Here is a 72,089-nt window from a genome sequence, read left to right as displayed (position 1 = left end):
TGGCATAAATCTCCTTGTCCATGGTTTTCTGTTCTTTCCAGATTCTGTAAGCATAATGCAAGGGAACCAATTGTAGCATTGGGATCTGAAGGCCATAGACCATTAAGTGAGAAGTGACCATACATTCCATGACCATGTCCATGTGTTATCATACCTGTTAATGATACTTGCAATTCAAATATGCATTCGCATAATCTTTTGAGTTCACACGCAACCTAGGTATTGCTGTCTTTTTTTGATCCATTTTATCATGTATAATGCATAAATACTTATCCTTTTGCAACTGGGAGAACTTATGCCAGGTGTAGTACACACTCCTACAACTTTGTTGTTGTAACATGTGAATTCAACGTTCATCCTTCAAATGTGCAATCATATCGTCATCCTTTGTTGACTCTAGTTGAGACTTTATCCGACTACACACAACACATTTGGAGAACTCACTTGTTTTTGACAATGTCACATTAGCAAACACTGTATTCCAAATCCTATTGAATGTCGTGCTAGACATTGGCTTGAGACTCATACTGTCAAGTGTTTTATTGGCATCATGTAAAATGTCTACTTGCTTGTACGTGTTTGGTATTGCAAGCAAAGTTTCCCTAGTACCATCTTCCATGGTTCTACTCTTATGTGGCATTCTCGCCGAGTTTTCATCAACAAAAGAGCGCATCAATGCCCTTCCCATTTCTGTATGGTCTCTTCCTTTTCTCATGACACCATCATTACCATGCATTGAGCGTCTAATCCCATTCTCAAAATGTTCACGGTAACAATAAAATGAAGTTTTTGGAATGCCATGAATTTCGTACCAAGCTCTACTGCAAACCTCACTGCCATTAAAAGAAAACACATAGTATGTCTTTGTAGTTGTTTTGTTCTCACGCCATGCAGTCAACATTGTATCATACACATAGTTTGTTCTATTTTGCAAACTCTATCCCCAAAATTCATTGCGCATAGCCATGACCTTATCTCGATTAGCATATTGACAACACCTTTTGGAACAACAATCTATTGTTGAAACAAGCTGGACAGATGCTAGAGATGCTTGATTGGATCTCTTAGAAGCTTTCACTGACATTGTTGGCTTCCTATTTACAAAGCAATATTTCCGCTTTTTTGAAATAGGCTCTACCAAATAAGCTGATTCAATGCATATGTCTTGTAATGCATGCATAGCATGTAGATCCTCATAGCATAACAATTATTTTCCATCCATAGTTGTCACTCTCTTGATAGGACAAAAAACTAGATTAATGCTGCATACACTAGCTTCTGCAGAAATAGTAGCCTCATCTGCATAGGATGTTTCGATACCAATACCAATGTTATCTTCACCTAGCTCACCAAAGTTTACAGAGTCAAATGGACACACATACATGACAACCCCTTCGGCTACTACATGTGTTTTGCTTTCATCCCAAAGTTGAAACCTCTTATCCTTCCAAACCTCTCTGTAGCTCATTCCATTACATTATGCATCCAATGCTCCTTTTGCTTTGTCAGCCTCATGCATAGAAGCCCCTTTGTACTGCATCTCATTTATATGCTGCAACAACCCACTACTCCATTTCACAATACTATGAAAAGCATCTCCCACTGTCAATGCATCCATTGTTGGAAAAGGGATGAGTGCTTTCTTTTCAAAATACAAATCAACTGACACCGATACATTTCCTTCCCCAATAAGCATTCCAGAACAATATGCACTTGGATTTATTTCAAATACAGTCCCAATGGCAACCTTTTGGGTTGCTACAAACATGCACACTCTATCACCATGATTGAAATTAGCCATACCTGCAAGAAGATTGCAAGAATAATTGTTAAACAAACCGCTTTTAGAGTATATTGATTTACGTAGAATAAAGCATAACAAGTATGTATGTGGGTGTTTCATGAGAAGCACCCTGTGGCCTGAAGGTCATAGGGTTCCCTCTATGCTACTAAGAATCTCTTTGTGCTCTATGCTCTATCGTCTATGCTCTGTGATCTATATTGACTTCCTATGGCCCCTAGACCACAAGGCACCCTCATTGTTTCCAAAAAACCCTCATTGTTTTGCTATGGCCCCAGGGCCATAGCTCTCTATGCCGGTATAAAGCATATTTGCTCTATATTAGCTCCCTAAGGCCTGAAGACCATAGGGTATTCCTCAAGATCACCTCACGGAGTTTCATGTCAAGTATATATACATCCTATGGCCTTAGGGCCATAGGGAGTTTCATGTCAAGTATATATACATCCTATGGCACCCCATGACCCTAGGGCCATAAGATCTCCAAATGAAACATACAACAATGTATGGCCCTTGAGCTTATACATTGCAACCCCATGACCCTAGGGCCATAGGATCGGCATATGAAACATACGACAATGTATGGCCCTTGAGCTTATACATTGCAACCCCATGAACCTAGGGCTATAGGATTTCCAAATGGAACATAGGGCAACGTATGGCCCTTGAGCTTATACATTGACACCCTATAGCCCTAGGGCCACAAGAATTAAAAACATACAAAAAGACAACCTATGGCCCTAAGCCCAAGGGTGTAAGCATTGACACCCTATGGCTCTAGGGCCACAAGACTTCAAAACATACAAAAAGACAACCTATGGCCCTAAGCCCAAGGATGTGAGCATTGACACCCTATGGCCCTAGGGCCTCAAGACTTCAAAACATACAAAAAGACAACCTATGGCCAGGATGTCAAAGGTGGCCAAGATATCAATGCAGCCCCATGTCCCTAGGGCCATAGGATCTCTATATGGAACATGTGGCACCCTATGGCCCTTGAGCTTATACATTGCCACCCCATGAACCTAGGGCCATAGGATTTCCAAATGGAACATAGGCAATGTATGGCCCTTGAGCTTATACATTGCCACCCTATGGCCTTAGGGCCACAAGATCTCACAACATACAATAAGAGAACCTAAGGACCCTAAGCTCAAGGGTGTGGGTTCAAGGGTGGCCAAGATATCAATGTAGCCCCATGGCTCTAGGGCCATAGGATCTCTATATGGGACATGTGGCACCCCATGACCCTAGGGCCATAGGATCTCCAAATGGAACATAGGCAATGTATGGCCCTTGAGCTTATACATTGCCACCCTATGGCCCTAGGGCCACAAGATCTCACAACATACAATAAGAGAACCTAAGGCCCCTAAGCTCAAGGGTGTGGGTTTATGGGTGGCCAAGATATCAATGCAGCCCCATGGCCCTAGGGCCATAGGATCTCTATATGGGACATGTGGCACCCCATGACCCTAGGGACATAGGATTTCCAAATGGAACATAAGCAATGTATGGCCCTTGAGCTTATACATTGCCACCCCATTACCCTAGGGCCATAGGATTTCCGAATGGAACATAGGCAATGTATGTCCATTGAGCTTATACATTGCCACCCCATGGCCCTAGGGCAGTAGAATCTCCATATGGGACATGTGGCACCCTATGGCCCTTGAGATTACATATTGCCACCCCATGACCCTAGGGCCATAGGATCTCCAACTACAAAGTAGGGCAGCGTATGGCTCTTGAGCTTATACATTGTCGTGGACCTAAGGCCATAGGATCTCCAACTGGAACATAGGGCTATGTATTGGAGCTTATCTATTGTCGCTCCTAAACCCTAGGTCCATAGGATTTCCAAATGGAATATAGGGCAACTTATGGCTCTTGAGCTTATACATTGCCACCCTATGGCCCTAGGTCCACAAGCTTTCACATTGCCACCATAGGGCCACAAGGATCTCACAAGATAGAAGAAGAAAACCCTAGGACATAGGATTTTCAAATGGAACTGAGTGCACGCTTTGATCCTTGACCTCCAACATTGCCGTCCTATGGTGTGAGCCCAGGGGTGGCTGAGGTGTCTTCATAACAATTTCGACCATTCAAGGGATATTCGCAAGTGGCATAAATTAAAAAAATAATTAAAAAGTAATTAAAAAATAAATAAATAATTAATTTTTTTTAACGCTACGACAAACTTTGTCATAATGTATTTTCAAATACACTTATTGATATCGGACAAAAAAATAGCGCACAATTTTCGGGATAAATTTTTTTTAATTTAGCTATTTTTAGTGTATTTTTTACTATGCAGATTTTGATTTTGAAGTCAAATTTTGCTTCATGGGTGTCATTCCACTCGTACTACAAAGATATGGACATTGACAAAGCCTTGCACCAACTTTTTTTTTCCATAATTTTTTTATTTTTATTTTTTTAAAGCTCTTTCAATTTCGGAGCCGACGAGCTATGTCTCATTTTCGCACAAAGCTTAGAAACTCTAGTAATCTCGACTGCAAACTCGTGAGAACAACCCCTACATTCAAAATTCAAATTTTGAATTTCTAACCTAACCTAACTAACCTTATCTCTCTCTTTCTCTCTCTACCACAATTTTTTTCGCGCTATCGCTTTCTTTCTCTCTCTCGTTTCTTGCTCGAAAACTGCACAGAGCTTGTCTTTCTCTGTCTCTCTCTCCCTACGCATACAGTTCTATGCCATCGTTGCGACACGCACACAGATCTACGCGAAGCCATCGCCACAACCTTCAACAGAAGGACTGCTGTCGCGACCTCCCAAACACAGATCTGTTACCATCATCGTCGCGGCCTCAACACACCTAAGTTACTGCTTGCTACTGCTGCAGCCGGTTTTCATCAAACACGGATTTACTCAGAGGTAACCTGTAGAAACCCTAATCTTTTTTCTTAACTCGGTTTTAACTGTTCTTAATCTAATTACGTTTTAGCTAAGTTGTGAATCACCTCTCTCTAGAACAATAAACAAAAATCATTAATTACATCTCTAAAACTGTAAAATTATAGACTATAGAACTATAAAACAGAAAAATCTCTAATTAGAGATCTAAAACTGTAATACAGAATACTCTAATTAGAGACCTAAAAATATAAAACAGAAGACACTAATTAGGGACCTAAATTTGTAAAACCAAAAACTCTTATTAGGAACCTAAATCTGTAAAACAGAAAACTCCTCATAAGTGACCTAATGCTGTAAAATTGTAAAACTCTAACTGCAAACATCTCTAATTACAACAAAAAATTATAAACCTGCAAATGCAAAAGACAACAACTACAGAAAATGCTAAAACTATGGATACCTATAATTGGGTTGTGGGGAGTTGGGCACACGTTGTAAGAGGATGAGTAGAGCACGCTGTTGTATGAGGATGGATTAGGGTTCAGTTGCAGGAGGATGGGAAAAAAAAAAGAGGCAAGAAGGTGGGAAAGAAAGTGTACACTATATGTGCTTGTAAGATATGGTGTAATATAGTTTCTTTAAATTCATTTGTAGTCACTAAAATAAAACTAGACATTGAATCTTTAGAAGGGCAGACAGGGTGTGGCTACATAGGGTTTCACCTTATACTAAAGAGTAACATATGGCCCTAAGGCACCCTATGACCATAAGGCCATAGGGTGGTCTCACATCGTACTATAGGGTGACCAATGTCCCATCTGGCCATTCTGTGCCAATGTACAATCTCAAGGGTCATAGGGTTCCCTATGTTCCTATTGAAGATCCTATGGCCATAGGGCCATAGGATCTCCAAAACATATATATGGCACTATGGCCATAGGATCACATGGTGCTCTATGTACGATCTAGAGACCTTGTGGCCCAAGGGCCTTAGAGTGGCAATGTACAATCTCAAGGGCCATAGGGTTCCCTATGTTCCTTTTGGAGATAGGGTGGCACTAGGGCCATAGAATCTCCAAAAGCAACATAAAGAACCTAGGGCCATAGGATCAAAGGGTGACCTATTGGAGACCTTTTGGCCCAAGGGCCATAGTGTGGGAATGTACAATCTCAAGGTCCATAGGGTTCCCTATGTTCCTTTTGGAGATCCTATGGTCCTCGAGCCATAGGATCTCCAAAATGAACATATGGCCCTACGGACATAGGATCACAGGGTTCCTTATGTTCCTTTTGGAGATCCTATGGTCCTCGGGCCATAGGATTTCCAAAAGGAACATAGGGCCCTACGGACATAGGATCACAGGGTGCCCTATGTCCCATCAAGATACAGTGTGGCCCAAGGGCCATAGGATGGCAATGTACAATCTCAAGGGCCATATGGTTCCCTCTATGTTACTTCTGAAGATCCTATGGCCCTAGCGCCATAAAATCTCCAAAAGGAACATAAGGAACCTATGGCCATAGGATCAAAAGGTGCCCTATGTTCCATCTTGAGACCTTGTGGCCCAAGGGCCATAGGGTGTATTTGTACAATCTCAAGGGCCATAGGGTTCCATATGTTTTTTTGGAGATCCTATGGCCTTATATCCATAGGATCACAGGGTGCCCTACGTCCCATCTAGAGGCCTTGTGGTCCAAGGGCCATAGGGTGGCAACCTACAATCTGAAGGGCCATAGGATTCCCTATGTTCCCTAGGGTCACAAGGTGCCCTACGTTCCATCTGAAGACCCTATGGCCCAAGTGCCATAGGGTGGGAGATCTTATGGCCCTAGAGCCCTAGGTGCATGGGGCTGCCATGGTGCCCGTTAATATGCACCATGGTGTACCCTATGTATGTAGGCCACCCTCGGGCCCTTGGATGCCCTCTTTCCCATCTAAAGACCTTGTGGTCCAAGGGCCATAGGGTGACAATCGACAATCTCAAGGGCCATAGGATTCCCTATGTTCCCTAGGGTCACAAGGTGCCCTACTTTCCGTCTGAAACAATGAGGGCACCTTGTGGCCTTCGGGCCATAGGATCTCTATGTAGAGCATAGAGCAAAGAGCATAGAGAGCTTCTTACTACCATAGAGGGAACCCTATGGCCTTCAGGCCACAAGGTGTCAATATAGAGATAACAGAGGTTCTTACTAGCATAGAGGGGACCCTATGGCCTTCAGCCCACAAGGTCTTCTCAATATAGAGAAAATAGTGTTTTTTACTGGCATAGAGAGCACCCTATGGACCTGGGTCCATAGGTTGCCAAAAAACTATCGTGAATGGTTTCTTTAAAACATACAGGGCACCTTGTGTCCTTAGGGTCATAAGATGTATAGAGCATAGAGAGGTTCTTACTAGAATACAGGGGACTCTATGGCCTCAAGGCCACAAGCTCCCAATATGGAGCATAGATCGGTTCTTACTAGCATAGAGAGACCAAATAGTTCTTGGGGCCATAGGATGTCAATTTAGAGCATAGAGCATAGAGAGCTTCTTACTACCATAGAGGGAACCCTATGGCCTTCAGGCCATAGGGTGTCAATATAGAGATAATAGAGATTCTTACTAGCATAGAGGGGACCCTATGGCCTTCAGCCCACAAGGTCTCCTCAATATAGAGAACATAGTGTTTTTTACTGGCATAGAGAGCACCATATGGACCTAGGTCCATAGGTTGCCAAAAAACTGTCATGAATGGTTTCTTTAAGATGTGTAGAGCATAGAGAGGTTCTTACAAGAATATAGGGGACTCTATGGCTTGAAGGCCACAGGCTCCCAATATGGAGTATAGATCGGTTCTTACTAGCATAGAGAGACCAAATAGTGCTTTATACATGGGGCCTTAAGGTGTCAAAACAATGAGGGTTCTTTCAAAACAACGAGGGAACCTTGTGGCCTTGGGGCCATAGGATGTCAATTTAGAGCATAGAGCATAGAGCATAGAGAGCTTCTTACTACCATAGAGGGAACCCTATGGCCTTCAAGCCACAGGGTCTCAATATAGAAAAAATAGAGGTTCTAGCATAGAGGGGACCCTATGGCCTTCAGCCCACAAGGTCTCATCAATATAGAGCAATAGTGTTTTTTACTGGCATATAGAGCACCCTATGGCCCTGGGTCCATAGGTTGCCAAAAAAACCCTCATGAAGGGTCTCTTTAAAACATACAAGGCACCTTGTGCCCTTAGGGTCATAAGATGTGTAGAGCATAGAGAGGTTCTTACTAGCATACATAGAACCCTATGGCCTGAACGCCATAGGGTCCCAATATAAAGCATAGATCGGTTCTTGCTAGCATAGAGAGACCAAATAGTGCTTTATACTTGGGAGCATAATGTGCCAAAACAATGAGGGTTTTTATAAAACTATGAGGGCACCTTGTGGACTTGGGGCCATAGGATGTCAATATAGAGCATAGAGCATAGAGCATAGAGAGCTTCTTACTATCATAGAGGGAACCCTATGGACTTCAGGCCATAGGGTGTCAACATAGAGAAAACAGAGGTTCTTACTAGCATAGAGGGGACCCTATGGCCTTCAGCCCACAAGGTCTCCTCAATGGCATAGAGAGAATCCTATGGCCCTGGGCCCATGGGTTGCCAAAAAACCCTCATGAATGGTTTCTTCAAAACATATAGGATGTGTATAACATAGAGAGTTACTTACTAACATAGGGGGGACCCTATGGCCTTCAGGCCATAGGGTGCCAATACAGAGCATAGATTGGTTCTTACTAACATAGAGAGACAAAATAGTGCTTTATACATGGGGCCATAGGATGTCAATATAGAGCATAGAGCATAGAGCATAGAGAGCTTCTTACTAGCATACAAGGAACCCTATGGACTTCAAGCCACAGGGTGTCAACGTAGAGAAAGCAGAGGTTCTCACTAGCATAGAGGGGAACCTATGGCCTTCAGCCCACAAAGTCTCCAGGATATAGATCAAATAGTGTTTTTACTAGCATAGAGAGAACCCTATGGCCCTGGGTCCATAGGTTGCCAAAAAACCATCATGAAGGGTTTCTTCAAAACATAGAGGGCACCTTGTGCCCTTGGGGTCATAGTATGTTTAGAGCATAGAGAGGTTCTTACTAACATATAGGGGACCCTATGGCCTAAATATAGAGAATATAGAGAATAGATCGGTTCTTACTAGCACAGAGCGGACCCTATGGTCTTCAGGCCAAAGGGTGCCAATATAGAACAAAGATTAGTTCTTACTAGCATAGAGAGACCAAATAGTGCTTTATACCTGGGGCCATAGGGTACCAAAACAATGAGGGTTGTTCAATGGCATAGAGAGCACCCTATGGCCCTAGGTCCATAGGTTGCCAAAAAACCCTCCTGAAGGGCTTCTTCAAAACATAGAGGGCAACTTGTGGCCATGGGGTCATCGGATGTGTAGAGCATAGAGAGGTTCTTACTAGCATACATGGGACCCTATGGCCTTCAGGCCATAGGGTGCCAATATAGAGCATAGATCGGTTCTTACTAGCAAAGATCGGACCCTATGGCCTTCAGGCCAAAGGGTGCCAATATAGAGCATGGAGAGGGTCTTACTAGAATATAGGGGACCATATGGCTTTCAAGTCACATGGTGCCGATATAGAGCAAATAGTGTTTTTACTAGCATAAAGAACATCCTGATCTAGGGGGATTGGTTGTCAAAAATCCATTATAGAAGGGTTCCTATGGCCTTCAGCCCACAAGGTCTTCTCAATATAGAGCGAAAAGTATTTTTCATTGGCATACAGAGCACCCTTGGAGTCCTTGAGGCCAACCCTATGTCCTTCAGGCCTTAGGGAGCTAATATAGAGCATGGTGCTTCATATCGGCATAGAGAGCTATGGCCCTAGGGCCATAGCAAAACAATGACTTGTTTTTGGAAACGATGAGGGCACCTTGTGGTCTTGGGGCCATAGGAAGTCAATATAGATCATAGAGCATAGACAATAGAGCATAGAGCACAAAGAGATTCTTAGTAGCATAAAGGGAACCCTATGACCTTCAGGCCACAGGGTGCCATTATAGAGTAAACAGAGGTTCTTACTAGCATAGAGCGGACCCTATGGACTTCATCCCACAAGGTCTCCTCAATATAGAGCAAATAGTGGTTTTTACTTGCATGGAGAGCACCATATGGCCCTAGGGTCATAGGTTACCAGAAAACCCTCATGAAGTGTTTCTTTAAAACAGTGTGGCCACCTTGTGGCCTTGGGGCCATAGGATGCCAATGTAGAGCATAGAGAGGTTCTTACTAGCATGTAGGGGACCCTATGGCCTTCAGGCCACAGATTGCCATATGGTGTTGGTGTAGAGGCTCTAAAGGGGTATTTAGGCCATTCAAGGGATACTTCTTTGAGGGTCCTCTAATGTCATAAGGGAACATGTGATCACACTACCATAGAGTGGCCTAGGTACACTTGTAGAACCATTTTGTTGCACCCTTTGGACCTAGGACCACATGGTTTAACATAGAGGTGACTCTATGGCCCTAGGTCCATATGGATGTAATTATATCCATCTTGTCTAAATATATGTCATTCTTTTTACAGAAAATGTCTCAGAAGAGAAATTCAAAGTCAGTTGATGCAACAGGCTCAACACCAAGTTCTTGGTATCTAGATTTTCACTTACCAAATGGTGGAAGTGTGAGAAAGTCCACTTGTTCTTTCAAGATAAAGAGCAATTTTCCTTCAAGGACTGTGGTATTGTCAAGGAGATAAAGAAAGATTGTTCAGATCTTGAAATGTCTCCATGCCTTGGAGTAAAACTACTCAATGGTGACTCCTATTTGTTGGAGCCTGTGGCCTTTGCTCAAAAATTGGTGAAGGTTGATTATGAAGGAGTGACAATGACAAAAGTAGGGTGGGTGGAGCTTCAAGACGACACTCCAAGTGAGAAATTTATAGACTTATATATTGAGGGCTTTAAGAAAGTCAATCAATATTTAGGTAAATTGAGCAGCACAAAGAAGAATAAGAAGCAAAAGAATGAAGACACAGGTACATCAAATCAATCTAAGACGCTCAAGGAGAGTCAGACTCCCTCACTTGGAGAAAATAGTGGAAATGTGGCCGAAGAAAAATCTTTCAGTTATACCCTTACAGACTCAAGAAGCAGGAGATTCTAGTGGACTTGCAACCCTAACAGTTGGAACCCCCTCAGTGGCAATGGTTGTGGAATCAGTATCCTTAGCTGTGTTGGACTCTATTATACAGCCCAAAGAAAAAGATCTTGATAAAGAAGTTGCCAAAACTTCTAAGAGTGGGCTAGATGGATACGTCGGAATTGACCACTATTTTAAATTTGGTGTACAATTTACGCAATTGATCCCAGTTGATTGATGCAACCTTGCACCAGAAGGCTATAGATGTAGACCATTGTCAGATGTATATGTGAAATATCTCTTGAAGCAATTTGCAGGGCACTCTAGGCTAGTATCCAGTGCAGCAGACAAGTTATCAACATACCACTAATGGATTCTAGCTGGTGAGCATTCCATCATAGCGGCTAGAGATTTTTTGCGTAACAACAGCACTAAGTATGCTTTGAGAAAAGAGTTCTAGAAGTTTAGAACTGCAAGGATAGTGGTAGACGCTTTGAAAGAGGTTGCTGTTCGAATTTCTAGAATGGAGAACATGGAGAGAATAACAGCAATGAAACACCAGCCTTATGTGGAGGTCTTGAAGCATGGCCGTAGTCAATGGCTTGCATATTCTAAACCAACAAAACCCAAGGTAGGTGTTCCTGTCGGTCATCCAAGTCGAGCAGGTTGGGATGTAAGTTCCACTTCCCTATGCTTGTTTGTTACAAATATGTCTTAAAATAAAGTTAATTTTCTTTTCTTTGTTTTGAAGGACTTTGTAAATGTGGCAAACATCGTGTTCAACCATAAATCATTTGCCAACAAAGAAGCACACATGGTCATGTACGATGATGAAATCTATGATCAGTGGATACACATCTTGGAGAAGCATCAGACATCAAGTTCTCGTGGGTGACAACCAAGCATAACAACCTTTAGATGCTTAGCTAGTTTAGAAGATAATGATGTCAAGCTACTACAACAAGAGCTGGCAGATGAGAAGATTTGCTTAGTGAAGAAACCACGTCAACAAGCGGGCATGCATATGCTCGACCTCACTGCACGTGCAACGGTCTTAAAGAAGACCACGGTTTTTGAGCCTCAAATGTTGATGGCATTTAAAGAGATAGATCCATCAGCAATAGCATTTACTTCATGGGATAAATGTAAGTCTCATTATAACATTACAGATGAGATTTACAAATGTCTCTTCATGAGTTGTACGCAATGGCTAAATCTCCTACTAAAAAAAGGAAAGGAGAAAGAGCCAATTCCTGAGATCACTAGGGGATATGTGCAGTGGATCATTGCACAAAAGAATGGCACTTCTAGTTTTCAATTCATTTTACCATGGACAATCAAGTGTGTTGGAAAGAATTTGGAAGGCATTGAGTTTCTCTGCAGTGAGAATAACTCTAAAATTCGTGTTGGTGTTTGCATCATAGACACAACACACAAAATTCTTACATCTAGTGGTTGGAGTGCTGCCCAATTTGGTAAAGTAATTGATGGAGTATGTGGGGTAGCACATCAACCATCAGAGTTTTTAATTGTCGGCTTAGTCAAGTATCAGCATGCTGCTTCCCTAGAGAAGGCTTTTCTGAAAAAGCTAAATGGTATGAAATGCATGTTCTACCTTTGAGCTCCTTAATGGGATCAGAGACCATCCAAACATGTGCTCTTTGCGAAGTAGTTTTTGGGGTTTGGGCATTTTTCAGTCAAGGAGAGCAGTACACCAACTACTCTAGTGTGAAAGAGTCATTGTTGGAGCCAATGCATACTCTCTGCATCAATGACGACGAGTATGATGTTGTGACCATAGCCAAATCCTTTTTTGTACGTCGTCCAATCAAATGCATCTGTCTCAAAGAAGATGATCAAGTGATAGACATCTTATCATTAGGCTATGGGACTAAAGAGGCACTACAACAACAGAGAAAGGTGATATCAGTTGCATGTAGTAGTGATCAAATGACGCAATTGGAATCTCTTTGCCATTCCATAGTGGAAGAAGACCTTGATCTTAGAAGGTGGGCAGGTGTGGATAACACAGAGAAAGTCAATGCCAAGGATTCAAAGGAAGAAGAAATTGAAGAACCATTGGATGCAAGTGCTGAGGCCATTCTAGAAAGTCTACAGGAAACAGGTTAAGCTAGCCACCCATGATATTACATTACTGATATTTAGATTATTATTGTTGTCATTTTATTTTATTTGTCCCATCTCAAATCTGCCCATGATGTTAAAAACATTGATGTTTGGCTCGTTATTGTTCTCAATTTATTTTCTTTGAAAAAATGTGAACTTGTGAGTTTGAGTTTTTTCACAATAAATGAATTAGACTTAAGTGTATGATATTATATGGACATGTTTTGGTAAATAGAATTCTACATTTATATATGGTCATAAGATATATATTATGTAATACTTTAAAGTTAATTGATCATATGAGGTTTGGGAAGAATACACTATGACTTGAGGATCATAGAGTTCTTTGTAGACTTGAGGATCATAGAGTTCTTTGTAGAAATGACACCCTATGGCCCTAGGGCCATAGAATCCCCCAAAAGAAAATGGGATACCCAACAACCTTACAGATGTAGGGTGATTACACCGAGTCTCTAAAAGGGCACATAAGCATCTGGGTTACTCTATAGCCTTAGGCCCATAGGGTGTCAACATAGTATCCCCCAAAAGAATTTGGCTACCCTACAATCTTACGGATATAGGGTGATTACATAGAGTCTTTAAAAGGGCACATAAGCATTTGGGCTAGTCTACAGCCTTAAGGCCATAGGGTGTCAACACAGCTATCCTACAATCTTATGTATATAGAGAGATTACATAAAGTCTCTAAACGGGCACATGAGTATTTGGGCTATTCTAGAAGGAAACATAAGTTATCCAAGAGAATTTGGGATACCCTAAGGCCTTAGGGCCATAGGGTGGTGACATAGAATCTCCACAGGGGCACTTAAATCACCCCATGGATGCAAATCACCTAGCTCTTATGGACACATCTTATAAAACATCACATGACACCCTATGGCCTTTAGACCATAGGTTGGTTATTCTAGGTCACCTAAAGACTCTTTAAGTGTTTCAAGAACATTTTTCGTTGGCCTTATATCTTGTGTCCATATACATTAGGGACATATATTTCTTATCTTGTGATTAAGGTTTAATATTCTATTGAGAATGAAATAAGCTAGAAAAAACTAAAAAGTATTTAGTCCTCAAAATTCCAAAATGAGAGTTTGAACAATTGATTTATGATCATTTTTTGTTGGGTGTAAGTTCTTCTATTGTGAATTGATGGTGTAAGCGTTTGAAATAATTATCTTTGCATTGCAACTAACTAGATTAAACATATATTCAACATTTGTTGTAAATGCCAATTATTTGCTTAGATAGTAAACATCGACTATAAATGGTTATTGAAACATTTTTCTTTTGGATTATGTGAAGATCTAGTTCTTTGATTGTAACAAGATTTTATTCAAAGATATAAAGTGCGAGTATTTTGTTCCAAACTATGATTTTGTTTCTCTTCTAGATGATGCAGAGAATTGGGATTTATATCTTGAATTTTCTTCAATAGAGAGAAGCTAGGACTAGTAGAATTTTTTAGCTTGTCATGTAGCAATCGGAACATTGTATCAAGGTTTATTGCACACAATTGATTGTATAATGTATAACCATTGTTTAAGTTTGTAAATTGGAAGTAAAAGGCAATGCAAGTTCCAAAACATGTGCAATGCCATAAGGAGAATCCAGCACAAATACTTTTGCCCCTCAGGAATGTAGCAATCATAACATTGTATCAAGGTTTATTGCAAATAAATGATTGTATAATGTATAACCATTGTTTACGTTTGTAAATTGGAAGTAGAAGGCAATGCAAGTTCCAAAACATGTGCAATGTCATAAGGAGAATCCAGCACAAATACTTTTGCCCCTCAGGATTTGTAAATCAAAGTGCATGGTGAGCTGGACCTTCCATCCACCAACAGATCAATGCATTTGTGAATTAAAGTACTTGAAATTTTGATTTGAATGTTTGAATGTTATGATAATATTTGAAGGCAAAGACCCCTTCAACTGTGTGGTAAAGCAACAAATGTATGATGTATGATAATGATTCAATTTTGTATATCGTGTTGCATATTTATCGCATTTTTTAGCTTACACATTTTGCTAGCATAGAGGACACCCTATGGCCCTAGGACCATAGGATGCCATCATATCCCATGTACAATTTCTCTTTTACCATAGAGGACATCTTGTGGATCTAGGGTCATAAGACGCCAACATAGTGCATAAATGGCTTCTTATAAGTATACACGTAAACACAGTGCATAGAGGGAATTTTACTAGCATAAAGACCGCCCTATGGCCTTGGGACCTAGGGTGCCAACATAGAGCATAGAGGGATTTTTATAGCACCTTGTTGCCCTTGGGACGCCATAGTGCCATAAAGTGGTTTTTGTATATACAGTAGAGAATTCTCACACACATGATACCTTGGTCACTATCTAGCCCTTGGACCATATGATAGTAGCATAGAGGACACCCTATAGCCCTAGGGTTTCCTTCTATCCCTAGGGCCATACACTGCCAACATATAGTATACATGGTTTCTTCATAGAGAAAACCTTTTAGTCCTACACTATAGAGTGGAAACCTAGACCATATAATGTATCCTACTAGCATAGAAGGCACCCTATGACCTTGAGGCCAAAGAGTACCAATTTAGGGCATAAAGGGTCTCTTCCTAAGTTGAAGGGCACCTTGTGGCCCTAGGGAGCACCCTATGGCCCCAGGGCCATAGGGTGTCAACATAGTCAAATGGGGTGTAAACTTAGAGCATAGAGGGTTTCTTACTATCATGGAGGACACCCTGTGTCCTTGGTGCCATAGGGTGCAAACATATAGCATGGAGGGTTTCTTGCTAGCATAGAGAGAACCCTATGGCCTTGGGGCCATATGATTCCAACAAAGAGCATAAACGGTTTTTTGATAGCATAGAGGATAGCTTATTTCCCTGGGGCCATATGATACAAAAATAAAAGAGTCTTAAGAAGGGCACCTAGGCCACTAAATCACCATGGGGCCATAAGGTGGTCTTTGTGGGGAATGCTCCTAAAGGGTTCCTTGGCTATCCTATGACCTTTGGCTACCAACATAGAGTTTAGATGGTTTCTTACTAACATAGAGCTCACCTTGTGGCCTACGATCTTTAGATGCTAATATAGAGTTTCAATGGTTTCATACTAGGCGTAAGGGGCACCCTATGGCCTTGGGGCCATAGAGTGTCAATGTAGAGCACAGAGGTTTCCTTTCTAGCATAGAGGGCACCATGTGGCCTAGGAGCCATTTGATGCACCCTATGGCCCGAGGGCTATAGGTTGCCAATGTAGACCGTAGAGGTTTTCTTTCTAGCATAGAGGGAACCTTGTGGCCTAGGGGCTATTTGGTGCTCCCCTAGAGCATACAAGGTTTCTTAGTAGCATTATAAAGGGTACCTTGTGGCCCTCAAGTCTCCATAGGGTGCCAACATAGAGCGTAGAGTGTTGTTCTTACTAGCATTGAAACCCTATGGCCTTGGGGCCATAGGGTTTCAATATTGACCATAGAGGATTTCTTACTAGCATAGAGGCTACCTTGTGGCCCTAGGTCCATAGGGTGCAAACATAGATAATAGAGGATTTCTTACTATCATAGAGGGTACCTTGTGGCCCTAGGTCCATAGGGTGCAAACATAGAGTAGAGGATTTGTTACTACACATAGGGCACCCGATGGACCAAATGCCATACAGTGATAACATGTAGCATAAAGGGTTTCTTACTAGCATAAAAGGCAGACCTTGTGGCCCTTGGGTCATAGGGTGCCAACATAAAGCATATATGGTTTCTTACTAGTGCTCATAGAGGGCATCTTATGGCCCTATGACAACCCATGGCCTTAGGGCCATAGGGTGACACATAAATAATGTACCATATGGATTTGAAGCCATATATCTATTTATATGTTGAGACCTCCCAACAATCCTAACCCTATGGCCTTGAGGCCATAAACAGACATATTTTGGATTATCTTAAAGTCATAGAGATATCTACAAAGAGAACCGTATGGCCTGAAGGCCATAAGAAACTTAGTCAAGGAAATCATCCAATGCAAGAAGATCATGGCAATAGAAAATGAGACTTCTGCTCTAGAGCTTAAAGGCATAAATGTTTCTCCAAGTATACTTCTAGGCGCCACCATCATGGACAAAGAACTAATGTAGCTAGATAAAGATTAGGAATCTCTAGACAATAAGGAGCATAAAAATAAATTCATTCTAGATGTGTTGTCAGTTAGTAAATTTGCTATTTGCGATTAGTTTTTTCTAAGAGTGTGACAAAAAAGAGTTATCAAAATGTAGATACTTTGGAATAAATGAATAATTACAAAAAATGATAATCTTCCGAGTAGTTAGTTTTTGTGGGGTGTGTCCAGCTTCTAACACTCCCCCCCTCCTTGCTCATGTCGTCCCCCCGACATGGCCGCTCATCTGCTTCTTCATCGTATGGTTTCGCGCATCTTGATCAATGATTCGTATCTTGCATGTAGATTCATCATTGTTGGGCTGAAAATATCACTGTTATTGTGAAGAAGCCGATGTAGAAATCTTCTTCAAAGGCCTGGAGGTGATAGGATGGTAGAAACATTATCCTTTGATACAACGCATGTATCACCTCCTTGGAAGGCTGACCAGACAGATCATAGGCATATCTGTAAGTATCTTGGAAGAAGAAGATATTGTCTGTCACCTGGCCTAGCTTGAATGTCTCAAATACTGCTAAAAGCGTTTTGCAGATTTTCTTCATCATGATGCACATAAGGTCAGGTGAGCCACTGAACAATTTGATGGCGCCCGTTAGGGTTTTCACCATGTATTGGATACTTATTCTCTCACCTGCCTTCAAGCCCGGCAGCTTAGGATAATTCAGCCAAGTGGGTTGGCTCCTTTGTAATATCTCCTGGGCCTTCCACGTCCTGATCCTTGGTAGAGGACAAAAGCTGAGGTTGTCTCTGATGTTTTTTGGTGCCTCTACCAAATGGATTAGGTATTGTGGGTACTTCGTCAGCCAAGCCTTCCTCCATTTTGGTTGAGAGTCAACTATTAGCCTGGCCCCTTCTGGTTGGGAGATATCTACGTTGTAGAGTGGCACGGTTGACTCTTTTCTAATCCTCTTATTTATGGTGGCTCCTTCATATTTCAGCAAAGGATATGGGAGAGAGGGTTGAACCCATTCGCGCCTGAGGTTGCTAGCGTCGATCTTCTGGATAGTCATAGATTTGAGAACTCTCTGCTCCCATTCCAAGGCTTCCTTAGTCGTCTCTCTGATCTCCACCTCTATTGCTTTAGGCAGCTTTTCCTCCTCTTCCTGTGTTAGATCTTGTGGCTCTTGAGAGGATCCTTCTAGGATTTCCTCTTGCATAGGTGTGTCCACCGGATCTGCCACATTTTCTAAATCTATGCCTTCATTGGCCGCTAGCCCTGTGCCCTCTTGCTCTCCGGCTTGCTGTTCTCTCAGCTCCTTAATCTACTTTAGGAGTTTTTGTTTTTCTGTTTCAGCTTCTTCGCCCATATTCACGAGGAGGTCGTTCAATTCGGCGTTTATCTTCTCCGCCTCCTCGAGCTTTCTTTTGATACTTTCTAATTCTTCTTGCAGGGCTTTTTGGTCTTCTTCCATTCGTGTTTGCATAACAATTGACACTTCTGCCATCATCAATCGTTGATTTTTCTCTAGAGTCAGCTCCTTCAAAAGTTCTTGCATCTGCTCTTCATAAAGTTGGCTTTCCGTAGTGATGTGAGTCGAGCTAGTAGCTCTGACTCTGGCAGGAGATGCCCGCAGCCTCTGGATAGTTTGATCTTTCACTTTGAGCTGGTCCTTGAGCTCAAGGACTTCATCGTGACTGACTTCTTGATCTATCTCCGCCTTTTCTTTGGCGTTTCGCATGGCGTCAACTTCTTTAAATTCCTCAGCCAGCTATAGGGTCAGGTTATCCCTTTCCCTCTCGGCATCTATCAATGATTTGCTGAGTTGCTTACATTCCTCTTCAACTCCTTGCATTCTTTGTGCTGCTGCCTGATTTTCTTTCTCCATTTCCTGGCATCTTTGCAATGCCCTTGATAGGCTGGCCTGTGACTTTGTCCTTGCAAAGAGTCTACTTCCAGCTTTATCTTCACTTCAATGGCCTTGAGAGATGCCATCTCACTTTCTGAGGCCATGGACTGCGCTCTTAACCCCGTTAACTTTGTCATCACCACATCCCAATCATTGGATGGCGGGTGTAGGTCCACTGTATCTGTGGCCATCTCTTTTAGTTCTACTAACCTGATGCTTTGAATTTGTTCCTTAGGCCCTGTGCTTGCCAAGTCAAATGCAACTGTGGCAGCCTCTTTTTTTGTGTATCCTGCTGCTAGCAGGTCCAAAAATGTGTTATATGAATCATTTGGCTCTTGTTGCCCACTTCGAGGCTTAGCCTCTTCCTTTGGTTCTGGCTCCTGGCTCTGCTCTTGCTTGGCCTCTTCTTGTTCTTCTGGTTTGTCTTCCTCCTCTTTATCTTCTTGTGGAGGGCTGCTAGGAGGTGGACAGGGCGGTGGTGAGGGCTGTGGGCTGGCCGGTAGAGATGTAGGCTTTTTCTTTAAATCTTGGTCTGCCTTAGTCTTTATTTCTCTCTCTTGGCTCTCTTGCTCGTCTAGCAGTTTTTGTCATACCTGCTCCACTTCTTCTTCTGTAAAAGGTACATGCGGGATATTTTCTGATGCGGCATCAAGAATCTCAAAATTTTTAATGTAATCTTCGAATCTATCCCTTTGCACCCTTCGGGATGATCGCGACATTGCTTCTAGAGATGGATTCTAGAGTTCACTCAAATCGCCTTTAAGGTCTCTTTCTGCTCTGAAGCTCTCCATCAGCCGCTCTAGTCTTGCCGCTTTTTGTGACTTTGTCTCTTTTGCCGACACTTGGGCAAATTCTTTCTTTCCCTTCTTTTGCTCAGGCTGCTCTTCTTGAACAGGCTCTAGCCGTCTTTTCAATCTTGTGGCAACCCTTGGTGTTGTTTGTGGCTCGTCTTCTTTGTCTTCTTTGAGCCTCAGCCAATCGTTCTGTGACGGGGGGTCAGGCCATCTTCCTTTTGCATGCAATGCCCCATAAATCACCTTAGTGATTAGTTCTCCTGGCACAATATATTTTGACTTCTTGTTACCCATCTTCACTAGGTTGTCATGTATATATGCTGCATAATTGATTATCTTTGGAGTGCTCTTCATCATCGCCCAAGTGAATGTCGTGGCAATTGCACCTGGCGGAATTTTGTACTTTTGTGGCCTCTTCGTACACATATGGAAGTATTGGTTGTATAATTGACTCATGATTCCCACTCTTGGGTTGGCAATATCTTCAAAAGTGTAGTTACACCTTGACCTCATCCCTTGTTTTAGCTGCACTATATCCCTTGTTGGAGAGGTCTAGTGCATCTGCTACAACTTGCTCGGTGATGACTATTTCTGTTTCTGGCCTGCCTTGCAGATCTGTTACTCTGGCCACTCCATCTTCTTTGATGGTCGTCACAAACTCCCAGACTCTCTTTATGTCAACCCTTGCCGGCACTGCTTCAAAATAGTTGTGGAGATCAATCTTCTCCAAGTACCCGGCCATCTTGCTTCCTACGAACTCATTGAGTTCCCGCGGTAGCATTGGTAGCTTGATCACATTCCCTTCAGTGTCTTTGAACACTCCTTGGTAGATCTTTAGGTCGTTCGAGTCTAGCAGATCTTCTTGGATCCATATGCTGGTGGGCTTTAGTGTTCCTTCTGGTATGACGAAGGGCTCCACTTCTTCTAGGTAATCCTTAATGGTCATTCTTCTCTTCTTTGCCAGTGACTTCGCGGCTGCCATAGATCCTGTTGCACTCAGTAGTCCGAAGTTAGCGTTTTTTCCATATTAGCTGAGAAACAGAGTTTTAACTATCCAAATGACTTGAAAATTGAAAATAAAGCTTAAAAAGAACTTGTGAAACTGTGCATGTGCTCATAGTGCAATTCTGGCCAAAATTTTCCGTTTAGACATCCTACGCGTAGGATGTCTTTCTCATCAGAATTGGGTGATACTTGACATGCTGGTAGTCCTTGGCCTATGGAACATGGCTATGTGCTTGGATATGGATTTTGGCAACAAAAAGTGGATTTTTTGGGCTGATTCAGGCTTTAGGTCACAAATTGGGTAGAAAGTCCATAACAGGTAGCAAGTGATGTCCAAATGGGTTGAAAATTGGTATATGGGCTCATTGCACCATGGCATTGGCTCCCATGATGTCACTCTTTGCACAGAAGGTCCAAATTATGTTGGAGACATCCTACGCGTAGGATGTCTATTTCATCAAAATGGCATGAGATTTGTTCTGTGGGTAGTCCTTGGCCTATGGAACATGGCTATGCTCTTGGATTTGGATTTGGACAAGGATTGATGCTTGTAAGATCCTGTGCAGTGTTTTTGGGCTCAAAATGTGTATCTTGAAGGTGTTGGGGGTCAAAATTGATTAGAATGGCTTCAAAATTGATATATGAGCTCTTGATGATGAGGTGATTGGATCTGGAATGGACAAACATCCTCTGTAGGCCAAAAATTTCAAATAGACATCCTACGCGTAGGATGTCTACTTCATCAATTTTTGCTTCTGACCACACAGATTGGTTGGTGATGTGCTTGTGAATGTGTTGTGCAAGTTTCATGTGATTTGGACAAGATTTGGTAGGTCTATGGCCCATTATTGCCTCTATGCCCTAACTTTGCGTTTTTCATGCGTATGAGGTCAATTTTGGTCCAAATGTGATGAAACTTGGTGGCTAGCATCTAAAGGTCATTCAAAAAATGTGTGTCATGAAAAATGTTGGGATCTATGCCCAGAAAGGCCCTTGATACATCCTACGCGTAGGATGTCTCCTGATGATTTTTTTATGGAATGTGCCACTAGTGCCTGCCCTTGGCTCCCTTGAGTCCCTTTTAAGCCTAATTTCAACAAAAAAGTCAAATGGATAGAAAGTAACTCCTTGTGTGGACTTCAGAGCCTCCGAGCCGTTTTCTAACTTTTGGAGTGCTTTTTGGCGGATAAAATTTCTTGATGTTGGTCTCCACAGCTTCCCAATCCCTTGGGGATCCTTGCCGTATGGTTTTTGTCGACTTTGGCTTCATCGGAGCTTCATTTGGCAATTTGTCGCTCTTGAAGTAACCGTGGTTGCGTTTTACATGTCTTCAATGATTTGTGGTGGTCTACCACCATAGGACTTGGTTGTTGATGGTCTAGGAAAGCCACTCGTGAAGTTTGGTGGCAAACGGGCATGCGGTTTGGCTGCGAGAGCTATTTGACGCTTTGTGTGTCGGATGCCGTTTCTGAATTTTAGTGCCGCTTCGGGTCACTTTTTGGTCATGTGGGTCACATAGACTTGTCGAGCATGTCGAGATGCTCCTACCCATGAATTTTGGTAGCATTTGGGCGCCTTTTCGCCAATTTTCCATTTGGTGGCCTCTTGCGGGATTCTAGGAATTAGGGTTTTTCCCGATGGTTTTCTACTACTTTTGGATATCCAAGACTGGTCTCCTATGCTAGGATAAGCTACCGATGAAGTCTCGTTGCTTTTGGGTTAGCCATTAGGTCGCCACCTCTACTTGTAGGTCTCTACCGCCCGCTTTGTGTGTGAACCCTACGCTAGTTTTCGCGACAAAACGACAAACATGCGCGAGAAGCTCAAGGTGGTGAGCCTACCTCTCATGTCTGAAGCCCATCGGATAGTCATGCGCGTCGTAGAAGCTGCTGGAAGGTCCGTTCGCTCTAGGTGGCAGAAGCTCTCTCCAAAAGGTCAATAGTGAAAATGAGTTAAAAATGAGGTGAAAATTTCTTATAATGGAGGTCCCCAAACCACTTTTCATGAAATTTGACATGTGCTCCCATCTTCTTGCGAGATGCGGTTTAGGCTCAAAAATTTCTTGATTTGGACTCCATTTGCTCTGTTTACCAGAAATTTGGCATTTCGGTCAAAACCTGGCCAAAACACGCTTTCCGCTCCAGTCTCATAATTGCACCCCCACTGTACCATAGGTTGTCCTATAGTCACTGATCATCCCCATATTTTTTGTTTTTCATTACGACCGTTTTTCACCTGCTTTTTGTATTTTTGAAGTTTTTCTACCGAAAACTAGCAAAATTAAAAGGAAAATAGCAAATCAAACCCAAAAAATCCCCAAAAATCCTAATAAATCACAAACATCACCGTAAAACATAATATACACTCACATGCAATTTTTATGGTCGAATTTCTCCGTTTTACCAATATTTTGCTCGAAAAATGGCTATTTCTACTTATATACACACACCTAGGGGCTTGATTTGGCGTTTGGCCCCATATACCTATAGATACATGCTGTATAAAGGCATATATACTTGGGTTAGTCCAGAAAATTTCACAATCAAACAACAAACCTTAAAATAGTCAAAAATCATGCCCTTTTTTGCTCTTTCTGCTTGGTTCTGCATTTGAGAATGCCTCCCCCCCTCCTAGCCGGAGTCCTCCCGGACGACAAGGTATCGCCTCGGATTATGTGTCGTGCATAGATTGAAAAATTTGTGCTAACGCTTGGCCGATTAATGTGGCCCTAATTTATGCATACTCGGTCAATGCATGGAAAATTTAATGATGTGCAAGAGAAGGGAATAAGCCATATGCTTATTGGCATTCGCCGTCGAGGTTTCCTGTTTTCTTTGCAAGTAACAGATGTAACTCTACTGCTCTCTGTTATATTGTCTTTTTTGCAAAAGGCAATCACTTTGCTGCTACTATTGATATAACCGTAGTTGTCTCTATGGAGAGGATTGGCTTGGCCGAAATGGCCGTGGACCGTATGTCTTTTGCTGTCCATTGGTGGCTTGTTTTTGTCAGTTTTTGTAGGTGTTTTGCTACTTCCTTGGTTGCCACTGTTTTGTTGCGGATCGGCATCCACTTAAGTCGGTTGTCCTTTTTCCACTATGGTCAACGTCATCCTCTACCACAGAATTTGTGTGGGTAAATATATTGATGTACTTGTATCCAGCCCAATGTTGTCAACGAGTGTGATGTACTACTTTCCAGCACTTGAGGAGTAGGATGAAGTTGACCTGCGAATTTGAGCTGTTGGTATAATCCGTAAGAGATCAAATTTTCTTGAGCTCCAGAATCCGGCAATGCCATCGATTCAACTTGATTGCTACCCAATTTGACTGCAATTATTGGCTCCACTGTGTCTTCATCCAACTTCGTTAGTCGAATGGCATTTATTTGCAATGGTGCTCCACTTTGTTTTTGTTGTCGCAAAAGTCTTCTTTTTGCAATGCGTTCTTGTGCTTTTGCTTGAGCTTCCTCTCGTACTCTCTGTTTTTCCTTCATTCGTTGATTTCCTTGATGGATTTGTTGGAGCATCTCCTGTGTAAGTGGTAGATGATATTTCTTCAGACATCCACTAATCCAGTTCGGCATTTCTTCACTTGCTAATGTAGCAAGCTTGACAGCTCCGCTTTGTGATCAATCACTAATCACAAAGGGTCCCATCCCTCGCTTTTTAAGTTTCTTGGCATGTTGCTTCAAAGTATAAACAAGTACATAATCACCTATTTTGAACTCTTTAGTGCGCACATGCTTGTCAAAAAACTCTTTTTGTCTTCTCTTTTTAGAATAGATTGAAGCTACAGCTCTCAAGCGGAGTTCATCTAACTTTTCAAGATCATCTATTCTTGAAGAGAGCTCATGCCCTCTCCATTCTAAGCGTTTCGCTACTCGTAGAGTTGGAGTTAAAAACTCTATGGGTAGTATAGCCTTTAGGCCAAACACCATGTTGTACGGTGTTGTTCCTATCGATGTTTTGTAAACTACCCTGTATGCCCATTGTGTTGAGTGTCGCTGCTGATCCCAATTTGTTCTTGACTCTGACACTATTTTAGTGAGGACCGTGCATAGTGTTTTATTTGTGGCCTCGGCTTGTCCATTTTCCTGTGGATGGTATGGAGCAGATTTCCTATGTATGACCATGAATTCCTCTAGCAGATATTCAATGACTTCATTAAGAAAATGTGTCCCACGATCAGTGACAATTTCTATTGGTAAACCGTATCGTACAAAAACATTCTCATACAAAAATTGTGCAGTAGTTCGTGCATCTGCTTTTTGCGTTGCCTTGGCTTCGACCCATTTTGTGAGATAGTCCGTAGCCACAATGATATATTGGGTATGGGTGCGATATGCAGGGGATGAGATAGGTCCCACAAAATCAATGCCCCATTTTGCAAATGCTCTTGCTCCCATCATTGGCCGTAGTGGCATCTCATCTCTCTTTATCGGCACTTTGCTGCGCTGACATGCGTCACAATGCTTTACAAACTCTTCAGCATCCATGTGTAATGTAGGCCACCATATACCTACGGTTAAGACAATTTTTTCCGTCTTATCGCCCGAAAGATGGCCTCCACTTATTCCGCTATGTGCATGTTCTAGAATCAGCAGGTATTCGCTTTCACTTGCATAGATTCTAAGTTGATTGTCCTTTCCTCGCTTATAGAGTTGGTTCCCAATTAACTGAAAGTCACGGGCTTCCAGCTCTATAGCTTTTTTTCGTGCTCTTGTTATGTTCTCAGGAAACGTCCTGGTGGTTAAGAAATCAATGATATATTGACTCCATGTAGGTGCAATGTTTACCTGAAACAATGTCGTGTGATCCACTGGTCATTTGGCACTACATATAATACAATTGGTAACATAAGAATGTGTGTCCGCATACATAGTTGGCCAATAAACCCCTAACTGTTTCAGTCTCTGGTGTGTTTTTCACTGTTGAACAATGAAACGCACAATCCTGGATATGTGCTTCTTCAAGGTAGCACTCGAATTCTTCCGGATTTATACATAATCGTAGGATTTGGTCCGATCGTAGATGATACAGCCATCCTTCTATCAACTCGAAGTTTTTTGTTTGTCGAATTGTTTGTTGTTTGGATCTGTACTCCGTATTATCAAACCTACTTCCAAAGGAAAGAATGCTAACAATTTCCTGTGACTATTTGGGTATCATTTCAACATTGAAAAGATAAGCATCTGGTATGTCATCATCTACTCCTTCAGGAGCTTCCCCGTTGTGTATCCTTGAAAGATTATCCGCTCGTAGATGGTTTTTACCCTTTTTGACCACCACTGTGAAATCAAATTCTAGCAATATAATAAACGAGCGTACAATTCTCCCTGTATTGCATGGTTTATTTACCAGATAAAAAAGAGCTTGATGATCTGTAAAGAACACAAATTTGTTTGCGAGCAAATAATTCCGGAATTTCTTTACAGCATAAATCATTCCTAACCCTTCTCGTTCGGTCGTTGTGTAGTTCTTTTACGCACTGTTTAACTGTCAACTTGCATAACACACTGGAAAATCCATTGTTGTGTCTCCAGGTTGAGCCAGAATACTCCCGATTGCATATGCAGAATCATCAATGTGAACATGGAATATCTTTTCCCAATCCGGTGCTTTAAGTACGGTTGCTGATATAAGGTTTTCCTTCAGCTTTTGGAATGAATTTTCACACTCCTCGGTCCAATCGAAGTTGACTAGCAAACAATACAGAGGTTGTGCAATGACTGCATACATGTATATGAATCTTCGATAATATCCGCAGTGTCCCATGAAGGATTGCACTTGTTTCGCATTAGTGGGCCTGGGTAGGTCTACTATGACTTTGACTTTGTCTAGGTCAGTGGTTATGTCATTTATTGAGACAATGTGTCCTAAGATGCGGCCTTGATTAACCATAAAGATACACTTTTCCGGGTTAAGACAGATTAGATATGTCCTGCATTTTTCAAATACCTTTTGCAAATGATCAATATGTTCCTCTCGTAGAAGAGAGTGTACACAAAGATCATCCATGTATATTTCTAAGAATATTCTTAGGTATTCTTTGAACGCGTGCGTCATTAACCTTTGGAAAGTAGCTGGGGCATTAGTTAAGCCAAACGGCATAACTCGATATGCATGAATTCCCCATTTTGTGGCAAAAGTTGTTTTGTGTTGATCCTCCCTTGCAATTTCCACTTGGTCGTATCCTGAAAACCCATCCAGAAAGGAATAAGCCCGTTTTCCAGCCACCTGCTCAAGTACATGTTCTGTGATTGGCAAGGGATAATTATCCCTTATGGTGGCTGCATTTACCTTTTTGAGGTTTACACACACTCACAGTTTTTCGTTCTTTTTGGGAACTACCACAATGGGTGACACCCAATCTGTATGTTCAATTTCATAGATGAATTCAGCTTCCATCAGCTTATCAATCTCCTCTTTGATTCGTTTAGAAAATGTATCATTATATGTATAAGGACGTTGTTTGCTAGGTTTTGCATCCGATCTCAAAGGAATTGTATGGTGGCATATCAATGGATCAACTCCTTTGAGGTCTTTATAGGACCATGCAAACACATCTTTATACTTCTTCAGAAGTTGTGTTAGCCGTTCTTCTTCTTCAGGCTCTAAATCGTTTGCTATATAGACCGACTGAGGCTTTTCACCTGGTTCCGCGAGGTCTATTCTTTTTGCATTTTCTGGCCCATCGTAAAATTCTTGGTTGGTTCTTTCCCTGATTGGTGGCGTCATGATGATTTTTCTGTCCTGGATGGTAAATTTCCGATAGTGTGATGGTACATTCATGTTTCCTTTCTCTGACTCCCCTTTACCATCACTATCTTCTTCAGTCGTCCATATCTCACGTAAAGACTGTTTCAGTTCTTGGTATTTTTGTTTATGCTCCAGTTTGGTCCACTCTTGGTCTTTTGTTGTTTCTTTTTTTTATTTTTGAGATTTTTGTGATTTTGTTTCTGTTTCAGCTTTTTGTTCCTGTTTTATTTCCTCTCACGTTCTTTCCCTTCGATCTTTTGAGAATCTTCCTGATATTTGATCTTTTACACAATCCTCTGCTTTTACAAGCATCAAATAGTGAGTTTTACCTTTTATCCTGGGCATCAAGTTCTTTCTTGCTTTGTCCTGCTCGTTTCCTCCTATAGCGTTCCTGGCGCCTAGGGTGCTGATTAGCAAAATCATAAAATTTGATATTCTCTGTTTCCCTTCCACGCTCACTTGAGGTGTCTGAACACTCATTATCTGCATCATCATTTACTTCCAGATGTTCAGAGGAGTTATAAAACTCTTCTTGTTCTGGTGGTTCTATCGTTTCATCTTCTCTGGGTATAATTCTTACCATGTAGTAGGGTAGCACATCATAGCCATCCTTATCGCAAAATTTTGTTGTTCGACTATCTGTAATGGTACAGATATCCAATGTTGCCAGTATGTGTTCCCATTCTAGAGGTTCCAAGGCATCTTCAGGGAAAGGTTCCGGAATATACTCCTTGTCCTCAATCGCTCTTTCTAAGACGCATTCCTCCCTTCTTAAGCTTCCACAATGTGAAGCTCCGCACATCCATAGCTCTTTTTGTTGCCCTAACCATGCTGGGAGTTCTGATCATGCTACTGTAGCTGAATCAAACTCTTCCACAGGTGTTTGGTTCACATCTTTGTAACTATGGTCTTTCAGGTGTATTTTACTTGTTGTCTCGCCATGTCTGAGGTATATGTGGTCGTAACCCCAATCTTGGACCATCTTCAATTGTCGTATGAATGGTCTTCCCAAGATGATCTCATAATTGTTCTTTTTATCGAAATCGACTATCGCAAATGTATGCTCATACTTGATCCGCACGAAGTGACAATCACTTTTTCTAAGAGTCCTAGAGGCTTCTCCATGAACCCGTCTGCCAATTGCAATTTCATTATGGTAGCTCTTAAAGCTGGTTTTCCCCATTTTTTCCAGATTTCCTTGGTGGCGATAGTAACTCCCGCTCCACTGTCAAGAATAGATTTGGAAACTACTCCTTGGAATTCTACTGGTAGCGTGGTGTTTCCATCTTCTCCCTCGCAATACTCTCCAACCTTGTTTAATGGTACTAGCCTAGTGTGTAGTTGAGGCCTGTCCAACTCTCTGATCCCTTCCTGTAGCCTCAAGGTGGGGTCTTTCACTCCAAATTTTTCTAGGCATTTACCTACTGTGGTCCACATGTTTGGTCGTAACCTTAGGAGTTCTGCTAATGTGATTGTGCATGCCACCGGGGTGGACAATAACTCAATCAATCCTTGTGAATCCATCACTTTGTTATCTAAGAAAGTCTTTGAGATGGGATTTCTCTCACTTCAAACTTGGCCTCATACTCTCCTAGGTAAGAAGGTAAAGTTTTCAGCGAGTCTGGTTGGCTGTGCCCCGAACTAATTGATCCCTGGTCTCCCCCTTGTGAATGTATCTCAAAGTTCATTTGTGACCTTGCCTCAAATTCTTCAATAGGAGGTGAGATCACGTTATTCTCTTTTCTCTTGCTATTCATGTGGTTACTCATCCTGTTAGCCTTGTTGGCCTCACGGATTTGCTTCCAAAGATCATCTAGACCATTACAGTCTTTACCCATTTCTATCAATGTTTTATGCTGGAACCCGTCACTTGCCTCATCTGTTGTATTTGTCACTATGATAGGCTCTCCTCTGGACTCATAGGCATTAGTGAGTCTTTCCTTTGTTTCTACTTGTTCCTCTAAAGTTGGATGGATAGGGATTGGAGGTGGTGCTTCATGCAAATTTGCAGTTTTGCCCAGTGGGTCTTCCATCAATGATTGAGCTGTTTCGATCATCTTTTTACACATTTCCAAATTTTGTTTTTGTATTTCCGCATATGGATAAGTCATCCATCTTTGCTCCTCGGTTTGGTTCTTTTTTAGTCTGGCTTCATAAGCTTTTAGAAGCGCATCCAACTGCTCATTTACCTTGTCTACCAATACAGATCCTCTTGATCCTGCACTTTTGGGCACTGCTATTTCCTTGGGTGCTATGGTTGCCGTGGTGTGTGAACTTAAGCTAGCTAGATCCTCTAACCGCTCTAATCTATCCTTTGTATGTTTCAACTCCTCAGATAGAGCTGTTTTCTCTCGTTCTTTCTTAGCTTTCATACGCGCCTTTCTAGCTTTTCAAGTGCTTCTCTAATTTTTCGTTTCTGAACTTTGGGCATCGGTTTTTGGCTCTTCAACTATGGCTTCGTTCGTCATTCTTTGAGCTTGGGCTCGTGTTACTGTCTGAATAGGTATGATTGTTTCATTTTCCGACCCTCCACTGGAAGGTACTGTTTCTAGCATGTTCAAGGTGGTTTTTGCTCCTTTGCTCGGGTTTTTAGGGCAATTGGGAATCAAATGAGTAACTCCACACTCGGTGCAATATGCGTTGAATCTAATGATTTCATCATGAGGACAGTCTCTTAGCCAATGGTCTCCACCACACTTGTAGTAGGGTCCCTTGGGTTGTTGAGGTGCTCCTTGAGCTCCTCTTTGTTGGTATGCATGTCTCTGTCTACCCATGCCTCCGTTGTGGCTATGAACAACAATGTTCGTTCATGTAAGCTATATCTTCCTTCTCCTGCTGCGTGTGCAGCTGTTGGTGGTCCTGTACTTCCTATCATGCTCCATGGTTCTGGTGTCGAGAGTTCTTCCGATGGATAATAGACAGGGTTTGCCGCATATCCGTTGGGATCTTCATAATATGCATACATAGGCACCAAAGACTTATCCTCTGATTTGGTTACGGTTGGTGTGTATCTTATACCGACTGGTCGTAATCCTGGTAGGGGTGGTTGTTGCCCCAACACCGGTTGTGGTCTTTCTACACCTACAGGTTCTGGTAGGTTGCCTGCTTGATATCTAGGCATCAGTGGAACTTGAGGAGAAGCTACCGGAGCTTGGGGAGCGTAAGGTCTCTCTCTCACAAATCCCTTGTTATAATAACATTCCTCTGTCCCATGGTCGTAATCCTGATAGGGGTGGTTGTTGCCCCAACACCGGTTGTGGTCTTTCTACACCTATAGGTCCTGGTAGGTTGCCTGCTTGATACCTAGGCATCAGTGGAACTTGAGGAGAAGCTACCGGAGCTTGGGGAGCGTAAGGTCTCTCTCTCACAAATCCCTTGTTATAATAACATTCCTCTGTCCCATGGTTTGTCCATTTTTGTTCAATAGCACACCACTTGGGCTGTTTAGCCTGTGGTTTGGCGTACAAGTTAATCTTTTTTAGCACTTCATCTACAAGCAGCTCTTGGTTTACAACTACTTCTCCTTTCGGTGTTGTCTTAGAAGACTTGCCTCCACTTTGTTGTGAAGATGAATCGCCGTCAAGGTCCTTGAACTCCCCCTCCTTGTAGACCGCACAATTGTCCACAAGGTAAAGAGCCTCCTTGCTCAACTCATTCAACGTCGTGCTCCTCTTCATATGTAAGTCTTTCTGGAGATCCGCATTCCTTAGTCCTTGGATGAATATAAGCATAAGTCTCGACTGAGTTGGCAGTTCTTCCACAGGACATAACTTAATATATCTTTTTAGTATTAGGGCTACCTTTCGTATAGATTCCCCATCTTTATGTTTGAATTTATGGATTTGTAAGACGGTATTATGAGTTATCCCCCTTTGTGAGAATTCCTCGATAAATTCGTCAAAAACTTCCTGCATAGACTCTAAGTCTCTATGCTCTACAGAGTCAAAAACCAAGTGGCAGCGTCATCCTCTAGGGTTAGTCCAAACCCTGCGAATTGGGTAGGGAAGTCTAACACCTCTTCGGCTCTAATTACACGCACAAAGGTTGCTACATGATCTCTTGGGTCTTTGTTTCCTGTGTATTTCTTGTTTACCCACTTTTGCACTTGAGAAGGTCTACTTCTACAATAATCTACAAACCTCATCATTGGATCTCCATGTCCTAATCGATATACCTTCTCACGTATTCTGTAATAGGTTGGTTCCTCTCCCAGTGGTGCTCCTAGGCCATAATTTCTAACAGTTCTCGCCAGGGATGGTTCATCTCTTCAAACTCGTTCTATGGGTGGCCCTCCAGGCTCTATTGACCCTTGAGTCTTTGGCTTACTCTCTCCTTGATACCTTGAATAGAGTGGTGGTTCTTGCAAATCCCTTACCCCTCGTGCGGCTTGATAACCATCTCGATTTCGGTCTTGTTCCAATGTTGCACTCTGTCGAAGCCATGCCTGCAATGATGGCTGGTTTGCTGGTTGGTTTTGGTTGTTGAATGCCTGCGGTCGGGTGGAATGTGAGGTGGCGTCATAATCTTCTGAAAAAGGATTCGTTGACTTGCTTGGGGTGTAGGTGGCTCTTGGCACTTCCTCAGGGGCATATGCTGATGCTCCTGGACCTGTTTCCCTTTCTACCTCCTCTGGGAGAATACGTTGGTATTCTCGCTCATATCTATCAACAAAAACTATACCCTTCCCCATAGGAGTTTCATAAGAGAATAAGTAAAGAACCTTGTCTTTGCTCAATTCGTTTAAGTATGGTTCTTTCCTGCGAAAGTAATCGACTATACCCTCACTCTCATGCTTGTAGATTCCCACGTTCTCATTATAAGTTGAAACCCTGGTTGTTTTCTTATCATACATCAAAATAGCTCCAGACCGATCAATGTTTGGTGGCGGTTCTTGAGCTTCTGAAACCATTTTCCCTTTCGCCACATTATCTCCATATCTGTTGTAATCTTCAGAGTTACCGACTATTAGATAGTGGTTCCCCTTTTCATCTCGGAATCTATCTCCATCATCATAGACTCGAATTATCTCCAATCTCTGTGCTGGCCTCTCTTCGATACAAATGCACTTGCGTCCTCGATAGTCATAATAGACTAGGGCTCCCCTTGAGTTTGTTCCCTCTAAGAAGATCACAGTGAGCTTGGAATCATTCAAAGGATTTAGGGAGGTGCTTCCTCCTGACATTGGTCCATGATAGGTGAAACCTCCTGGCTGTTGACTACCCATCATGAAGAAAGATTTTTCTGACGAAGTGTCAGTATCACTACCTTCCTCAATAATTGGTGCTAGTGGATCTAGCCTTGCCTGAGTTACACTCTCCTCGGTGGACACTAAGCTACCTTGGTCACCTGCCACCTTCTGGTCTCTAAAAATGTATCTTCCTGATCTTAAATTCATCAAACTTATCAATGCAATTAATCACAAATCCAACCACTCACCTGGCAAAGGATCAATCTCAGCACAACTTCTTGCTTTGTTGCTGAATATACCTATACACAAGCGTTTAATTTCGGCAATCGAATCAAAGCATTTATCTGCTAGAGGTTATCTTAGTAATGATTGGTATAACTAGAGAGTTGATCTCAACCACTAAAATATTTTATACACTGCTGATGTTCTGGATTAGGTCTGCTATTTTGGAACTGTACTTCCCTCGGATGTTGGTCAATTTACGCGAAAAAGTCTGAATTCAGTCTTTGCTCCGTCAAATGAACAAACAAGCTCCAAATTTACTTCTGAAAGAAGATATGGAACCCTTAAGCCAAATGGAATCTCACTGTCTAAGCCCCGGGGAGGTCACCTAAGAAAAATGTAACCTATCACGTGAGTTCAACAGAAGGGTATTTAAAGTTCTTGAAACTTACAGAAATATATATACAGAAGGACATTAGTTTTTTAAATTTTAAAAAAACTTACAGATTTTAAAAGAAAAGGGTATATTATATTCCTAAGAAAATTCATAGATAAGGGGTTTTACAAACATGTCTTGAACGCACATGATATGGTAGTTTTACACATAGTGAACCCCTCGAGGTCTAAGCCCAGTCAAATTTTCTCTTCAGTAGGCCCCAGTAGACATCCTACACGTAGGATGTCTCCTACTTTGTTTTGCCTGGGATTTTGCACTATGGATTCCCCTTTATGTGCTGAGTCCACAGCTGTTTTTACTTCTTGATTTGGACACCTGTAAGCTGGTCAATGGATCGGAAATCTGTTCCGACAGTCTGTTGCTGATCTCGATCAGTCTAATCAACTACAATTTGGACCAAAATTGACCAGGAGGCTTACCTCAGGCTATACAACACCTTGCTATGCCCCCAGTCAGTGTATGGCTTCAATTTCTTGCTTTAGACATCCTACGCGTAGGATGTCTTTTTTATCAGAATGGATTCAAATTCAAAACACAGGCTCCCCTTGAGTTGCTGATCACTTTGGTATGCGCAAAATTTGGTTTGGAGTGCAAAATGACACAGAAGACATCCTACGCGTAGGATGTCTTTTTGGCCTGTTTGACCCTAGACTTGACCCACAGCTTCCCCTTGATGTTTGCAACCCAGTGGTATGCTTAGATTTTGGTTTGGATTTCAAAAGTCCCCAATTTTAGCTGCTCTTACCTTTTTCAGGCAAAAGTGCTAAAGTCTGCTTTGAACCCAATTTTCTCACCCAAATGAGATGAAACCCCTCTCAGTCACTCAATATATCATGCAAGTCATGCTCATGCAGCCATCTTATGGTTTTGGTCTTAAAATAATACTTTGGCACAATTTGGGTAGGATGTCTGGCAATTTCAGTCTATCTGGCCTTATCCTGTCAAGATATGGTCAAATTTCCACTTTCCAGTTGAAAATAGGGTAAACCCCACCTTCTGAACACACTGGTCAACTCAAAATCCCAAAATTCCCACTAGGTTAGCCTGTAGACATCCTACGCATAGGATGTCTCCTGGCTTGAAATTAATTTTTTTCTTGACAGAAATGCTCCTGATGCTCTGCAGCTCTATCAAAAACACTCACTAAATTTTGGACTTCACTTAGGCTTTCAAACACACTTTTGTGTCTTTTTGCGTCTTTAACAAACTTGTGATGACTTTACCAAGCAAGTATACATGCATGAAGTGCTCTAGATCCTGAGTCATGATGTCCTACTTACTCTACTCCTACTCATCATGTGAAATGGTGATAATGGTGTTTTGGTTTCTTTCTGGCCTCTCCGGAATCTCAAGCTCTCCCCTCACCGCATCTACCACTCCAACTCCTACTCAAGAACACAACTAATACCTAAAACTATCTTAGTCTACCTAATTCTACCTAAGTCGAAGGATCTAGGCCAGACACACTCCCTCTAAGACCTAGAGAGTCCTCCACCCTTTGATCCTATCTAAATGTAAAACGAGATTCTTGGCAAGCCAAAAATCCCTATCCTCAAGGACTAGTCTCGGCCACCTACCTAAGGTTTTCGTCCCCGGCAGCGGCGCCAATGTTGGACGGATACACCGCGACGGACGTCAGCACAACGAAAACTCACCTAACAAGATTTGTTAGCTAAGGATGAAGCTCGACCCGCAGGCGCGTGGAAGCAAGCATAGGGTGTCAACCTACACTCAACCGACTCCTAACTAATTCCTACAGAGGTCTCCACCAATTTTCTAAGTCACAACCTTCGAGAGTGCATAAGAGGAAACTTCCTACAACGCTTTCTAGAGCCGAACACCCATCAAACAATCTCAAAACACCATAGAACTTGAAGGAGACCCTACTAATACCAATAGGTTGCTCTTCCTAAGGTCTATGAACCAAAACCCCAACCCAAAACACCCGGTGCAAAATCACGTAAGATGTCTGGCTGAAATTTGCAAGTCTTCATTTCCGAAATCTAAAGTTCCTAATGTGTAGCTCTACTCAATGTGAACGCATGGATATGCTGCAATGCAAAATCGGACAACGTATGCTCACCAAATCACCAGATGAAGCTCGTAGAAGGAGCTCACAAAACCGGACCGTACGCGCGCAATGTAGGTATCGGCTCGTAGCTCTCATCAGGGGCAACACGCTTCACTTCTCCGCACTCGATTCCGACCACCGGTGCACACGTAGCATCAAGATGAATCTCACACTCTCTCTCGTACACAGTACGCTCACTCACAGACTTAAAAACTTGTTTTTTTTAAAATGACAAAAGGGTCCTTCATTAAGGTCAAAAAGTGGTATAAATACCTTACAATTCTCAAACCCTAAAGTTCCAAAATCAACCATCTACTCAATCTAACTATCAAAACTGGGATACAATCTGGAAACTTCTGTAAGCCCCAATATTTACAAGGTGAAAAATCGGGTTTCCTCAATAAATGAATCATTACAAAAAATGATAATCTTCCGAGTAGTTAGTTTCCGTGGGGTGTGTCCAGCTTCTAACATGCATGATCGAGCTTCTAATCTCTGAATTTTACAAAACAATTCTTACCCGTTGAGGATGGCGTCGAATTACCCTGCCCTATGATGTCCCAAAGTCCACTTCCCTGCCATATTTTACTATATAGTAACGCACATGCGTGTCTAGCATGGGTGCATCAGTATCCTCAGCCTCTGCATCTGGGAAGTAGCATGCTCTAAAATAGGGGACTCTATCCCCCCTCCCACTACCAAAACAAGCAAAGCCACAGGATCCCCTGTTGGTTTTCCTCTGTCAGCGCTCCCACCCTTGAGACGGATGTCGATGCGTGCTGCCAAAAGAAGATGATTGTTGGGTGAAGCAGGAGTGGAATGGAGTGGCGTGGGGCCCTACGGGGGAAGGGGAGTGGGACCCTACAATGCACGAGGAGTAGGTTGGTAAGACGGGACAATAAAAGGAGGTGCCATTGGTTCAAGTCTTTGGGCGTAGGGAGTCCCTCCCTCGCTCCCCATGGCGTCGACTGAGAAGGCCGTAGGTTGCAAGCTACTATGAAGTGTAACGGCCAAACAATCCCTCCGTCAAACGGAAAAACTCGTCTCGTAAAGAGAGTGCCTGCTGGAGGTCTGGGTCTACCACTGGTGGAGGAACCTCGATAGATGGACCGGACATTATTCAGTGAGCAAGAGAGCCCCATAGGTATTCCCATTTTTTGTCTCTTACAATATGGCCCAATTGGATAAAGCAATTCTGCAGTATCCATTTGATTATCATAATAAGAGAAATTTTGTCAAAGCACAGCGGTGGTTTTTTGACTGATTTTTTAACCCAACAAGGTGTTCTTACCAACGAGATCTTTTGAAACCCTTGTGTCTTTTTGTTGGAAAAAGCTAGGTTGATAATATCTTCGAGTACTCCAAGAAGGCCATAATTTCCTGAGAGAGGAATGTTTTCATAACATTGTGTAATATCAGCTGTGAAGATACAGTAGATATCCGTAGGTAAGTTGATAAACACCTCCGATGAATTCTTAGCAAGCCAAAAGGTACATCATTCTATACCACTAAATCTTTTAAGATCTACTCTTCTTTTTGCACAAAGATTGCAGACCTCTCTCATGATAAGGTTTAGGCAGGAACTAACACTTTTTTGTAACACCGGAGAAAATACAGTTTGAAGCATCAAAAATCCATTTGAACTTTTGCTTGTGTTTCTTAAAATTTGGGAATAACACAAGAAGCTTACTTGAAGTTTCATTGTAACCCATATTGTCCAAATCCTTCGGCAAAGCTATAGCTACATCATTTAGTGTTTCATTTGTCTTTTCAAATTCAGTTCCGCCCAACATTACTAGGGCAGCTTCATAAACAAGCTTTTTACAGATTATCGATACAGTGTTAGCAGCTTTATCAAGTCCGACAATAAAACACTCACGAGTCAGCTCATGACATTCTTGCATAATTTTTGGAGTGACCCAAGTAGTATCCAAACTAAGCCATTTTTTTGGTAAAAGCTTAATCTTTTGAAAAAAAACATCCATTTTCAGTTTTTCAGCAAGATCCTATAGGACCTTTTGCTCTAGTTGGAGCTTTAAGCTTAAGTTAGCCAGACAGTCTAGTAGTGCAGACAATGCCATTCTAGGGTTTAGCGGTTCCATAGGTATGTGATTTGAACCCATTCCAAGTAGATCTCGAAGAGAAGAAACATTAATAATAGCTAGGTTTGTCATATAGACGTGTACACCAAGTAATTCAAAGTCCTTACCGAAGGCGTTGATATTTTTACAGTTACATCTTAAAATAGGTTCATGTCTCAAAAATTCTTTTGAGTACACAAAGCACTATGTTATCGATCAAAGAATGATCACCATAAACTAAATCAAAACTTTCAATGAAAATTGATTTAGGTGAAAAGAACGCAAAAATTCTATTGCTGAAATGAAATGAATGAAATTAGTACTACAATCCTCAGCTTTGCTTGGTAGACAACGCCTCCTGATCTCATTGACCGCTACCTGCACAATTGTAAAGAAAGAGGATGCAAGAGAGCTACACAAGACAAGCACACACCACACAGAGATGGAAAGCTTCTTCTTCTTCTCACAGAAAAGAGAGTACAAAATGACTAGGTGCTAAAGCTGAAAAGTAGCACATATGTACATGCGGTCACTAAGTGTGAACACGCTAGAAACATACTAGGCTAGCACTATAAGTGTAGTCCAGCTGTAGAATCCCTGGCAAAGATCCTCCGTGTCGGTCACCTAACGCACCAGTGAGTAAATGCCGTAAGCGGCCAAGACCCGTAGTGGATGCCAGCTCAAGATGTAGAGCTTGACATCTCAGCACTCCCCCTCGAGCTCTGCATGTTGCAGAGTCCAAGCATAGTCCAAAAACTTTGAAGCTTCTCAGCTCCGAGGGCCTTGGTAAAGATATCCGCTATCTGCTCCTCTGTGCTGACGTAGACCAAGTCGATGTCGCCCGCCAACACTCACTCTTGAACGTAGTGGTAATGGACCTCTATGTGCTTGATCCTGGCATGGAACACTGGGTTCCTAGCCAACTGCATGCTGTTGAGGTTGTCACAATGGATGACAATCTGCTGGTCCACCTGCACTCCCAAGTCCTCAAGTAATGTGCGTAGCCAAGATACCTCGCACGCCGCAATTGCTGCACCTCTGTACTCGGCCTCTGTGCTTCATAAAGCAACCGTAGGCTACTTTTTGCTGATCCAAGTAACAGCAGCACTCCCAAAAGAGAACATGAAGCCACTCGTAGATCTCCTATCAACAATGCTACCTGCCCAATCTGCATCTGTATACCCATACAATGCTAATGGCACATCTGCTGCATAGAACAATGTGTAGTCAAGAGTCCCTTGCACATACCGAAGTGTGCGTCGTACTCCATCCAAATGTGGCTTCCTCGTAAGCTGCATGAACTGACTTTCCAAGCCTACTGTGTAGCTCAAGTCTGGCCTCGTGATAGTCAAGTAGATTAGACTACCCACAATCTTCCTGTACATCTTGACATCCTCAACAACATCACCCTTCTCTGCACTCAGCTTTGCATTCACATCCAAGGGAATAGAAATTGGCTTACAATCAGCCATACCATACTTTGACAACATGTCCAAAGCATATTGTCTCTATAACAGCCATACACCCTCTGGAGTTCTGATCACCTCAATGCCAAGAATGTAGCACAACTCGCCCAAATCTTTCATTTCAAACTCCTGTTTGAGAAGACCCTTCACATGGTCAATCTCCATAGCATTGTCACCCACAATAATAAGGTCATCTACATATATGGTAATGACCACAATCCCCACATCACTCTCACGTACATAGAGTGAATGATCAGCATGAGCTCTCCTAAACCCAATATTGACAAGATACTTGGCAATCCTGTCATACCATGCTCTAGAGCCCTGCTTCAAACCATACAAAGCTTTGAGAAGTCTGCATACATAATCTGGGTAACCTGGATCGACATAACTAGGTGGCTGATCCATATACACTTCCTCTTGCAACTCACCATTCAAGAAGGCATTCTTTACATCCATTTGATGCATAATCCATCCTCTAGATGCAGCCACTGCTATGACAGCTCTCACAATCGTCATCTTTGCCACTGGAGCAAAGGTCTCCTCATAGTCTATGCCATACGTCTGTGCATAACCCTTTGCGACCAGCCTTGCCTTGTGACGCTCGATGTTACCATCAGCCTTATGCTTGGTTTTATACACCCATTTACAGCCAATATCTTTCTTGCCACTTGGCAATGGCACCAACTCCCATGTGTCGTTTGCTTCCAATGCAGCCATCTCTTCATTCATTGAATCATCCCAATGCACATTTCCAATTGCATCCTCAAAACATGTGGGCTCCACATCCTGTATCACCTTAGCCATGTAGGCTTGGTGATGCGCTAGATACCCATCATAAGTCAATTTCTGAACTGGATTTCTGACTCTGTTAGATCTGCGCGGTCCTGGGTCACTCCTTTGCCCTCTAGCATCTTCTTGTACTTTCTTTACACCAGGTGTCCTGACAGCCGAAATTCCAAATTCCTCATCAAGACTTTGTTCAGAACCATTTGAATCCATGTCTACATGTGAAAAACCTGATGATGCATCAGCCATAAAGGAGGTTCATCAACCTTTTCCTTTCATTTTCGTGATACGTTTCCTGTACCTGCTGGTGGAGTAACCTACGTACGTAGTCTACCATTCCATGGCTTCTCAACAGAGCCACGAGAAGAGGACTCTTGTGGTCCACTCAAAACCTGTGACTGTGGCCTCACATTTTGTACAACCACATCATCTTTTACATCAGCCCCAATAGTGCCATGTGCATTACTATACCAGCTACTCATCTCATCAAAGACTACATCTCTGCTCACTCGTAATTCTCGTGTAGTAGGATTGTAGCACCTGTACCCCTTTTGATCAAGGGAATATCCCACAAGAATGCATTTCTCTGCTTTAGGATCCAATTTCCTACGCAACTCATCTGGTACATGCACGTAAGCTATGCATCCAAACACTTTCAAGTGTGCCAAATCAGGCTTTGTACCTGTAAACTTTTCCTCAGGTGTTACATCATGCACCGTAGTTGTAGGTGTCCTGTTCATAATGTACACAACTGTATTTACATCTTCAGCCCAGAAATGATGAGGCATGTTCTTCTCATTCATGAATGCACGTGCAACCTCTGCAATGTGCCTGTTTTTCCTTTCTGCGACCCCATTCTGCTGTGGAGTATATCTGCATGTAAACTGCCTGCGTATACCATGCATTCGTAGAAAATCTAAAAAATTGTTGGAGAAGTACTCTCCCCCTCCATCTGACCTCAATGTCTTGATTTGCATATCTGTCTCCTCAATCATGACTTTGAAGTCCTGAAAGTGACCAAACACTTCACTTTTGTTACGCATGAAGTAGACCCATACTTTCCTTGTATGGTCATCAATGAAAGAGATATAATACCTGCAACCATGTATACTTGCAGTATCGGTTGGACCCCAAACATTTGTGTGCACCACCTCAAGTGGCTTTTTACATACATTACGTTCATGTGGAAATGAGCCCTTTGACTGTTTTCCAAACTGGCATGCTGCAAACACTTTATGCATACCATCGACCTTGAATTTGGGCAAACCTTTTACAATCTGTTTTGATTGCATGATGCACAATCTCTGCTCATTGACATGGCCAATGCGTTTGTGCCAAATGTCAACATCAGCCACAACACCTGTGCCCTGTGCAAATAATGCAACTTTTATCTCAGGCATGTCTACATTCAGCGTAAACATTCTGCCCACACATTTGCCCTCTGTGATCAACTTACAGCCATTCTGGATATCTTCTACATAACAGCCATTTGGATTGAAGAGAACCTGCAAACCCTGCTCAACCATTTGTCCAACAGAAACAAGATTCTTTGTAATGTTTGGGACATGAAGTACATCTGCTAAGTACTTTGATTTGCCACTCTTCGTATTTAGAGGTATGTCCCCTACATGAGCAATGGGGTGAGTTGTGTCATCTCCTGTCTACACATAGCCTAACACATCTGGTTTGCGCATATCTCTAAACCACTCTCCACGAGACGTCATGTGATTAGAGGCACCTGAATCCACATACCAAACATCATCTTGGGTGGAATTCTCTGCAGTCATTGTATTCATTACATGCTGCATAACAAACATACGCTCATTTTTGTTGTCATCTGCATCTCTGCTAGTAGATGCATAGTTGCCCTGTTCTCTCTTTCCACTTGCTTTTCCCTTTGGACACTCACATGACACGTGACCTCTTTCACCACAAGTCCAACATTCTCTGCTATCTGCAGTATGTTGCTGCCTGCTTGATCCTGCACCGTGACCTCTTTAACTCCCCCTGCCTTGAGACTAGTTTCCCCTGCCACATGTATTGTTTTGATTTGATTGACCTTCTGGAAATTGGCCCCTTCAACCACTTGGGCCTCGACCACGACCTCTACCTCTACCTCTACCTCTATTGGAGTTAGAATAGAAGGCCTGTTCAGAATTATTTCTGCCATGAGAAGAAGATGTGTCAAGGTTCTTCTCCTCAAGAATAAGCATAGAAATCAAATCTTGGAACACGGGGGATGTTGTCTCTTGTATTCATGGAAGACCTGAAATGTACATACTCATCTCCTAGGCCATCCAAGCATGCACGGACAATGTCATCGTCTTCCACTAAGACTTTAATAGATCCAAGAGCCTCAATGATACTCTTGATCTTCAAGGCATAATCATTGATAGAGAGGTTGTTCCTCTTAACCTGATTTAGCTCCAACTTTAGTTGAAGCTTCCTAGCCTTGGTGTTCACCTCGAACACTGTGCCTAAGTTTTTCCATGCAATGGCGGGGGTTTCAGCATCCTGTAGATAGCCCATCATGCCATCTGTGATGCTCATAGAAAGCCAATACATCACTTTGCTCTGGCCTTGTTGCCAGTCACTCAAAGCTTTTCTTTGTTCTGCTGTAGCATTTGCCTCGGGAATCTCTGATTCCTTTTCATTGTCTCCTTCTACATAGTCCCAATAACCTTTGCCTTTTAGGAAATTTGTTATTCTGAACATCCATTTAGGGTAGTTATTTTTCTCAAGCTTCTCAGTAACAATCTGACTGAAACCGTCAGACATCTTGAAGCACTAAGACAAAATAGCTGCAATTTGCAAAAACCTGCAAATCTGCTGAACCTGCTATCATGGTACCTATAACGCTTTCTACACTCAACGAGTGTCTGTTGGGATCGGAGAGCACACACACAGAGAGCCAACACGAAGAAGGAGATAGACACAGTGTGTGGCGGGGCTGTACTCACACTACAATGTGTAGTTATGAGTATAGTTATTATGAATGAGTAAATGAATGGTTGTACATGGGCGGTTGAACAATGGGCAGCCGGGCACACGGGCCTTTAACCCAACAATCTCCCACTTAAAGTCAGTGTGCCTTTAAAGTGGCCAAAGTACAGCAAAAGAAGTCAAGCCATACCCATCAGCGATCTGCAGTGTGCAAACCGCTGTGAGGCTAACGACTTCGTGAGTAGATCAGCAGGGTTATCATCAGTGTGTACCTTGACAAGCTCTATGCGCTTGTCCTCTAGCACCTCTCGTATGAAGTGATACCTCACCTCAATGTGCTTTGTCTTCGCATGGAAGACAGGATTCCGTGCCAATGCTATGGCACTCTGGCTATCACAATGTAGAATCGGAGCATCACAAGCCATACCAAGATCTCCCACTAGTCGTGAGAGCCATACGGCCTCCTTGGCAGCCTCAGTGGCAGCCATATATTCAGCCTCTGTAGTGCTCAAAGCAACGCATGGCTGTAAACGTGATGCCCACGAAACCGGTCCACCTGCAATTGTGAACACATAGCCGCTAGTAGACTTCCTCGAGTCCACTGACCCTGCATAGTCTGAATCTGTATATCCGCAAACAGACATATCCTTCTCACCATAACATAGGGACAACTCTGAAGTCCCTCTCAAGTATCTGAGAATACCTCTCACTGCATCCCAATGACGCTTGCCCGCGTTAGACATGTACCTGCTAACCACACCAACTGCATGAGCAAGATCTGGACGCATAGCCACCATGGCATACATCAAGGAACCAACAGCTGACGCATAGGGAATCTGAGACATCTCTGTAGTCTCCAAATCTGTCTGAGGGCAGTCATCATGGCTGAGTTTTACATATGGAGGCAACGGGGTACTAATGGCCTTCCCCCCTTCCATATGAAAACGCTCAAGCACCCTGTCAATGTACTCTTTCTGACTAAGAAAGAGCATCTTGCGAGAACGATCACGAGTGATCCGCATACCCAAAATATGACTGGCATCCCCAAGATCCTTCATGGAAAAGGTCTCATGTAGCCTATGTTTCAAGGCATCCACATCAGAAATACACTTCCCTGCGATCAGCATGTCATCCACATACAAAACCAAAACAATAAGACTACCATCTGCAGCCTTGCGAGTATAGAGGCATGGGTCCTCATAACTGCGTACATAACCCAATGAACTCATGAATGCATCAAACTTACGATACCATTCACGAGATGATTGCTTCAGCCCATACAAGGTCTTAAGAAGCCGGCATACCATCTTCTTTGAACCATGAATAACAAACCCACTTGGTTGCTCCATGTACAAATCCTCGTGCAAGTCCGGATGTAAGAAAGCTGTCTTTACATCCATTTGCTTCAACTCCATGTCTTCTGTAGCTACCAAGGCAAACAACATACGCAAAGTAGACATCTTCACCACTGGGGAGAAGATCTCGTCAAAATCAATGCCCTTCTGTTGCTTGAATCCTTTAGCCACAAGCCTTGCTTTGTACCTAGGCTTTGCATCCATTGAACACAATTTTATCTTGTAAACCCACTTGCATGGTAGTGCCTTCTTACCCTTTGGCAAAGGAGTAAGCTCCCACGTTTTATTTTGGATCAACGAATCCATCTCTGACTGCATAGCCTGCTCCCACTTGAGCTTGTCAACACTAGACATGGCCTCATCATAACATGATGGCTCCCCACAATCAGTCAACAATACATAATCCATAGAAGGCACAAAACGCTGAGGCTGTCTTGCACGCCGCTCTGAACGCCTCAAAGACTGTGCAGGAGGTGCATCTGGCTGTCCCACATCTACATGATCTCCCAACAAGGGCTGATCTCCCACTTGAGGGTCAATGGGCTGCCCACGAGCAGCCATGGGACCATCATACCGATGACCATCCTCCTCAAATATCACACGCCGAACCTCAACCGTTCGCGGTGATGCTCTATACATAGAGTCCTCATGAAAAACAACATCATGGCTGCGCACAATCTTCCTGTCAATAGGATCCCACAATCGATAACCCATCTCACCAGAGCTACCATAACCCAAGAAGATACATCTCTTGCTCTTTGGATCCAATTTGCTGCGTTTTGCCTTAGGTACATGTACATAAGCTTCACAGCCAAAAACACGAAGGTGACCATACGAAGGTGGCAAACCTATCCATACCTCTTCAGGCACTTTGAAGCCCAAAGGAACACTAGGTGAACGATTTATCAAATGCACAGAAGTGGCAATAGCTTCAGCCCAAAATCCATTTGACAAACCAGCCATAGAAAGCATACTACGGACTTTTTCCTGTATAGTCCTGTTCATGCGCTCTGCCACACCATTTTGAGGAGGTGTATAGGGAGCACTAAGCTCGCGCCATATACCCTTCTCAACACATAATGTTGTGAAAGCATGAGACATAAATTCACCCCCATTGTCTGTACGTAAGCATTTCAACTTACAACCTGATTGGTTCTCAACAAGAGCCAACCATTGCTTAAATATATCAAACACCATATCCTTCTTACGAATGGGGTATGCCCATACCTTCCTGCTAGCATCATCAATGAACGTAACAAAGTACATAGCACCTCCAAGAGAAGCATTGGGCATCGGCCCACATACATCACTATGCACCAAAGCTAGCTTTTCCAAAGATCTGTGTGGAACACTTTTCTTATGAGAAGACCGAGCATGTCGACCATAAAGGCAATGCTCACAAAACTCAAAACCACCAAAATCTGAAACGGGAATGTAATCTGCACGTGCCAACAACTTCAAACCTTTTAGTGACATATGCCCCAAACACTGATGCCATAAAGAAGCAGGAGGTTGCTCAGTGATCCCCACAATGTGATCAGCCACACTAGCTACACAAAGGGAATACAACGTATTCCTCTTAGCACCTTTAACCAAAACAAGACTGCCCTTAGTGATCTTCCAACCTCCATCACCAAAAGATACATTGAAACCAATTTATGTAAGCCTCATAGATAGACACCACTTTGTCACCACAAGTTGGGCTTACCCCAACAATCGCCCCCGTAAGCCAAACATGGGACTTTCCTGTCCCCTTGAGTACCAACGTGTTCCGCCTTTTTCTAGGCTCAGAGGTTGAGAGCTTCAACGTGGCTGGGAGCAAGCTCAGAGGTTGAAGTCAACATCAACATGTCCTGTTCCACGGACTCAGAGGTTGGACTTTGAACCATGGCTCTGATACCAGTTGTTGGGATCGGAGAGCACACACACAGAGAGCCAACACGAAGAAGGAGATAGACACAGTGTGTGGCGGGGCTGTACTCACACTACAATGTGTAGTTATGAGTATAGTTATTATGAATGAGTAAATGAATGGCTGTCATGGGCGGCTGAACAACGGGCAGCCGGGCACACGGGCCTTTAACCCAACAGTGTCCACAATCAAGTGTACATACAACCATTGTACTTGTACAGTAAATCTCTGTGTATTTGCACTTTGGAGACCTGTTCAAAAACTTGTGCAAAAAACGAAGGGATTGTGATGCTCTTGCTCTCTTAGCCTCTCTTGCATGTACCATGTAAAGAAAGAGGATGCAAGAGAGCTACACAAGACAAGCACACACCACACAGAGAAAAGAGAGTACAAAAAAGAGAAAAGAGAGTACAAAATGACTAAGTGCTAAAGCTAAAAAGTAGCACATATGTACATGCGGTCACTAAGTGTGAACACGCTAGAAGCATACTAGGCTGGCACTATAAGTGTAGTCCAACTGTAGAATCACTGGCAGAGATCCTCCGTGTCGGTCACCTAACGCGCCAATGAGTAAATTCCGTAAGCGGCCAAGACCCGTAGTGGATGCCAGCTCAAGATGTAGAGCTCGATATCTCAACAACAATCACATTTCCAAAAGATGTTTCACAAGCAACCCTCGACCCCTTCCTCTTGTAAAGCTTCTAGATTTTCCTCCTCTAAAACTGGAGCCGACAGATGAAGAGGGGGTAAGAAAGGAGGTAACGTTGAATTCGGAGTTAGTAATGTGTTGGGTCTTTTTTGGAGGGAGATTCATCATCTTCAAAGTTAGGCTTTAGCAGACCCATAATAGTTTTTATCCCTTTGTAAGAACCATAAGTAGTAAGGAGCATTCTTGGTTCATTTGCTCCGAGCTTTTTGAGCATGTCAACCATCAAAGTACGAAAGTGTATGAAGGAAATTTGTGCCAGAACTAACTCCTTGGCTTGTGCACCTAACCAAGAGTAGATGAGAGTAAGATGAAAGGATGTAGGCTTCTCCGAACATATAGATTCTAGATTATTGATGGCATACCAAACTGCATGGTCGAACCATATGATGCTAGACTCACATGATGCTTTAGGGTTAAGAAATCTGCAAGCGCACTTGAGATAAGGTTTGTAAATATTCCATACTGATTTTGCATAATAATCAACATTCTTTTTAGTAAATTCCATGAGTCCTTTGGTTCTCACATAAAGCCCTGCATTAGAACTAGACTTCTTGGAATCCAAAAAATTCATGTTGAACAGAGCTTTAATAAGCTCTCCTTTGTCTAAACATTGTACTCCTTTGAGTATCTTCAGTTGAGAGTCCTCCATTGTGGCAGGAGGTAGATTTGCCAAAAAAAACCCAGGTCTCTATTGAGATGGGAGCCAGAAAACCTTTATTAGGGAGTATCCAAAGTTTGTGCTCCACTCCTAAGGATTCAACCTCCACTTGCTGTATCAGTAAAGAAGGAAAGATTCTCGATACTTTAGGAACTAATTCCAAAATCAAAGTTTCACTTAGAGAAGATAAATCCTTCTAAAATTCTTTAACAGCTTTCGTAGTTGCTGCATCCCTACAGAAAATACTGTTGGTAGGTGGGAGAACCGGAATATTTGGGGCCGTGACAAAACTTGGGCTAAGTCCACACTGCTTTCTGAGAAGGTTATCAAGTTTAGCACCATTAGATGAGAACTTAGCCAAGTCCTCTTTATGTGCTTTAGATATAGTTGGGACATTTGCAATAATTCCAGAAATAGCAGAAACACCCTCCTTACTATTTTTGACCAAAACAACCAAAGTTTTGACCCATTTTTCAAATGAGACTGTGTAAATAAGGGAGGTTGTAGGATTATTAGACGAGGCCACAATGAGAGCAGATGCGTCCGCATCTTGAATGCATCTTAGAACGAAGAGTGAAGCCCTTGAGAGTGGCTCCATTGGCCAATCCAATCCCTGATACAAGGAAATAGCCTGAAGGAGGCATAGTTAGAAATGTCTCAAAAATTTGTAATGAAATATTGTAAAAGGAAAAATCTTAGAATAAGCCATAGTGCTAATGGTATATTATAGTATTCTGGTAGCCACCTCAACCTTCAACTATTTAGAAAACATTCATAATGACCCTGTGAGGCTAACCCCTCTAGAGCAGATTGATTGTATCAACAGAACAACCTATCCTAACCCAATTCTGGGAGCTTGACCCTGACCCAGTGGTAAGACTGGATCTAAGTGCCAAAGGTGTGTGCTATAATTATCTTTATATACTACCCACAACAAACATACATATGTTCAAAGACCAAGGTATCCAAATAAATACAAGTTGAACCAAAGAGAGTGGCCCTCACCTGCACCCATAGAACAACATAGCATTTTGTTAGCATTGGCTCTGTATACAAGTAATGTATGGGCATCCTAGTTGTTATCCATGTCACAAAGTTTTGACTTTTCTTTGCAAATCAACTATATCATCAAAAAATGAACTAAAACAAGACTTTAGTAGTCAGTTACAACTTCATAACGAGCTGTATCAGTTTACAAACTGCCAATGATTTTCATTTAAGTATCTTTATAATTTTTATCTCCTCATTCTGGCAGATTCGATTAAGATATGCTCTCGGCCTCAACCATGCCCTGTTCTTTTCCGCTAATGATGCTATATATTCAGCCCTATCTGCCTTAAGCTTTTTTTAGATCTGTGCTCTCTTGATCGGATCAACTATAGTACTCATCCGAGCAGTCATCCTATATCTTGGTATAGCCTGATAACAGTAGACAAATCAGTTTTTGGCATAATAAGAATTACACTCTCTTGAAAATTTCTTATATATATAAGAAACCTTGCACTTTTTGCCATAATTTTGAGTGACCTCCTCCACCCTCAAGTGGCTGGATTCCATAAAAAACCAGAGTAAAACTACAAGATTATACCTGAAGTAATATGTACATGCTATAGCAACATGCTGAGTCCTAAAGCTAACGAAAACCTATTTAATGAAATTCTATTTGCCACAAGCTGGTCTAGCTCCTATCCATGTTCTAGACATGATGTTATGTAGAAAAAACCAAAAAATTGAAAGACCTAGGAGTTTTAGTACTCAAAAACAGGAAGAAGTTCAGCCAAGAAACCATAACCATCCTCCAACGAGTCAGTATTCCAATCCATGTAGCAAGTATACATCAACAACCACGAAGATCTTATGCTAAGCTATTACTACTAAACCCAAGACATTTCTACCAGGTTATCAAATCAATATCTAACAATAGCCTCATATCCGCATCTTTACTAGTTTGGGTCCGATAAACTAGCTCAAGATAATCTATCCTAAGGGGCATAGTAAGACTAGCCTGCCAGAGTCTATGTCATATATATGAAAAGTGACAAAAATGGTCCCTTCCCGAGGTGTTACAGGAATTGCGAACCTAAGCTTTGGTTGATGCAGTGATGAGATATAAATAATGTGCGGAAGAGAAGTTCAAATTGAGTGGCATTGGTATTATGTTACAATAAAATAAGGATAAAGAAGGTTTACACTCACAAGCTCACAATTTCGTGGAAAAACTAAGTTATCATACCTCCCCGTGTAATAGAGTCCACCATGTAGAGTCCATTATCATGGTGTATTGACACATTTGCAAATCACTTGCACTCGAAGATGAAGGTATGAAAGGTTCTAAAATCAACCTTAAGTATCCTTTCAATAAACCCACAGTACCTGGCCTCATCACCATTTGTGTCAAAGTTTCCCATGATGCCACAATCCACGGTGGTTCGACGCTCGTTAATGTAGCGTGTACTAAAGTGTTGACCCTTTGACCACATAGAGTTAAAGGAAAGACACAAAACAAAAAAGTTTATACAATCAATGCAAGATCTAAAATGAAGAAAGAACTAAATGCAATATGGTTTAAGTGTATGAGTACTATACCTTTGGCATGCAACCTCGTGCATACTCCCATTTTTTATCGGTGAGGTCCTCTCCGTGTGCCAAATCTTTGGTCATTCTTTCATGGATCCACTCGGCACTTATGAGATCTCGAAAGCATGCAAGGCATCAAGGAATTGGGGTTCACTCTTGCCTCCATGGGCTTGCTTCCATGCTTCCCTCTCCTGCATGCAGAATGCCTTTGCCATTGCCCACAAGTCCACCTACTTGGTCATAACCTTTGCATCGAGGATGCAAAAGTTGTCGATGACTCGACGTAAATCCACATCTATGTTAATTAATTTTTCCCTCCCACTTGGTAAAGTGTGAAGTCATCCTTGCATCCTCCTCATCTTACCACATGACGGGCATTGAAGGATCAACTTGTGCCAAATACTCTGAAATGTAAACAAATTCCTCTTGCACAATCCATCCTTCAGCCATGCATGCCTCTGATTGGGCCCGTAGTTGCTCAAAATTTTTGGTTCTTTAAAAATATCTCTAGAAAGAACATCCATCATGCATGCACTACTCCACATATAGTGATCTCCTCAACCACATGAACCAAGATGTGGACTTGACTAAAAAAGAACGGATCAGCAGGGATGGCATCTATTTCAATTTCTTTGGAGCTCACAAATCTACAAGATATCACACAAGATTACACTAAGAGAACGCACAAGAAGGTAAAGTTTATATAGATAATTTTAGTTAAATAGAAATATGAGATACCTTGCTAACTCCCTGATTTTCAAGATAGCTCTCCTCACTTTCTTGTCAGGGCATATGCACATACTCGATGGAAAAATAAACTACAATGTCAAAAGATTAGAATCACAATTCAATATCTAAAAAATGAGGGAGATGACTAAAATTGAATGAAAGAATTACTTGTAGCATCTTGTGCTAGTCATGGGACTTCAAGCCATACAATTGAACGCTTCCACCTTTCTTTGCCTTCGTGAAAGTTCCCTTTAGTGACCTCATGTATCCCGTTGGTGTGCAAATAGATGCAATGGAGTTCTTCACTCAATCTAGCTCACCTTTGGCTAGCACCTTTGGCTGGAGTTCTTCACTCAATCTAGCTCACCTTTGGCTAGAATCGCACAATCTTCCCATTGGAGGATGTACGTGGAGTGACGGAGTAGGGGAGACGCCTAAGGCCCTCAAATCCTCCCTAGCCCCCAAAGAGCCTCTTTTGCCTGTACATGGAGTGGCGGAGGAGGGGAGATGCCTCAAGGCCCTCAAATCCTCCATAGCCCCCAAAGAGTCTCTTTTGCCTATAATGTTGCCCCATAGTGTGTGAGAAACATTTTTGAATATGTGCATGGGATTCAAGAGGTGTTGAATTTTTAAGTCCTTACAATACAAAATCTTAAATATGGAGTACTTGGACATACCTCTTGGCGGATTAGACGAGGGTGGATCTCTGTTGTAATGCTCTTTCGAAATGGTTTCCCAATCTGCCATTGTAAGATTCAGAGGCGTCTTTCCATTGGTTGGAGCCTTGTATTTGCTATGACTTTGGGGTTGGAAACGGTTGTTTGGATAGATTACTTTGTGCAAGGAATCTGGTCAAGGATGGGCCACAATCGGGACATGCACAATGGCTTGATGTGGAAAACCCTACACTCATATAGAATCGTGAGAGGGAGGGTAAAAACTTCTATACTGGTAAGGGCGGGGGGGGGGGGGGGGGAGAGAGAGAGAGAGAGAGAGAGAGAGAGAGAGAGAGAGAGAGAGAGAGAGAGAGAGAGAGAGAGAGAGAGAGCACAACATACCAAAAATCTCTCCAAGCTCAGGGTAGTTGTGCATAGTCCACATAAGGATACCTTTCACAATAGCCTCTCTCTTCTCCCTTGGGAGTGCAACATTGACAACCTTCCACAACTCCTCCAACTCCTTGATGAGGGGCTTAAGGTAGACATCAATATTTGACACTTTATACTTCGCTGGCACAAGCAAAGAGAGAAGTATATATATTGCCCTTCTTCGTTGTCTCCCATGGTGGAATATTGTAGTCGATGATCACCACAGCCCAAGTGCTCCATGACGTAGACTGAGTGCCAAAGAGGTTGACACCATCCCTTGCTAACCCAAGCCTCAAGTGTCGAGGCTCCACTGACCCAAACTCTGGCCACTCAATTTTGATGTACCTCCATGCAGGTGAATCCATCGGAACATGCATGGTTCCATCGTTTGAACGATGGTTGGCGTGCCATGTGAGAAGATCCATCGTAGACTTGCTTTTGAACATATGATGAATCCGAGGGATAAGTGAAAAATGTCTCAATACCTTGTGGGGTAAGGGAGCCCCGCTTACACCACTGTTGTAGCGTGCTTCTTCACAAACAGGACAAGAAGTAGAGATTGCATGCTCATTGGGGTAGAGTATGCAATCGTTGATGGAAGCATGGATATGATCGTATTACATGCCAAGTGCAGTGACATATGACCTTGCTCCTTGATGATCTGATGACATGTGGGAGCCCCGCTTACACCACTGTTGTAGCGTGCTTCTTCACAAACAGGACAAGAAGTAGAGATTGCATGCTCATTGGGGTAGAGTATGCAATCGTTGATGGAAGCATGGATATGCTCGTATTACATGCCAAGTGCAGTGACATATGACCTTGCTCCTTGACGATCTGATGACATGTGGTAACTTTTGGGAAGCATCTTGCCCATCAAATTGCAACAAAATAGGGAATTAATTAACACAAATTCTAGGAGGGGCTAAAGAATTAATTAATAGAAATGCTAGGGGGGCTAAAGAATTAATTAGTACAAAATTCATTTACCCAAGTAGTGCATCGGCACTTGCATTGCTCCAACCAAATTTTGCTTGCAAGTTGAGGATTTCCAATGATACTCGAAGCACTAAGTAATGTGTACCATCATAGAGGGGTGTTTGGGCGCTCGAAAGAAACCTGTCCTTTGTTTTTTGTGCCAAATTCGTGCATGGTCTGCAATCATGTTTGTACACATTTTCCTCGTGTGCCAACAACACCTCAACCATATTGAACATGTGCTCATCCTCTAACTCAGAGTGCCCCTCAGGTGTGTGTTGAGGAACTGCCGAGGTAGAACCCTCGTCGTGTGCCATGTGTTTGGTGAATCTCTCTTGTTGTTGTCTTTTGGCCTTTCGTGTCATTGCATCACCGCCAAACACCAACCAATGGGGAGCATCATCAAGCGAAGGGAAGGCGGGGGGGGGGGGGGGGGGGGGGGGGGGGGGGGGGGGGGGGGGGGGGGGGGGGGGGGGCTCCCCCATCAATGGCTCAAGCACTCTACCAAGGGATCCAAAGCCCTCCTTCTTCACATGCTCTAAGGCAACGCGTCTCAAGCGAGGGATTGTCCTTTTTCACTTAGCGCAAGGGCAAGGGAGTTTGTCCTTGAGCCAACAATTGTGGTCCGAACCATGTAGAGGGCCACGATCGTTTCAATCGTCCTGCACACGCGTGAAATGGTGTTAGATTTGTAAAATCTTCAAAAAAATGATAGGACCTACAAATAAATAGTTTGTAGATTCTATAACACCTAAATTTTCAATAGTCCCTAACACTAAATGAATATTTAAAAATAAATAATTATTTGTGAGTACTACAAATAAATAGTTTGTAAAGACCTTAACCTTGGATTTTCAATAGTCAAATGACTTTGTGATTATTAAAAAAACAATAATAAAAATAAAACAAAAAATATATATTTTTAAAACATTAAAGGTGTACAAAAGGGACGTTGAAGGGATTTGAGGTTGGGAAAAAGAGAAATCTGCAACATCTGATACCTCACAATGTCCCTTTTATTGTACGCACGAATAGACGTGGTAATATTGATCCGTGATAATATTTGGTTGAACTTAAAAGACTAACACCAAGGCATGCCACGTATTCGTCATGCCTTGTTGCTCTCCCTCTTTCCCCGCCATCATGCCTGCTCTTCACATTGCCTCACCCCCCCCCCCCCCCCCCCCCCAAACCTCTCTCTCTCTCTCTCTCTTCACTCTCCTCTCTCTCTCTCTCTCTCTCTCTCACTCACACTCACACACACACACAAACACACAAACATTTTGGAGGATTTTCTTCATCGTCGCCGATCATAGGAGAAGGGTGATGAACGCTGGCTTTAGGACGCTCAAACGGTAGAAGATCCATCCAAGGCGCCTATAAAATGTAAGTTTTTTCTACCCCCCCCCCCCCCCCCCCCCCCCCCCCCCCCCCCCTTTATTTTCACTCTCTCTTCCATACATACAAAATCAAAAACCACAAATCTTACTTCGTGCATGGTTATTGCTTGTGATATGTCTTTGACTTGGTGTCTTCGATTGCTTGCGGTGATAATGCTTCTGGTTTGATTGTTTGCAATTAGAGAGAGAGGAAATGGGAGGCAGGTGTGTTTAGAATGGACTAGCGTTAATACTAACGTGGGTTAGAGAAAAAAAAAACCGAGAAAAATAGTTGATTTGTAAGTAATGTAGCCTTGTGTGTACAAAAGATAGTGAGAGGGAAAAAAATTTGAAACAAAAAAGAGAAGGGTATAAAAAAGGAGGAAGAAAACCTCTCTTTAAAGTTTAAAAATAAAATGTTAAAACAAATATTAAAAATAAAATGTTAAAGTGTGATTACGGTTAGGCCTAGGAGAGGGTTTAGGTTTAAGGTTAGGTTTGGGGTGGAGGGTTTTGGGTAGTCTTTAGGGTTAGGGTTACGTTTAGGGTAGATAATTTTGGCTATAGGGTTTAGGGTTAGGATAGGCTTTAGGTAGAGAGGGAGGGATAGAGGGATAGAGAAAAAGAGGGAGAGAAAGAAAGGGAAATAGGGAGAGATATAGAGAGGGAGATAGAGGTAGAGAGAAAGAGGAAAGAGGGGGAGAGAGAGAGAGAGAGAGAGGGAGAGGGAGAGGTAGAGGGAGGGAAAGAGGGAGAGGGTTTAGGGTAGTCTTTAGGATAGGGTTTAGGTAGAGAGGGAGAGAAAGAGAGCCTTAGACGGAAAGAGACAGAGAAAGAGAGGGAATAGGGAGAGGGTTTAGGGTTAGGCTTATGGTTTAAGGCCAGGGTTTGGTTTAGGATAGTAGGCTTTAGGTAGAGAAATTAGGATGTGGTTTATGTTTAGGCTTTAGGTTTAGAGAAAGAAGAAAGAGGGAGAGGGAGAGAGAGAGAGAGAGAGAGAGAGAGGGAGAGAGGGAAAGAGAGAAAGAAGAGGGTGAGAGGGAGAGGGAGAGGGAGAGCGGGAGACAAAGAGAGGGAGATAGAGGTAGAGAGAAAGAGGAAATAAGGGGAGAGAGAGGGAGAGGGTTTAGGGTAGGATTTAGGATAGGGTTAGGTAGAGAGGGAGAGAGTAAAAGAGGGAGAGAGAGAGAGAGAGAGAGAGAGAGAGAGAGAGAGAGAGAGAGAGGAAGAGAGAAAGAGAGAAAAAAGGGAGAAAGGGAGAGAGAAAAAGAGGGAGAGAGGGAAATAGGGAGAGATAGAGAGGGAGATAGAGGTAGAGAGAGGAAAGAGGGAGAGAGAGAGGGAGAGGGTTTAGGGTAGGCTTTAGGCTAGGGTTTACGGAGAGAGGGAGAGAAAGTGAGGGAAATAGAGTGAGGATTAGGCTTTAGGTAGAGAGAAAGAGAGGTAGGGAGGGAGATAGCGGTAGAGAGAAAGAGGAAAAAGAGGGAGAGGGAGGGAAAGGGGTAGAGACAAAGAGGAAGAGGGAAAGAGAGAGAGAGAGGGGGGGGAGGGAAAAAGAGGGAAAGAGAGAGAGAAATGGGTAGAGAAAGAGAGGAAAAGAGAGAGAGAGAGAGAGAGAGAGAGAGGGAGAGAGGGAGCGATAGAGAGGGAAGAGGGAGAGAAAGGGAGGTAGAGACAGAGAAGGAAAGAGGGAGAGAGATAGAGGTAGAGAGGGACATAGAGAGAGAGGAAAAGAGGTGTGGGACGCATGTCTAACCTCACCATCCTATTTTATTGCAGTATTATCAAGAATCACGATTGATTTGTCAAACCATGGGACGAAGCTGACTCGACTAGTGCATAGACGCTACAAGAGGTTGTCAATCTCTTGGAAAACAACTAACAACTCGCATCTAACTTAGGCTACACTCAAGTGACTGAAATCACCAAAAGCCAATCGCTCATCGGCAAGAAAATCACATCCTTTGCAGCATCAAATGACATCCAAACGTAACAAAACTTCTAGGATAAGTTTATAAGACCTAAGAACGCATGCCTATGGCCTCAAACCCCACTTTAGGTCAAGTTCCAAAATCGCGATTATTAACAACAGTGGGTTTTTGACCTAGTCGTTTTCGACCGAGAATGCATCTAAATGCTTAGCAATGATGCCCCAATACCCCGTCTATGCTTAGTTTTCGACTTAAAAGTGTAAATTCCTAGTTATGATGAAATTAGGCCGCGGGTCGGTGACGCCAAAAGCTACGAAATACTGTGAACTGCTTACGTCAATGCGTAGAGCTCTTACCTGCGGCTGCAATGCAACAAACGCATTCGCAATGTGAAAACCAGAGAGGGAGTAGGAAGCGCGAGAAGGAGGGAAGTGAGCGTCGTTAGTTCACGCTGTGTAATTCTTATCCAAAAACTTCTATAAAACTTACAAAAAATAGATTTTATACCTTAGCCAAGGTCTTTGGGTGGTCAAAAGTAATAATCTGGAGTTCTACCAAAGCTGGGAATTGAATGGCTGATACAATCTGGAAGCTTGTAGCCCTGGCTCATTAATTACAAGGTTTATCAAGAAAACAGGAGTTACAATATTCTTGATTTATCAAAATAATATTGTTTTTACAAGGAGAACTCTGAAAAATGGTGTACGTGTTAGCTTACTGCTGCTAACATTCCCCCCCTCCTCGCCTGTGTCGTCCCTTGACACAGATTTATGCACTGAAGTAATCTTTGGGTTGACGATGGACGAGGTGGTCCTTGTAAGGTTTCCAGTTTCTGAAACCTTAAAGGTTGTATAAAGCTTAATCAAACTGATATGATTATTGAAAAAGCAATGTAGAATTGTCCGACCATGGCAAATATTGGTATTTTTGGAATCTTAAGCACAGCAAACCCCGGGCTAGAAATTTTCAGAATTGAATTCCGATAAAAACTGGCATAGTTATGACCCCTGGAAGTTTACGCTGTGAATTGAGTAAAATAGGTAAAATTGGAGGGTTGCAGTAATCATTTAAGCATAGACTTTATTAAAGTCCTCCTAGATATTTACAAGATATTTACCAATTAAGCAAAAATAGGTCAAAATATAACATAATTGATATTTTAAAAGCTGGTAGGTAATGGGAGGGTCATCACTGACCTGCCAGGGACTCATTTACCAGCAGGGGTCGTTTTTTGACCTGTAGGAGGCTGCTTGAACTGCAAGCAACTGCTTTTTTAAGCCTGTGAGAGCTTAAGATTGCCAGAAAACTATAAATAGGACCCCTAGCTTCACATTTTACACAGACTCGGAGCCTTGATACTCCCTCTCTCATCTAGAGAGGACACTACGCAGAAATCAATCTCTAATTGATTAACCTTAACGGTAATTAGCCTAATCCTTCTTAATTAGCAAGGTTAGATTAAGATATTTGTTAATAAATCAAAGATTAGGCTTAAGTATGCTCCTCAAACCTCTCTTAATTAATTAATCTCTGCTGATTATTAGAATTAAGCTTAGTAATACTAAGCTAATTAATTATCCTATTATAATAGGACTGAAATTAGCCAAATTAACCATGAATTAATGGTAAATATATTAATTAAGATTAGATTACGTTGAAGTAATTATCAAAGATGCATTAGACAGTTTTTAATGTAGGAAAATTATCCTATAATTTTTTGAGAAGTTTTCCTAATTAATTAGGCATAATTACTCTGTTTTTTGAGCAATTTTAATAGGGGAAATTAGTAAATGAATTTCAAATGATATGATATATTTATCAGTGGTTACTTAGGTGTTCAAGAACCCGTGATAATTAGGAGAAATTCAGAAAATTAATCTAGATAATTAATTTAGAAGAAGTTCTTTGTTTTTTGAGTAATTTAAATACGGGAAATTAGTAAATGGATTTCAAATGTTGTGATATATTTATCAGTGGTTAATTAGGTGTTCAAGAACCCGTGATAATTAGGAGAAGCTCAGAAAAATAATCTAGCTAATTAGTTTAGCAGATGTACTCTATTTCTTGAGTAATTTAAATAGGGGAAATTAGTAAATGGATTTCAAATGTTGTGATATATTTATCAGTGGTTAATTAGGTGTTCAAAAACCCATGATAATTAGGAGAAGCTCATAAAATTAATCTAGCTAATTAAGTTAGCAGAAATACTCTATTTTTTGAGTAATTTAAATAGGGGAAATTAGTAAATGGATTTTAAATGTTGTGATATATTTATCAGGGGTTAAATAGGTGTTCACGAATCCGTGAAAATTAGGAGAAGCTTATAAAATTAATCTAGCTAATTAAGTTAGCAGAAATACTCTGTTTTGTGAGTAATTTAAATAGGGGAAATTAGTAAATGGAATTCAAATGTTGTGATATATTTATCAGTGGCTAATTAGGTGTTCAAGAATTTGTGATAATTAGAAGAAGCTCAGAAAGTTAATCTAGCTAATTAAATTAGCAGAATTACTCTATTTTTGAGTAATTTAAATAGGGGAAATTAGTAAATTGAATTCAAATGCTATGATACATTTATCAAGGGTGAATTAGGTATTAAGGAACTCGTGACAATTATTATAAGCTCACATAATTAGTTTAACTAATTATCTTAGTGAAATTACGCTATTTTTAGGGGTAAATTAAAGAGGGAAATTAGTAAATCATACACTATAATTACATGCTATTTATTAGAGCTGTATTATTGTAAGGTCTCTGACCCCAACCAAAAAGAGCACCCTTGTATCATGAAATGATCATAATGGAAAAAAGTTACTATTTTTAGCAGTTTTCCGAATTCTGTCAGTGCCATGATGTTTAAAATGTCATAAAGCTTCGAAATGTGAATTAAAATAATTTTTGTGAAAATTTTCCAAATATAGTAAGTTTTTGGTCAACCGACCCGTCCAGTCTCGACCGTCTCGAAAATCTGCACCTGTATCCCGAATTTGAAAAAAATGAATTTTTGGACCCCAGGGGGCTGCTAAATATGGCAGGTACTCAGACATGTACGTCTTAGTTAAAGCTTAGTATAGCAATTTACGGCATCAAAATCCGACTCGTATGGCCCGTTTTAGCCTAAAACCAATTTTTCACAAAATTGTCCGGGAGGCACCGGGGGCCCGAGGCTGTGTGGGAACAGGTCCCAGCCCACTCCAGACCTGCTTTAGCAGCTAGGGGGCGCCCTCTTGCTTTGTGGGAGTCTTGGGGAAGCTGCCAAGCTTGCAACTCAGTGTGAGAGTCACTTTACTGAGCCAACTGGACACTTGGTGGGTAGGCAACTGGACTTGCCATGCAAGGACTGAGTGCTCATCCAGATGCAATTAGCAACACAAATCGATTTTCAGCCTGTAGGAGCCTATTTAAAGGCCTACACACACACACACACAGATATATATGCTCACACACACACATTGCATACTCACACACCTACACACTGGGAAGGTGCTGCCGGCACACACACAGCTTTTGAAGGAGAAGCAAGGAGGGAGGTGCTGCCGAATTTCCCATCTCGAGGATTCATTGCATCAGAAATTTAAGAGGATTCTCAGCTCGTAATCACGGTAATTATGGTCTAATTACTGCTCTTCTTAATCTCATCATTACCCACTCATAATTCTTGTCTACTATGCCTACTTTTAGCTATAATTCTCTATAGCTGCTCTCTAAGTTTTCATAGCTATACTTCATCACATAATTATCATTCATTTAGTTAATTTATTCAGCCATTCATCATCCTTAATCAAGGATTAATGCATGATTAGAAAAGATTCTCTCTCTAGGCGGTATAGTCAATAAATTGTCAGCTAGTAATAGTGTAGATTTGTCAGAATTTAATCTTTCACTACTCAATAGAGTTGTAATTAAATTATACTTAATCTTCTCCCACATTTAGATGCGATTAAGGCTGAAAATTAATCCGTCATTAGTCCAATAAGAAGAAGGTTTTTCCATCACACATGCCTGCGGTCACTTTGCACCTTCATATTGCGCTAGGAAAATGAATGAGCTTGCTTACTTCATATCTTTCGTGAATCAATTAGAAAAACTCTGAATTTCTTAATCATCTAAGCCAAGTAATTAACCTTAGAGTCGTTTCACATAGGGTGGATACAAAATTACCCTTAAAATTGCTAGGGCAAAAAGGGAAAAATCTCACCTCGTGCATAAGGAGGAGTCTTTAATAAATCTAATCTGCCGATTGGTTTGTCATGTTACTCTCGGACCTTAGCTCTTTTTTTTTCAAGTCTATCATTTAAGTAGTGAGAAAAATGGTCCCGGTTAAGAGAACTCGCTTCGGTGGAGCCCACGACCGCGAGGCGGGAACAAGCAATGTCAACGGAAAAGGAAAGGCTCCCATGGACGAGCAAATACCGGCCATCTCACGGGCTATTGACGAAGAAATGGAAGAGGTAGGTCACAATTTCTATTCAAGTTGTTTAATTAACATTGCATACGATTAGTTAGGAATGAACATATCCCTGAACATGTTGGAGAAATTCGACAGAAATCTCGGCATTGAATGCATAGTACATTTAAGTATAAAGTAGGAAAGAAATGATTGATGGGTATGCTGTTTGCAAGAGGAAAGAATGTTTGCTAGGGAAAATTTAGCTCGACATGTTCATTTTATTTCCAATGTTGAATCAGTCCTGACCCCCCTACTGATCACAGGGGGCAGAGTTCCTCGTTAGGGCTCTTGAATCCACGACTTGCTTTTTATGCAGTGGATACCCATGACTTGCTTTCTATGCGGTGGGAACCCACGTCTTGCTTTCTATGCGGTGGGAGTGTCCATGACGTGCTTTCTATGCGGTGGACATACCTAGTTGTATGGGCAGCTAGGCGACAACGGGAGGAGTGAACTCTCGCTGGAGGGGGGATGTTGTACCTCCAGAACATTGGAACTTTTAGGAATAAGTTTGAGTAGAATTTTTACTAGAATTCTGTCTTGGTGTTGTTTGCAATACTGGTTGAAGGGCTGTTTTAACGAACCATGTGATTCGGAATTAAACAAGGAATATCTATGTTGAACAACCTTTGTGGTAGTAATTAGGTCACACGAGGAAGTGTGAGTGTGGGGGTGGAAAGTGGGGGCTTGGCTCGGGTTGCCACTGCCTACGAGATGGGTGGTCCCGATTGGTCGGGAACTCTCTGTCCCCATAGTGCTTACTCGATATTGGTATTACTCATTGCCCCTAGAGCGGCGAATCCTCGAGAGTACGTGCCTCTGAAACATGGGGAAAAAGGCACTCGGGGTTTCTCTCCTCTTGGAAGGTGGGTCTTAGGATCGCTAGATAGTTAAGTACGCTTCCCCTGCGAGGTAGAGCTAGATCTCGTTGCTAGTAGGTTCGAACTCGACTCACTTTGTGATGAGAGATCGTCCGCTAGTTGAACCCTGAACCATTTTGTTTGCTTCCGCTATAGATCTAGTGGCCACCAGGTTTACCATCAGATCCGTTGTTTGATACGATGGGGTGGGGACCTCACAATTATAGGGTAAACAGTCCGTGATAATTATGCCAAGGTTAGAAAAGTAGTGTAGATATTTATCTAAGTCAAATTACTCTATTTTTAGCTAAAAACTAAAGAGGGAAATTTGTAAATCATGCTATATGATTACATGCTATTTATCAGAGCTATATTATACAGTAAAGAGGCCGTGATAATTATGTCAAGGTTAGAAAAGTAGTATAGATATTTATCTAAGTCAAATTACCCTATTTGTAGCTAAAAACTAAAGAGGAAAATTAGTAAATCATGCTATATGATTACATCCTATTTATCAGAGCTATATTATAGGGTAAAGAGGTCGTGATAATTATGTCAAGGTTAGAAAAGTAGTATAGATATTTATCTAAGTCAAATTACTCTATTTTTAGCTAAAAACTAAAGAGGGAAATTAGTAAATCATGCTATTTATCAGAGCTATATTATAGGGTAAAGAGGCCGTGATAATTATTCCAAGGTTAGAAAAGTAGTAAAGATATTTATCTAGGTCAAATTACACCATTTTTAGCAAAAAATTAAAGAGAGAAATTAGTAAATCATGCTATATGATTGCATGCTATTTATCAAAGCTATATTATAGGGTAAAGAGGCCGTGATAATTATGCCAAGGTTAAAAACGTAGTATAGATATTTATCTAGGTCAAATTACACCATTTTTAGCTAAAAATTAAAGAGGGAAATTAGTAAATCATGCTATATGATTACATGCTATTTATCAGAGCTATATTATAGGGTAAAGAGACCGTGATAATTATGCCAAGGTTAGAAAAGTAGTATAGATATTTATCTAAGTCAAATTATACTATTTTTAGCTGAAAATTGAAGATGAAAATTATATAATTAAGTTAGAAAATAATAAGATAATTACCAGAGGTCAAAAATTACCTTATCTACTTGTGGTAATTATACCATAGTTAATTGGTGAAGTTAGAAAATTATAATTGACCAAAAGTCCTATTTTTAGCAAATGATTAATTAAAATAAATAGACTTTGTGGTCAAAAGTTTTTAAGAAAATTATCGTAAGAGTAAACCTATGATATCAAGTTGAGAAAATGAAATCTTTAATAGAAATTAAATACAATAAATATTAAGCCTGAAATAAGTAGATTATTAGCTTAAAATTCGATGGAAAAATTAGGAAAAAGATATAGAAAATTATAAGAAAGATAGGAGAGCTTAGAAAACCCTTAAAGAAGCGGTGGAAAAATTTATCATACCTATATAGACAAATAAGAAATTACTAGGTCAAGAATTTACCAATTAAGACTATAAATTTAACCTTGGACGGGTTACGGTTGAATACAAAGGTTAAGTCTAGATTTTGAAGTATTTACCTAATGATTAGACATCCTTTTATAAGGATAAGAAGTTATGATACCAAAAAAAAAGGACTCGAGCAAATCCTTCATCTGATGATGAGGACGTAGCTCCAAAACGAACTAGAGCGACGCACGATGACGAAGCCGGGCCTAGTAGTAGGCCTACGGAGGAGAGTCTTCAGGCGCCAGCGCAGCAGCAGATGGCCAATCAATCTCAGGTGGGTGTCCCATTGTTCAATTAATTCTTTAATTAGTTAAGTTATTTTATAAGTTAGAATTGCATACGTAAGAAGGATAAACTGACTGAAAACGGAAGGTAAATTCCAACGTGCATTTGTTTATAATGTAGGAAAGAATTGTTTAGGTTAAAACTGGTTGAATTAGGAAAGATATGTTTGATCATCCTTAAGACAGCTTGTCTCAAGACACCTCCAACTCCTTGATATAAATTGATGATAATGATTAGCTGTCTAGCCACGGTTAAGTCGGTTACCCCCATGAACGATGAGTTTCTACTCCGTGTCATGTCTTGATGTTTCTACATAAGTTAGGATACCGTTTTTTTAATCCTAGGGGAGCCGCCCGGTTGTATGGGCACTCGGAACCTTGGGTGGGGGTTTATCCACTCCGGATTTGAATAAGGAATGGGTGCCGTTTTTCACCCTTAGGTGGTCTTGAGACAAGAAGAGTACTGGTCATGGTTATTATGGACAATGTTTTGATTGACAGTACCCTGTCTTAAGTTTAAAGATGTCTGTTTTCTAAAATAATGCTTGCAATGCTGCCTTCAAGAAATTACTGTGATGGAACTTTAAAAGAGACCATTAATTTAAATATTAAAACAATGTATAATAAGATGAATGAATCTTGTGTGAGTGCGGGGTGGTAAGTGGGGATTGACTAAGGTTGTCAATCATGGACGGGTGGACCTGATTAGTCAGGTAACTATCCATTCCCACGCACTAAAACGTTTTAGAAACTTCTCGCTTGGAAGAGGAATCCACCAACGGTTGTGTTCTCACATATGTTAGGGGGAAAAAAGCGTTGGCTAAAGAAACCATAATCTAAATGATGAAGTTATAGGGCCGGAATAAGATTTTATTTTTTTTTGTAGGCCGTTTGAATACATTGTCCCGTTTCCGCTGCGAGAGAGGACTAGGTCTGCTTCTAAGGCTATAGACCCAAGCCATTGTCAATGGTAAAGGTCTATTCCTTGGATTTTTCTTGTTTAGAGACTCCGATTTTTATAAGGCCTAGAGACCTGTTAAGGATCCCATCCCGATCTTGGTGTAGTCGGGGTTGGGGACATTACAGTCCTTCAGTGCTTCTAGTGCTTTTTCATATCTGATTTTGCGTTCTTTGTCTGGTACTTTGCAAAAACTGCATGGTGACTTTGTTTTTTAGTTCCACTGTCGAGTAGCCTATAAATCTGGCTGTGAGGTTTCTTATTACCGGCACAAATATCTCCGTTCGCTAGGTGAAAAAGCCAGTGTAGAAGGCCTCCTCAAAAGCTAGATATTGTGCGAGGGCAGAAACATGCATCGGACATAAAAGCCATAAAGAACTTCCTCTGAGGGCGTCCCACTTAGATCATAGTAGAGGCCTTTGTTTCCTTCCAAAAATGAGAGCCATGGGGCTCCTATCTGCTCAGGATCATTGAAGACTTGTATGCAAGTAAGTAGCATCCTACAATTTTTGTATAGCATTGCGCAGGAGAGATCTGGGAGACTTTTGAAGAATGTCATGGCGCCCGTTAGGGTTTTCACCATGTATTCTTCTGTTGCTTGGCCTTTCTCTGGAGCTGGCAGCCTGGGAAAATTCAGCCATGTTGGCCTAATCTTCTGCAGTGCTTCGTGTGCTTGCCACGTCCTTACTCGCGGTACAGGACAAAATGTTGGATCTTTCTGTATGGCCGCAGATGCTCTTGTGAACAGAATCAAGTATCTTGGATTCTTGTTCAGCCAATTGAGCCTCCACTTAGGGTGGCCTTGATCTGCGCCATCTTCTTGCATATCCTTGTATAATCTTTCCTTTACCTGTAAGAGCTCAACCTTGATGAGAGGGTATGGCAGGGATTGTTGGTGCCATTGAGCATTGATTTGATTGGGAGTGAGCTGTGTGACATTGACAAAGTGTAAAACTCTCAACTCCCAATCCATAGTTTCCTTCCACTGCTCATCTACCTCCAAGGCAATCTTCTCATTCAGTGCATCTTCCTCAGCCTTTGACAGCTAGACCATCGGCACTATGTCTTCCTCTGTAATTTGGATTTGAAAATCTTCTCCCCCACTCGGATCTGTTGTAGACTGCGTCTCAAAGTCAGCAAATGAGACTGAGGGGATTTCCACTTGGGGCGGCTCTGAAGTGCCTGCCTCTTCCTGTATGTCTGGCTTTCCATCTCTAAGGAGTTGGTTTACTCTTTTCAATTCTGCAATCTCTTTAAGGAGCTCCTCCTCTCTTTGGACCCGCATGAGCACCAGGTCTCTGCGTTGTGACTGCTCTAGCTTCAACTCCAGCTCTAAATCTTTGTTTTTCTTTTCAAGTGATTTATACACCTCATCTGTTCCCTTGATCAAGGCCACGATTGGATTTTCTCTTAATTGCCGCAAGAAAGTGACCCGATCATTAATTCTTTGTTCAGAATACTGCAGAGATGCGTTTGCTACATCTAATTGTACTTGAATCTTTTGAGCTGACAGAGAGGTGGTAAGAAGTTCATTTGTCACTTCTGTCAATTGCTCATCTTTCACTTTGCACGCATCAGATAGCTTAGTCAGGAGGTCTCCCAACTCCTCCATTTCCTTCTGTTGGCTGTCCTTGGCTATTTGATGTCGTTTCGCTTCAGTCTTTAGCTCTTGTACTTGATTTTGGAGATCAGTAATCGTAGCCATTCTGTCTTCGAGCTCTCCTTGAAGAGCATCGATGACCATTTCTAATTCTTTGGCTTTAGTACTCCGACGGTTAAAGGCTGCTGAGGGGAGTTTCTCCGTCATGAGCTGCATCTGCTTTGCATACTCGTTCACTTGTAGAATGACTTCATCATTGGACTGCCATTCTTCTTGTCTCTTGCAGGTTGAGATGGGCCCACGGCCTCTTGTGTTGCTTCTTGCTGTGTTGTTATTGCTGGTGTTTCTATAGAGATGGTTGCTTCTTGGCCATCCTGAGGTTTTGAAACCCCGGCAGTTTTTGGCTGAGTGGAAACAAGCTGTGTAGTCTCAACCCTTACAGTTTTTTCAGTTGTACGCCTTCTTGCCTTCTCAATGACAGTTTTTTCATCATGTGTAGTGGTTTGCTCCTTTTCTTTATCTTCTTCTTTATCAGTTTCATCTACCGGCTTGTGAGTCTCCTCGGCTGTTTGTTCTGGTGCTTGTTCAGCTTTGTTTTCTTCATGTTGTTCGGCGTGGTCAGCTTGCTGTGTAGATTCCGTTTGGTGGGTAAACTCAGACTCGTTTTCCTTGTCAGCCTCGGCTTCTTCAGTGGTTTCTTGGCCTGGCGGTGATGATGGTGGAGTGGGCATGGGTTGGTCCTGTTGTTCCGGCGGTGGTGAAGTGGGTCGGGGAGATGCCTGGCCTTGCTCTTGAGTTGCTGCCTCCTCAGCTTTCTTGGCCGCTTCTTCCGCTTCTTTCAGCTTCAAAGCCTCTACCTCTTGGTAGATTCTTTCTAAATGATCCTTGGGATCCTCGACCTCTTTCCTTGAATGATGTTTCGTTCGAAGTCCCTTCAAGACGGTGGGTACCCACTTTTCTAGGTCTTTTCCCTGCAATTGCCTAGTGCGCTGATACGCCTGTTTTTCTCTTTCAAATCTCGCTTGCTTTTGAGCTGGCTCTTCTTGGTGGGCAGTCACAGCTTTTCGCTTCATTTCTTCCCTCCTAGCTATTTTTTCTCTGTTGTCAGAGCTTTCACTCCTATGCTGCTTGGATGAACTGTCATCGGATTCATCACCTGATTTAAATGATCGCTTACCAGATCTTGTAGATCTTGGAGAGGGTGGATCTGCCAAGATCCATGTGTTCTGATCCGGGGTATGTTACCATATACATGTGGTAGTGATGTGTGTGAACACACTAGGACCGCCGGGGCATTTTTTCCCTCTTTAGGAGGTTTTTTCCCCCGTGCATTGTATATACGCCCATCACTCTAGGGCTATCTATCTTTCCATTGCACACTAAGTAACACACTCTCTATTGTGTGCCTTGAGCTTCCTTCGTCTTCTTCAAGCTGTGTGTGTTTCTCTGCAACCCTAATTCCAACAATTGGTATCAGAGCAGGTCACGTCTTCCCGGGCTTAGTCGCCAGCTGCTCCAGCACACGCCTGCTCACTTTCTCCGATTTCAGTGAGCTTTGGCGAGCGTTCGCTCGGTCTGCTCAGAATTTTGATTTGGGCTCATTTCGGCCTCCGTTTCCACTACGGGCAGTACTGCACAGGCTATTTCGTCATTTTGTGCAAATTCTCTGTCAGTGCCGTTTTCTGCATAACAGGTGCCTTATAGTCTTCTACGGTTTGTGCTATATAGCACAAGTTGTTCCCGCTCCATTTCTCCTATTTTCGGGCAGTTTTCACATCAGGTGCAGCATTTACCATGGCTGACAACAACAACACAGATGTGTTCAAGATGTTTGCTGCTGAGGACAGGTTGGATGGGGACAACTACCCTATGTGGGCTTATATGATGCAACATGTTCTTGTGTCAAAAGGTGTCTGGAACATTGTGCAGGGCATTGATGTACGTCCTGGTTCTGAAGATGTAGGCGATGTTGAGGATGTTGCAGGTCTTGCTGCAAGGATTGCAGCTGTTAGAGTTGTTTTGCCTACAGCAGAACAAGCTCGTTGGGATGTTAAGGATGCGCAGGCTCATGCATTGATTGCGTTGTCTGTGAAGCGCACCATTATTCCTCACATCCGTTCAGCAAAATCTGCAAAACAGGCTTGGGATATTCTAGCAGGTCTTTATGCAAGCCGCAATGAGGCTAAAATTGCTTTGCTGCGTAAAGAGCTAGAGTCGAAGATTATGCATGAGGAAGATGATATGGACACTTTCCTTGCTAGTGTCAAGGATATCAATGAGCAACTCATTTCTGCAGGTGAAGTCATTTCTGATAGTTCCCTTGTGCAGACTGTTCTTGATGCCTTACCAGATTCCTACCAGACTTTTGCTAGTACTTGGAGACTGATGACCCAAGGAAATCCTGAAGTTGTCAAGTTTGATGCATTATGCACATTGCTGTTGCAAGAGTCACTTTCTAGAAAAAACAGGACTAGGCAGCGTGCAGTTGAACAGGCTTTTATTGCTTCTCAAAGAAAGGGTGGTAACAGTAATGCAGCCACTTCTTATGGTTCTGCTACGAGTGGCAAAATTTCTGTTCCTAATGCTTCTGCTGGCAGCACTTCGTCTGGCAATTCTGGTGATAAGGGCAAAAAGAAGATGCGTTGCCATTATTGTAAAGCCAATGATCACTTGATCAAGTCGTGTCCTAAGTTGAAGGCCAAAGAGGCTAAGAAGAAAGAGGGTGGTTCCACTGCAAATGCTGGTTCCACTACAAATGCAGCCATTGTTGAGTCTTCTGTGAAAGGAGATTGTGATGCTGATGTTGATGCAGAATGGGCTTTTAGCGCAGAGTGCACTTACAATCCTGCTGTCCATGATGCATGCTTGTCAGTTGCTGCAGATTCACATGTGTGGTATTTCGACAGTGGTGCTACAAAGCACATTACCTCACATCGTGAATTGTTTACCTCTCTCGAGTCTGTCCCTCATGGGAATTCAGTCACTTGTGCCAACAACGCCTCTTATCCAGTTCAGGGAGTTGGAAAGATTGTGCTCACTGCTGCTAATGGCAGTTCCTTCACACTTGTTGATGCACTTTATGTACCTGGGATCAAGAAGAATCTCTTGTCTGTATCCGCACTTGCTAGACTTGGATTTGTAGTCAAATTTGTGGATGACAGATGTACAGTTCATGATCTCAGTTTTGGTGATGAAATTGTTGCATCTGGGCTTTTGTGCCGTGGGCTGTATAAGCTCACTTTGTATGACAAGTGTGGACAAAATTTTGCAAATGCTGTTGCAGATTCAAGGGCTATTTCAGATGCAAAACTTTGGCATGCACGTTTTGGTCATCTGAATTTTGCCAGTTTGCTGCGTTTGCAGAAATCTGATATGGTTGCTTCTTTGCCGCCTCTTGAAGCACCTATCAAACATGTTTGTGAAGGCTGTATTCTGGGTAAAATGCAGCGTTCTAAGCTTCCAAAGGATGGTTCAGTTAGGGCCACATGCAGGTTGCAGCTTGTGCATAGTGACGTTTGTGGGCCCATGCAAACTCCGTCCTTGGGCAATTACCTGTACTTCGTGACTTTCATTGATGATTACTCCAGGCATGCGTGGGTATTTCCGCTTAAAGCGAAGTCCGAAGTTTTTATGTGCTTCAAACAATTTTTGGCTATGGCTGAAAATGTCTCAAAATGTACTATGGGCACCCTCCGTTCCGATCGAGGGGGGGAGTATATGTCTCATGAATTTAATGCATTTCTGGCTAGTCGTGGGATAAAACACCAATGTACAGTGCCTTATACACCTCAGCAAAATGGTGTTGCTGAGAGGAAAAACAGGTCACTAACGGAAATGGCACGATGTATGGTCAAAAGTCAAGCTTTGCCGCATTCTTTTTGGCTTGAGGCCATCATGTGTGCCACTTATGTACTTAACAGGTGTCCTACGAAAGCTTTGCAGTCTATTACTCCATATGAAGCATGGCATGATAGAAAACCTTCTATTGAGCACATGCGTGTTTTTGGCTGTTTGGCATATGCTTTGGTGCCACAAGTGCAGCGCAGAAAATTGGATGATAAGGCTGTCAAATGTATTTTTGTTGGTTATAGTGCTGAAAGCAAAGGTTACAGGTTGTATCATCCGCAAACAAAACGTATTTTGGTTTCACGGGATGTAGTGTTTGTGGAAGATTCTGTTCAACCCTTGCTGTCATGTACTAGAGACAGTAATGTAAGCTCACAGGACATTTATGACACTTTGTTGCCTCTTTTCAGTGGTGGAAATACGAATGTAAGTTCCAATGAGGCAAATGTACAGCCTATGGGGGTTTCTGAAAATGTTTTAGAACAGCCTATTACTGATGCAGATGTACATGATGTACTTGATGAGGAAAGGGCTGAAAATGAGCAGGCTAGAGGTATGCCAAAATGGCTGGTGCACACTTTGCGTGACAGTAAATTGGATGCACCTTTATCTAGTTGTACTCGTTCAGGCTCTCGCCATGCATCTTATGCATCAGATTGTTATGCTTTGGCTGTGTCTAGTTTACATGATGTTGAGGAGCCTCTGTCTTTTGATGAAGCACAGAATTCAGAAAATTGGATTGCTGCCATGAAATCAGAATATGATGCACTTATAGAGAATGACACATGGACTTTATATGATTTGCCTCCTGGCAAAAAGGCCATTGGTACGAAGTGGGTTTACAAGTTGAAACGCAAGCCGGATGGTGAGATCGATCGCCATAAGGCTCGACTTGTTGCAAAGGGTTATGCACAACAAAAAGGCATAGATTATGAAGAGACTTTTGCTCCCACTTGTCGTATGACTACTGTGCGTTTTCTATGTGCATTGGCAGCTCATTTTGGTTGGGATGTACATCAATCAGACATTGTTACTGCTTTCTTGAATGGTGACATATTTGAGGAAGTTTATGTAACGCAGCCTCGCGGTTTTGTCATAAAAGGACAAGAGGACAAAGTGTGCAAATGTAAGAAGGCTTTGTATGGGTTGACGCAATCTCCTCGTGCTTGGTATGAGAAAGCTGACACTCATTTGGTTAAACGAGGCTTTCGTAACAGTCCAACAGAAAGCACATTGTATGTAAAGCGTGAGGATGATGTATTTCTCATTGTGGTTCTTTATGTTGATGATTTGCTGATCACTGGACCAAATGAGAGACATATTGCTGAATTTAAGGCTGATTTGAATGCTACTTTCAAGATGAAAGATTTGGGGCTGTTGCATCATTACTTGGGTATACAGTTTAAGCAGTGTGATGGTGGTATTGCCTTGTGTCAGAAAAGTTACATAGAGACATTGCTATGTAAGTTTGGACTTGAGGATTGCAAACCTATTGCCACTCCCATGGAAACAGGTTTGAAGTTGAGTCTACATGATGCTGGTGATCCTGCTGATGTCACTCTTTACCAAACTGCTGTTGGCTGCCTCATTTATGTATGCAACACGAGGCCAGATATTCAGTTTGCAGTCTCGCAGGTCAGCAGATTTATGCATAGCCCAGGGTCTAAGCATTGGCAGGCTGTCAAGAGGATTTTCCGCTACCTTAGTGGCACTTTACATCTTGGCTTGTTTTATCCCAAGGGGGGATCATTGCCGCCATACTTACATGCTTTTTCGGACTCAGATTGGGCTGGTTGTTTTGACACGCGAGTGTCCACAAGTGGTTTTTGTTTCATGCTTGGCAGTTCATGTATATCATGGTTGAGCAAGAAGCAACCTACTGTGGCCACTTTGAGTTGTGAGGCTGAGTACAGGGCAGTCTTCACAGCTACGGTTGAGTGTGTATGGCTCAGACGCCTTATGGCTGACTTGGGTGTTGGACAGGACACTGCCAACACTATCTACACTGACAGTCAGAGCGCATTGGCAGTTGCGAGGAACCCAGTTTTTCATGCTCGCACAAAGCACATTGAGGTGCATTACCACTATGTCAGGGAGAGGCTCTCAGCAGGAGAGATCAGCTTGGCTTATGTGCCAACACAGGACAACCTTGCAGATCTTTTCACAAAGGCATTGTCTCGTGAGAAGCTTGAAGCTTTCCGCAAAGCTTTGGGCTTACTCCCCTTTGTGGACTGATCCTGTCCTCAGGGCATGGCACTTCCCTTTACTCATGTGCCAGCTCTCGTTCACCGCATCACTCCAAGGGGGATTTGTTACCATATACATGTGGTAGTGATGTGTGTGAACACACTAGGACCGCCGGGGCATTTTTTCCCTCTTTAGGAGGTTTTTTCCCCCGTGCATTGTATATACGCCCATCACTCTAGGGCTATCTATCTTTCCATTGCACACTAAGTAACACACTCTCTATTGTGTGCCTTGAGCTTCCTTCGTCTTCTTC

This window comes from Adiantum capillus-veneris, chromosome 29 (assembly GCF_014529385.1).
Source record: "Adiantum capillus-veneris isolate H3 chromosome 29, ASM1452938v2, whole genome shotgun sequence".
Classification (NCBI taxonomy): domain Eukaryota; kingdom Viridiplantae; phylum Streptophyta; class Polypodiopsida; order Polypodiales; family Pteridaceae; genus Adiantum; species Adiantum capillus-veneris.
Note: the sequence above shows the minus strand (reverse complement) of the source record.